The following is a 72,089-nucleotide window of genomic DNA, read 5'->3' on the forward strand; positions in this document are numbered from 1 at the left end:
AGGGACACGTGCAGCTTTGAGGAGAGAATTTTCAAAGTTGGAAACTTTCCATGGGAATTTAACAGAAATGTGGGAATAAATGGAAATAAACCAGGTATTTATTTCTCGGGTTACTCCGGTTACCTCCCACATTCTGAAAACACGCATATTAGGGTCTTTGAAGACTACAAATTGTCCATTGGTTTGAATATGATTGTGAATGGTGATTTGGCAAGATGTCCTTTGAATTGAAGATATGGGACGGGACGCCAAATTAAAAGCCCTACTAGCCAAGAAGCAAGGTTATATAGGCTAATAAAATATGGTCAAATTGGATCCTTGTTTTATAATTTGACCTTCTGCAAGCAAATTAACTACCATAATTAACATAAAACTTACATCAAAGAGAGAAGAATAGTCCCAAGGTGTCCAGCCCTCTCGGAACGAATGGAACAGCCTGCAGCCACACAACAAACCTTTTTGCCCAAAAATCAACTTCCAAAAGGCCAGACACGGACCAAGGCTACCACAGGCCTACACTATAAACACGACGGAGACGCGGGGTAACGACATGGCATTTCTAAAACATGTGACGTGGATATAACCGGCGACGTAGCAGTGCGGTCACTTCAAAGCTTCCCCGCGACTCCCAACATTCCCCATCTTTAATTCCTGTGGAAATTTACCAGGAACTCCTTTACAGCCTTTTGGTGAATACTCTGTAAATAAGAACGTGTGGAGACTTCCATATTTGGCTGGACTCAAACCGGGAGCTTTGTTTGTACTAACCCCGTGCAAAGATGGGACTATTTTTATTTTATATATATTTTTTTAATTATTAAATGTGCCATTCACTTCTTTTTAGACTACTCACAAAAAAATGAAGGCACTAGTAGTAGTGGGACACGCTGCTGCCGTTCATTCACTCACGGGACAAGCCGAAAGTCACAACAATTATTCCCAAAAATGTCCTTCTGAGCCTAAAATGTCCTAGAACCTTTACACGACCACTTCTATGCCTTTCAGTGAGTCTTCCAGTATCTCCGTTTCAACCTCCTGATGTGTCACAGAGTGTCATAAGCAGGTTGCGACAGAGAGACTGGAAGATTCACAGGTGTGGAAGTAAAACTTATGGGGTGTTTTCATTTTATCTGGAAATTTCCTCCGAAAGCCCAATATCCTGAACTGTTTTGGGGTAGTGTTGATGAATATTGAACCAAGGAGGAGGAACATGACAACATGACTTTTTAGTAACATGCTCGATAACAGTGGTTCTCAAACTTGGATCCGGGGGCCACTACCTAAAACTTGGGGTTCACAAAATAATTTGCAATATTGTACAATATTGTATCATTTAAGATTCAGTCAAATCTGAAATTGGTGCATGTTTTTTTTAACAAAATGTGGTTATTACAAAAATAGTAATATTTTTTCGAGAACAAAAATGTAATTTTTTCAAGAGTATACTTTTTGCAATATTAAGAGAATAAGGTTGTTAATAGTTGTTTTTCAATTCAATTAAAAACGACTGCTTACGACTTGCTAATACTTCTTGAAATAAAAAGCTGAATGTGTATGTAAAACACATTTACACACTATCAATTTTTATTTACAGTAAATCAATTAGCCAATTTAATGAGCTAATTAAATAGAAAAAAATAATTTATTGTTAATTTTGCTCATTAAATTATTGTAAATAAAGTCAAAATATATCAAGTATTTTAAATTTTCATTAAACGTTTATTTTATTGTATTAAATTGGTTAATTACATTATGAGCATGAAAATATTTATTAAAATCAACTTTTATTTGTTCCGATAACTTAGCAGTTGTGTTCTAAATTTATTTTATTACAATTTATTTTCGTTATTTTTTTTTATTCATAGACCTCATGAAACAATTGGTTAATTGATTCATTGTAAATAAAACATTCTTAAAACATAACTTTATTCTCGTAAGATTACTTCTAAAAAAGTCCAGCTGTGTTTTTAAGAATATGACTTATTGGAAAAAAATGACTATTCTGCTAACGTTACAGCTTCTTTTTTTTTTCTCTCTCTCTCTCTAAAAAAAATGACTATCGTAACATTACAAGTTTTTCTTGACGCTAGACGTTTTAGTTCTTGAGGTATACACATGGTCGTTATACTTGCAGTAATTGGCGTTAGGATTTGTCTCCTTTAAGAGGTCCCTGGACCCAAAAAGTGGGAGAACCCCTGCTCTACATGAATTATATTGGAGCCACAAATGCATGCAGTTGCCTTAATGAACAATTTCATGAAATATTACATTCTATTTTAAGTCATTGGATACTAATAATGTTTTGAAGGCTTTTCAAATGTTAAACTCCTGACTGAGTCTCCTACTAATAACATTGCATTTGGTGTACACTACACTTAAAAACAAAATAAAATAAAACATATATTGAAATGAAGTGATGTTATTTGTTTGAAAATGTTTTTTTTTCTGTGTCGTTTTATTAATTTCAACCCTGTATGAAATATGTTGGTTTTATTGTTTTGAAGTGAAACAGCAGTTTTTAAAGGCTCTCAAGGACTGTGATACCAACAAGCCAGAGGACATTTTTGGATGTAGGAGGGCGACCGCAGACGTCACACAAGTGGAACAGACGGACGGACAACACGGACGGACGCGGGACAGCAAAGGGATGTCAATGTTGCAGCCGAGGTAATTTATTTGTCTCTTTTTTGTGTGTGGGTGTGGGTGTGTTACTTGTGTATTTTTGAACAAACATCGAGATTTGAAACTATGAAGCATGAGGGTTAAAATGACTCTGGCAATCATGCTGGGCATTAGGCTAGCGATATTATGTTGGGAATATGAAGTGGCTCTATTTGATATGCAGCCTTAAGTTTAATTCCTTTCCGTGACCCCATTCGTACCACAAATCGCTCAAATCGCCGTTTCCTGTTGAAATCAATAGAAATGACAATCTGTTCCAGACTAAAACATTTGTAAAATGTTTTTTTCTAGAAGAAAAATAACATTATGCAGTACTGTACAGTATAAAAACATACAGTAATAACACTGAATAGAATGTAAAGAATGAAACCGTTTTTGTGTCCTGATTTCATGCTATAATTCAATGGACATGGTGCTGCGCCTTCTGGTGTGTGCACCTTGGCCACCAGGGGGCAGTGAAATACGTTACACTGTAAATCTGCATAGTCGTGGTTCAACATTTGCAAATTCACCAAATCATGATTTCAATTCCAATTCTATTTGCAATTTTTTTTTCTGTTTTTTTTTACCCAATCCCCCGCTTTTTTACGGTTTGCTTTTTTTAATAACAAATCATGCGATTATAATGAGCCTAATTATTTACGGGTCTCTTTCATTTGTGGTCGGGCACAGTCCCTATCCTGAAATGTACTGTACTGTTAAAGAAACCTGGAGACTGTCGCAACTAAACTATACTGTGTTTATTTTTTTCGGCCGCGCATAAAGAATATATGCTCTGTCTGCATGTGTTGCTACACTGTTTGTGTTCAAATATCCATTTCAAGGTTTTTACCTTCGTTTATTTGTGCCCTGCGATTGGCTGGCGACCACTTCAGGGTGTGCCCGCCCAGAGTCGGTTGGGTGCAGCACGCCCGCGACCTTAGTGAGGGTAAGTTGTATGGATGGATGGATGGTTTAAAGCTACCGAAATATCAATGCTAGATTTGTTAGACCGTCTATGGTGTTTCACATTGTTAGCATTACACTAATGCACTACATTAGTCTCTAAGCTGCCTATTCTCTGCACTCTATCAATTACGATCTCTTATGACTCAGCTTTTCTTATTGTTATTGCCACGTGTTGTTTTTATTTTTTGCGTATTCCGCCACACTTGTGCGTCCTTCACTGTTTTCACTGACGTCAAATAGTGACTGAATGCTATTTGCCTTTCACGTCAAATAAACTTTGCACTTCTAACTTCCGTCTTCTCCTCATTGCTCTTCTACTGCTTTCCTGAAGAAACTTTCTTCAAAGTGTCAAAAATTGTTTAATTTCTTTATATTCTAATTATGTCATTACTTTATATTTTATAAAGTACAATATTCTAAGTTTGCCTTTTTTTCTCCAAAAAACACATTACAAACTATTTTTGTGAGGTTGGAACGGATTGATGACATTGCCATTCATTTCAATTGGGAGAAATGATTTGAGTCACCAGGGTGGTCATGAAAGAAATTTAACTCATATCTCAAGGCACCACTGTACTTCATAAATAGGAATACTAATCTTAGTGTCAACCCCAAATATTTCAATCTACAATCAAATAAATGGGCCTGACTGAGGGCGTGTAGGAAAAATAACAAAGCGCCACTGCTACTTGCCGTCAGGTGACCTGAGGTTGTTGATGACATTTTGCCGTGACTTGATGTTGTAATGAGTTCTCTGGCAGCGCAACAAAACCCCAATTGTAGTCGTCCGTTGTACATGCGTGATTAGACGCACCCCACCGTCAGCTCTCCTGCTCTCGTGTTATTTATGTCACGACGTCTCCTCCGAAACCGGGCCAGCAGGAAGTGCCGGTTTGCACTTGTTTTGTTTTTCTCTACCGGCACAATGAGATTGGTTTTGTTTTTTTACATTTTATTTTTACATTTATCTATTTGTGTTCAGCCCTCGCCAAGAAACAACATGTCATGTTTTTGCGGCGGGTTCTTTTAAGATAATAATAATAATATCTCCCTTTTCTGCACTAAATTTGCACTTTTGAGAGAAGTGATCGGATCAAAACTGCTTTGCCTTGTTGTAGTTAGTAAAATATGATACTGGTGGGAGATGAGTGACAGATGAGAGTTTCAAAATAGATTTCAAACATCAAGATAAGCTTCAGGGAGTGTGTGGAAAGAGACGCAATCAGCAGCGTGGTTAATAGTTTATTTCTGTAATTTTCAGCTCACTCTGATGTACCTTTTACTACTCTATACTTTTAAAAATAAAAACTCTTTATTTGTATATTATTATTTCATTAAAAATATTATATATACGTTTATTTTACTATTTCTTTCATTTAAATAATAATAATTTAGCCATTTTTCATCTAAATTTGGTTTAATAAAATAACTTTTTACATTAATTTATGTCAATAAATGTTTGGTTGATTAATTTAAACGTTAAAAATATTAGCAAAATAAACTTAATATACATTTACCATTTTATTACAAATTTTAAAGTATTAGGTTAATTGTAATCAAAATAAATGTAAATTTTATTAGTAATCTTACATTTTCTGTATAAAATTGAGAATTTTCCTATTAAATTGATTATAAATACAACAGTTGAAAAATGGACAAGAAAATTACTATTGAAATCAACTATTTTATTTGTTGCATTTTAGGTATTTCCCTCCCAACTTTGTTTTATTAAATGTATTTAATTTTTTTACAATTCATTTGATCTCAAAACGTGTTCATTTTTTCTTGTAGATAAAAAAATATTAGGAACCCAAACAGCATTAAATATACATTTAAAATGATTTTGTATTTAAATTAAAAGTATTTGGTTGATAATTAAAGTGAAACAATATTTAAATTTTATTCAAATGTAAATACATTTTTTAAATGAGCATGGAAATATATTTTTTTTTCTATAATTTATTTATGCTGATTCAGCCTTCCCCCTAAATGTGGTTTATTGATTCATTTTTATTTATTTTTTTATTCATTCATTTCATTAATTAGTTGTTAGATTAATTGAAAAAAAAGTAATCAAAATGGTAGAATAAACAATTTTATGACTGATTTTAATAATATATTGGGGAGTTAATTATTAGTAGATAATTATAAAAAGTTAGAAAATTTGTATACGAATGATTTCAAACTTAAAATAAATTATTTTATATATTTTACAGACACAAAAATGTCTGGTTCAAGGGCCACGTGTCAAACGTGGCCCTTGAGCACAAAGGTGAACCAAACCCCGCCAGTGTGAAGCAGTGCGACCGTGTTGTATTGCACCGAATGGGCCGCGTACATCAGCCGACGTTTCCAATTGTATCGAGTGTTGCGGACGAGCCTGTTTACCAAGTCGACAGAGCGCGTCACATCGGGACAGCAAAACAAACAACAACAAACAAACGCTATCGCGCATGCTAACCAGCAACTCCTCTTGAGCGCTCTGAACGCACACTCATACAACTAGTGTCTTACAAGTAACTACCTACTAGCATGACGTTAAGATGGTTGTCAATATTCCATATCCTTGACATTCGTACAAGCCGAGTCACGACAACCACTGTAGTGTTGTATAGGTGCCTGGAAGGGGCGTGGCCAAGTGAGTGACAGCAGAAACTTGGACTGCGTGTGAGCGTCTTGGCGTGAGTTGTGGTCTACAGCAACTCTCGTTTTGTTTTTTGTGTTTTTGACTGGAAAAACCCGTAACGTGTTGTAAGTCAAGGTAACACGAAAACGTCGTCGCAATGTTTATACTGCACGGCGAGCAGCCACACAAAGAGAAAAAAAGGAAAAAGACAAAAAGGCACACAATCGGGCCTCATGCGCTCCACGCTGTTGGCCGTCAGTCGCGCTCTGCTAAACCTAAAAAGCACGAGGCTTGTCACCTTGTGCTTATTGTGTGTTCATGGCCTACAGGCATGTATGCAAATGGCCGTAAAAGAGGAAGCAATCTGAGACGGTTGGGACACACCCGAGCGATGGGTCAGCTGTGCCACAGCAGGCTCATTGCAACATGCGACAGTGCAGCCGCAAAGTATTCACAAGGCTTCGATTTATCCGCGATTTGTTATTGTTGATTTGATTGTCATTATCTTCACTGGAGAGAAAACAAAAGATGGGAAAAGACTAGGAATACCTATTTTCACTTATTATTATTATGTTTAAATAAATTTCCCAAAATGTTCTTTAAAACAATTTCTTGGTTTTATTGGATTTTATGTGCAGAATTTTGAGGTTTAAAAAAATTAATTGATTCAATTTTTGGAATAAGGCTGTAACAATGCAGAACAAAATGTGGAAAAATGATTCACTGTACAACACTGTCGTGTGCGTTGTACTTTTTTTGGACAGTGACATATTTTATACACGCGTGGCGACATCTAGCGGTAGTTTAAATTCGTGCATTACACATCTCTGGTTGTCCACTGGAGGGCGCCAAAGGCTTTTTTATTGGCGCATAGAATTCTAAAACTCAAGTTTTATTGTCATGACAGCATATGTACTTGATTGTAAACGGTGTCTCACGAAGGTCATTAAAAATAGATTTAAAATAAAAATACTTCAATGTTTTTGTCATTATGTGTTTAATGGCAGTCTAGTACCAAATTTCTTTTTTCTCTTGTCTTTTTTAGCGATTTGAAAATTTGGGATTTTTATCATAGGCTATGTGGAAATAGTCAAAACTTAATAATAATAATTAAAGACATTTAATTAAAATGTATTTAAAAAAAAAAATATATTTTTATGTCACTTGAATTTGGTTAGACATTTTTCATTATTTTTTTTCTTTATGAAGTGGAAATAAGAAGTCACACATTCTGGTTTTATATTTGTAAAAAATGAATATTTTTATTCCAGAACAATCTTTTTTTTTTTTTTTTTTTCTCTCCCCCCTCCCCATTTTATTTTTACTGCTATAGCAACTGAATTTCCTTCCAATAAAGGTTATCTTATGTTAGTTTTACCGTTTTATAATTGAGGGTTGATGGCAAAGATGGAAAATGTGAAAAGAGCAGGAACAGGTAATCGAACTGGGGAAGGAAGGAAAAATTAATGCATCCCTGCCCTAAATTTTCAGTGCAATATGACAAAAATGGCAATAAGGTAACAGGGATTTTTAAAGATCTGCGCTTTCTATGATCGCATGTCATATCCACATGAATTCCAGTCCTACTTAGTTCCTTCCTTTCTTTAGCAATTTGAATAAGTGACTAATCTCTCGATGCAATTTTGTCGTGTGTGTGTGTGAAGTGAAAGTGACGTGTGTATAATTGAGTTTCGGAGGTGGCTCCAATCCAGTGGATTAAAGCTCATCAATGTGTGTTTACCTCTCAGCGAACAGAGTGCTTTGACCCACTTCTGCGCACACAAACTGTGCATGCATGTGCACATTCGGCCATCGTTAAATAATACACAGATCAACGTAACGTGAAATAAAATCAAATGTATTGCGGTGGTACCTCGACTTATGAATTCTCCAATTTGAGTTTTTCCAAGTACGCTTGATGGGGGTGGGGGCAAGTGGAGCAATCAAGGTACTGCGATGCCCCCGCATGTGATAAACGTGTTTGTGACGAACAATTTAACTACTGAATATAGTAGTTTGTGTGTAACGTGGGTTCACGATTGTGTACGTGGCGTTGGTGTTTTATGATCCTCTCCATTGAAGTGCTTTGCTGCCATCTTGTGGCATCGCTACATAATTACAAGCCCCATTTTAGGGGAGGGCATCACTTATTTTTGGATGTTTCGTGGTAGGGGTCGGTCGCTTACCCCCGTGCGCAGTGGGGGGTTTGCTGTATTCCTTTATTATATTCTAGGTTTTCATGCGGTACCGTGGCATTTTTATTCGTTAGAAACACGTAACGAATTAAATTGGTGTTTTTGGGGTACTGATGAGTGATGATTCCTTTCGTGATGTCTTCATAGTGGAGGTAGTTACGGCCGTCTATTTGAGGTGTGGCGTTAATTTATTGAAAAGGACATGTTTATTTCATTGGAGGCCATTATTTGGGTAAATACGCTGTCCGTATTGGTGTGTTGTTCTCACAGTACCCCTTCTTCTGTAGCATATCTCTTATGTAATTCAGATTAATGGTACACACACGCATACACACACACACACACACGCTTTAAATAATTTCTCAGGGCCGCACCGTAATAGCGCGCCAATACTTTTATAGCCTCGCTGTGCTGCACAACAGAGCAGCCTGGAGTGACCCTGAGTTGCAAGGATAAAGACCACAAAGTCTGTGGGAGATGTGCTGGCTCAAACAAGTCATTAGCACATTTTCTTGGGATACCAAGACTTCATTTTTGAACAAAATCAGACTTTTCTATTAAAATTGTCACTTTCTCTCTTAAATAAAGTTTTTTTTTTTTTTTTTTTTTTTTTTTTTTTGGAATAATCTGAAAAGTATGAGAACATTTCAGGTGTGCTTGAGAGTATTTCAGTTGTGGATGTGTGAGTAAAAAAAAAAAAAAAATTCAGTAGTGTGTGAGAGCTTTTCAGTAGTATGTGAGCTAAATGAAAAATGTCAGTACTGTGTGTGACCGTTTCAGTTGTGTGTGACAAAAACATTTCCATAGTGAGTATGAAAGCGTTCAGTTGTGCGTGAGAGCAAATATTTATTCAGCAGTTTATATGAGAGTAGTGAGAGAGCATTTCATTAGCATGGTGAGAAGAAACAATTTTAGCACTTATGAGTTATGTGTGGCAAAAAAATGTCAGTAGTGTGTGTGAGAGCGTTTCGGTAGTGTCTCTAAGTGAATATTTGTCAGTGTGTGAAAGGGTTCCATTAGTGTGTGAGAGTTTTAGTATTGTCTGACTATTTTTCAGTAGTGTGTGTGAGAGAGAGAGAGAGTGAGTGAGTGAATTTTTCAGCAGTACGTGTGAACAAATAATTTTTCGTTTGTGTGTGTGAGGGGGAAAAACAACAAAGTGTGAGAGTGAATAATATTTTTTAGTAGTGTTTGAGTGGGAGTATTTCAGACGTGTATTCGAGTGACAAATTGTTCAAGCATATTGCTAAGAGTGCTTCAGTAGTGTGTGAGAGTTGATACTTTTTTTGTAGTGTGTGAGTGGGAGTATTTCAGACGTGTATTCAAGTGACAATTTTTGTGTTAGTGATTGTGTTTCAGTAGTGTGCGTGTGTGTCAGTAGTGCATTTTGGGGAGCCTTTTAGTGGCGTGTGAGAGCATTTCAGTCGTGCATTTGTTTGAGCAGGCCCTCATTAATTAACAATACTGGCATTCATGCGCACTCCATAAAAGGAAAGGTCAGATCATTTGTTTGCTGTTTTGGATGTTGCATCAAATCCATCCAACCGTCCATTTTCTTTACCGCTTCTCCTCACTAGGGTCGCTATCTTCACCCTGAACCGGTCGCCAGCCCAATCACAGGGCATATAGAAACAAACAGCCATTCGCACTCACGTTCACAACTACGGGCAATTTAGAGTCTTCAATCAACCTTCCACACGTTTTGGGGATGTGGGAGGAAACCGGAGTGCCGGCGCATCAAATACACTTCAACACAAATACACTTTAATTGATATAGAATATATAGTAATAATTTGGATTTTAACGTTGATAGCAGTCATATAAATGTATATTGTTTATTTTCTAGACACAAACATTCGTCAATAATAGATCCCTTTTCTACAGTAAAAAAAAATACAAAAATTATTCAACTAAATTGAAATAGGATAATAAGAGTGAATGCTGCATTTTAAGCTTCTACTGGATGCTGATAGGGTCACTAAGTTAAATTTTTAAACTAACTCCATGGGGGTCACGTGCAGTGCATGGCACAGTTGAACAGTTGGCCGCTTATTCAAATGTATAAAGAGCATCTGGATGGTGACTAAAGGGGAGGATCAAAGTGGTGGCTAGTGACTGACTATATTAGCGCCCCCCCCCCCCGCACTCATAATGAGCAGATATGAAATAATCATTCTCTCTCATGTTGGAGCAAGTGAGCCGTCACGTAGATCAACCTCGACAGAGAAGCTTCACTTCACAACTCGCTCAATATTGGATGAGCTGCCATCTGAAAGGGAATCAAGCCTTTCATGCTACACTGCACCCTCCACGTCGGACCATTATGGAAATATGCAAATAAACTCCCCACGAACATGTGCGTCTCTAATTGATGCATTTGTTGTTGTTGTTGTTGTTTAAAGGGATAAAACAATGGCTTCACCATGGAATTTGTGAGCTGAGCTTTCCCAGGCTCAAAATGTGACAGGTTTGTTGGTGAGAATTTACATTTGCGAGGGGTATTTGAAGATTCAGCCCTCGAAGCCCACTTCAGTCATCGATATGAAATTTGATGGGCATGTCTATCATGAGTAGACCCACAAAGAAAGTCTGAAGAAGCTATGCTTGGAAATAAACAGGAACTCCGCCATTTTGGTTCGAATCAGACCGTTTCGAGTTAATTGACTCATTTCCATAATTGACTTGGGAGCACCCCCCCCGGAATTATTTGAGAATTCAGCCCCTGAAGCCTGTTTCACTAAGCAACATACAATTTGGTAGACCCGTGTATCACGAGGAGACCTGCAAAAAAGTCTCAAGAAAGCATGCCTGAAAAGAAACAAGAAGTCGGCTATTTTGATTCGAAACTGCCATTTTAGGGTCACTTTCCAGGGGCCCTTCAAAATCAAGCTCTGAGAGATGATGTACAATTGCTAATCAATTTTAACTCCATATATGAGACAGATTGACCATGCAGAATTGAGAAGAACTCGATTTTTTTCGTCATTCCGTGCGGGCTGCCATAAAACAAACTATTTCCAATTTCCTTCAAACGTTGTACACTCGCATTGACTCCTTCGCTAGATGCAACTCCCAAATTTCCCACTCGGGCGTGGGAGCGCGAGGCCCAGTTCATCACTGCCCGCACTGTATCGTCACTGATAAGCCTGAAGCAAGCATTGCTTCATGCGTGAGGCATTCAGGCTTGTTTGTGGTTAGTTTCAAGTAGTCATCCACTTAGCAGTACAGGGTGTTTGTTTTGTATTTATGAACCACGCCGAGACGGGGGGTCAGGCATCGGTCAGGTGTCTGGCGGGGGCGGCGATGGAGTCCCTCGGGGTGGACGACAAACCATGAGTGAGTCATATGATCCGCCTCTTTGGCCTTCGCAGACCCTCACCAAAGAGGATGGCAAACAAATGCTGCGAATGGATTTTTCGATTTGACGGAGGCATGAGCGGGACCAATTCCTTTCAAGAAATCTTTGTTTGACGCCGCATATGCACCATAAAAGTCCCAATGGTAAATTCAGCTCTAATGCAACTATTTGATTCTATTTGGGGGGGGGGGGTGTCATAGGTTCATTAAAATTGAACAAAGAGGTAACAGTTTTGGTCCATGGGGACATCTCAAGTGTTGTTAGTCACACACCAAATTTCGCAGTGATGTGAATAAATAAATCATGTACGTATTGGCCCAGGGTACTCTGGTGCGATCCAATTTGTGTGTTATAAAAAATGATAAAATTATGTTTTTTTTTAAATTATTTTTTATTAATTTTTCTTTTTTTCTCTACTATTAGGACTTTATCATTGGAATATTGAATTTGCTTTGTTTTTATGAATGATGTTATATTTTGACTTTTTCCTGAAAAAAATTACATTTTAGGAATTTTTTTTTTTTTTTTTTAAAGATTTGTTTTTTTGGGGTTCCATCCTTATAGTAATATTCCAAGTTATTCTTGTAAAATTACAATTTGACTCATAATATTACAATGTCGTTCTGTAAATTCCAAACATCGTTGTTTACAATACGACTGTTCTTGTTTGATGTGTTCTGCTTTTTATGAAAGATATTCAAACTTTTCTTTCTTGGTAAAAAATGACTATTTCAAATTTATTCCGAAAATGTTTAAATTATTTCTAGTAATATTAGGACTTTATTGTTGTAACGATACAACTTTTTCTTCATAGTCTTGTGACCGTATTCTTCGTTTTTTTCTCTAAACATAGAATTTTATTCTCATAAGATTACTACCTTTTGGGTTAAATATGGACTTCTTTTCCCCCAAAAAATACAAAAGTTTCATAATAGTGTACCACCTTTATTGTCATAATATTGTCTGATTTGTTCTCAAGATTTTTGTTTTCACGGAACGCTGCGATTTCTTGTAAGATACACACCAGAAAAAATAGTTTTCCTTCAATATTCCGGCTGCTGTTGTATGATTTACCACTTTTTCTTGTAAAATTTTTTTTTTTGTAAGAGTAAAATTGTATTCTCATAAGATTGCAATTTTATTGTAAATTATGAGTAATCTTATGAGATTTCCCCCCCACCAAAATGTTTTATTAATTAATATATAAATACAGATAATGCGAAAATATGTGCTTCATCTTTGGGAAAAAAAAATCGATTTCATCAAAAAATATATACCACTCATCGCAAATTTTCAACCATTTACCTCTACTGTATAAAATGAGTCTTCAAACTGCATGGCTTGGATGGTAGTCATTTTTTAAAATGTATTTTTTTAACAAAGAGTCGCTAGAGAGGTTGGCAAAGCCACTGAATGCCGTAAAAGTTGACAACGCCTGAATGTGCGGCTGTAAACTGCAGTAGCTCCTCCCCGTTCGCATCCATGTTGTTAGTGGAAGCGGTGCACATCAGCTTTGAATTACAGAAGCTGCTAAAAACAAAAAATCGTCCTGACAAACTCAAATGAATCGATAAATTTGGTTTATCGCCAAGACGTAGAGAGAGGTTAATCCATATTTTCCATTTATAAAAAAAAAAAAAACACGAAAAAACGCTTGAGAGCAAAATGATCCAGGTGTCTTTTTGAGATGTTGTCGGATTTCTTTTTTTGTTCTTTTACCCTTTCTTAATCATCTCCAGCTTGAGATGGGGGGGGAAACAAAATTCTCCGCCCCGCCGCGACTTTGATGGAGTTGACTTTAAGAGGCGGCCCAGCTGCAACACATTTTGCACGTTGTTCATTTCAACTGCAAATCATATGGGGCCTTGCCGGGCCTTGAAATGCCGGGTGGAGAACATTTAAAGCAGAACGGCATCGGATGTAAGCGCGAGGAGAGGCGCGGTCAGTCACGTCCGTGGTCGTGACGTGCGGAAAGAAAATGCTCACGGAGGAGGGGGCGTGGTCACCGAGAGTTCACCATCCTGAACATCACGGTGATGCTCCGATCAAATGTGATAAATGAATCTACCTTAAGTACGGGACAGTTCATTTCAGGGCAATTGTACTGAATAATATGAGTTTATTTATCAGGGCGGTTCATTCTTAACCCATTTTTAAGTCAGAATTAAATGCCCAAAACCGTGCAGATAGGGTTACAGTGGCTTAAACTTTTTTTATTTTATTTATTTTTTAATCCTGCACAGTACATTAGTTAAGTAAAGCTCAGTTGTATTTAACTCTTAAGTACCACACATTTGCATTTAATCTCTTGGAACTGTTTATTTGGGTAGATTTTTGTTGCACTTTTCTGCGCAATACATTTTCATTGAATCATTATTTGTGCATTTTTAAAGAACCTTCCAGTATTTAAGTGCAAACTGTGTTCAAACTGTGCCTAATGTTGCAGTTGCTTACAATAATGTTGACTATACAGTGGAACCTTGATTTAACGGACCCCGGTTTAAGAGATTTCGGATTTAACGGACAGAAAATGGTGTCCGGTTGGAACTCAAAACACCCCTTTCGTGCACCAGTGAGGTAAGTTTGGATAAAGCTTCAAACTTTGCAAACGTTTGAAACCTTTTTTTTTTTTTTTAATATATTTATTTACCGTAATTTAATACCGTACCGGGTGTTTTTCGCCCATGAATAAAGTACAAAACAAAAATATTGTACTTTACTACTGTTTTTAGGCCACAGAAAAAAAGTGCTTCAATTTAACAGCCAATCTGATTTAACAGACGCCCCCCCCCCCCCCCCCCATTAGTCCGTTAAATCAAGGTTCCTCTGTATTATGCTCCTGTTTTATAATGATGCTCATTATGATGGGACTGTTTTAATGTATTCTTTGAGGTGGTTCTTGGTGTAAAAAAGTAGGACAACGGGTGGCTCTTCGAGGACGTTCGGACATTCAGGGGGGTTCTCGGACCCCCCCCCCCCGGTGGAAAACATCCCCTGTAATCTTGTAACAGATGACATCATTGTCGGTATGTCTCCTCTTTCGCTAACAAATCGGACAAGTGGCGTCCATTGTGGTCGCAAACAGAGGCACCCAGATTGAGTTTCCAGGGTGCGTGAGGCAGCACGATGTAGCGGCCGGGAGTCTCGTCTACCTGGAAGTTCAAAGCAGTCGCTATGAACTTGACAAAATACAGCTGGAAGTCAAAAATACATAATATATATATTCAAATATTCAATAAGAGCAGCGGTATGTTCAGTGTTTTGGGCGTTCTGTTTTTAGAATCCAACATTCTTGCAGGCCGCTGGTGGCCCACGGGACTGAGGTTGCACACATCAGAGCAATCTAATTGGTTGACTATTGAAGTGCTAGATGTTAAGTTGTAAAATGTTATGTCACTAAAAGTACTACACAGTCGTTCTACTAGTGCACAGTTTCGCACGAGTAGACTGACTGTCTGGCATTTCTGCACAATAATCGGACAATGTTGACATACTAGTAGGACAACAAAGGTAAAACTACTAGTGGGTCGATTTGGTGCTACTAGCAGGTTTCATGAGGCTACAAACGTGTGAAACATTCCTACTAGTTGGTTCACTTGCGAGGCTTAATTGTGCACTCATTGGCCAAAAGTAGCAAAGTAAGATGGCGTCATTCAACTAGCAAAAGTACGAGTGGGCATTTTGGTGCTACTAGTAGAGGATCGTGAGGCCCCGAGTGCCTGAAACATGGTTACAGTCATTCAATTAGTTGGTTCTACTAGTGCATTGAGTTGAGGACAAAGAGTTTACTAGTGCATTGACCTTGAGCTGGATATCAAGACCCATAGTTGTCTGTTTTTTTCACAATTAAACCTTACTAGTAAACTACTGTGCTTTACTAATAACACTACTAGCCCAACTTGTAGGCACTAGTAGCCTCCTGGGCCCTACTCGTAGCATCAAAATGCCCACTAGTTGTGTTGCCTCTCTAATAACATGTAGTTATCCTACTAGTACAGCTACTAGTGTGGAGAAATGTCAACCAGTAGTGGAAAAAAATACTAGTAAGGCACAGTCATGCTACTATGCACTTTCGAGGACAAGGCGTTTATTAGTACATGAACCTCAAGCTGGCTATCAAGGCTAAAAAGAAATATATGGGTTTTTTTTAATTTGGCGGAGCTCCGGCGATGACAGTCAAGCGAGTGACCCCGCCCCCCGCCTCATGCTGCGAGCGGGCTGCCCGGGTGCACACACCGAGCGGCCTCATCTTTTTTTTTTCTTTTTTTTTTTTTTTTTCTTTCGGCGGACCGAGCTGCTTCTCGGCACCGGCGGCGGAGACACTTTCGGGGGGCAGACGAGAACCCAGCACAACTCGTCCAAAAAGAGCGAAAACAAGAGTGGAATTCGTATCGTGTGGTTGCCACGGAAGTTCCACTCGGATACGTGCTGGATATTACTGCTGTACGTCTTGTTTGAGGTGAGTCCAAGTCACTGTTTGCTAACAGAATATTGAGCTAATGTATTTTTTTTTTTTTTTTTTTTTTTTTAATAACTGTGTCCCTTATAACTAACTTGCTTGTGGTTTGGAAAAAAATGAACTAAACAAAACTAGCACGCTGTTAAATAAACAGTAACTGTTGCTTGTAGTTAATGACCATGATGCGTGATTATTGTTATTATTTTTTTTAGGGGTTCCCAAACTGAGGATTGGGGACCCAAAATGGCTCCTGGGTGAGATATTTTTCGAGCATGTTTGACTGATTTTGGTGCACCATATTTGTATTTAACATGCAGACGTGGCTTTAATGGGTTGGTAGTTTGAATTAAGTGGGGTACATACCTACAGATTAGTTGACATGTTGGCAATTTATGAACCGAGGTATGTACTTCCAAGGCGCAAATATTTTGCAAAGGTCACTTTGTCTCACCTGTACAACTCAACATTTATTATCATCTTTAAATACACATTTTGATAAAAGGACATGTTTTTTCTCTCTCGAAAAGGCAGTACTTTTTCACTGTTGGACCGAAACCTGAATTTGGTACAGTTAATATTTTTTCACGGATCTATACTATTGGCGGGTCTGTTATTTGTTTTTACACGTTATTGAAAACCTTGAAGTGTTGAAAATGGCTCTCTTTATTTATCCATCCATCCATTTTCTGAGCCGCTTCTCCTCACTGGGGTCGCGGGCGTGCCGGAGCCAATCCCAGCTATCATCGGGCAGGAGGCGGGGTACACCCTGAACTGGTCGCCAGTGCGATTGGCAGGGCACATAGAAACAAACAACCATTCACACTCACATTCACACCTACGGGCAATTTAGAGTCTCCAATTCATGGATGTTTTTGGGATGTGGGAGGAAACCGGAGTGCCCGGAGAAAACCTACGCAGGCCCGGGGAGAACGTGCAAACTCCACACAGGCGGGGCCGGGATTTGAACCCCGGTCCTCAGAACTGTGAGGCAGATGTGCTAACCAGTCGTTCCACCGTTCCACCCGAGAAAAGCAAAGGGCAAAATTTGTTTTGAGTACGTAAATGAATTTGCTTTTCCTGTAAGGAAAGGAAAAAAGAATAGTTCTATTGGAAATTGGAATTTTGTAAGATTTTAGTCAAAGGCCATATGTTGTAGTACCAAGACTGACCTGTGAGAGGCAGCAAAGTGTAACAGGGCATCCAGACTGCTGAAAAATACAAAGCACTAGAAGAATCTAAGCTTATTGTTAGCTTATGTGATGACTCATTTAGTGGTTGCAACCGTTTTCTTTGTCTTTTTTTTTTAATATGAGGTGGATGAGTTGTGAGACGCATCATACAAACACTCAACACAAACAGTTGCTCCTCCATTTGTGTCGGCCAACAGCGCCAGCTTCAGCGAGCTTGCTGATCGGCCATTATTCCGTGTTGCTTCACAATTACAGAGTCCGTGACTTGGCCCAAGTCGGTGCTAACCTCCGACATACGGATTTGTCATCGTAAATATTGATTATTTATGTTTGTTGGCTCCTGTCGTTTTCAGAGCAAAAAAAAATGTAAAAATCCCTCTTAACACATCCCTCTCCACGGGGTAATCACTCAGGATAATCTTTTATAGACATCCGAGAATCCGTCCGGACGGGTGGGGAGGAAAAATGCTTCAATTTGTCCCGATTACTGGAATGTGTGTACCCTGCTTGGCTTGAGTGGTGTGTTGTCAATCCGGCTTGAAGTCTGTGTTTCCGTGTTGTGTTTTTAATTAAGCCGCTCAAGTGTGTGTAACCAGACACCATTACCTCCACTTGCTATGTGCAGCTGTTAGTATACACACACACACACACATCCACCCATTCACACACAGACACACACACACACACGAACACTCACTCATTGTGATTGTGACTCCTGATCCCTCCAGCTGTTTTCTGTTCTTATGAAAGCCAGGAGCACTAATGAAGAGGTTGAAGGTCACCAAAGATGGCGCAGAGCACCGTTTTGTTTTTTGTGATCCCTGGCCGGGCTTATTTTAATATATGGATTACTTTGGAGTTGGGATGGAAGCCTACCAAGGTCTGATTGGATCATAAATAATCCAGCACAGAGCATCTCCTCTCATCTGCGTTGAATCCACAACGCTCGATGGGGTTGGTAGGAAAGTTAATGTCGATCTTATTGTGGGAAAAAATTATTTCGCCTGATATTGACTAGAATACCTGAAATAAATCAGTGGAGACCAATTAACCTGCGCAGTTTATCTTTGCAAAGAGGTCAGACAGTCAGCATGGTGACATGCAGCATCTATCTGGCCATGAAATGGTTTTAAATGTTTATTTTAAAAAAAAATAAAATTACCTCCAAATGTCTCATTGGAAATGCATGCCCATTTTTCACATCTATACAGTCACCGTGGTTTTGACCAGACGTATGGTGAACCCCTAGCATATTTGCGGTCAGGCAATTGCAAATTTGTCTACTTGTGGATTTTTCTCGAACCCATTTATCCATTATTTGTTGAAGCACTCAATCATTCACTGTTTTTGTGCTGAGGGCAAATCAATAACAGTATGGCTTTGGCATCATCTGGTGTCAAGGAATTATGTTGAAGTAAGTTGAGGAGTTCTAGTTAGACTTAAGCAGTGCTTCCCCGCCATCTTGTGGCGTATAGAGGCAATTACAAAATATGGGCTCTAGTTACATGCCGTGTTGAACGCCAGGAAATAGAAATGGGTTTTAAGGCAAGTTTTGGACCAGCGACAGAATTCACACTCAAGTTCACATCGAAGGACAAGGCTTCAGCAAAGCTTACGTGCACGTTTTTGCAATGTGTGAGAACCCTCAAACCCTCGACCTCAGAACTGTTAGAGGGATATGTTATCCACTAGTCCGTCGTGCCGCTCCAGAAATCGATCTCCTTTCATCTAATTAACCCAAGTGTTACGATTCACTATTGAAAACCACGGAACACAATTGAAATAAGTCCTATCACAGATATCGAATTTTCCCATTGCACTCTTAACATACTGCAAAGGCTGCACATGCTTAAACTCTTCCTCCCGATAGCGTTACATCACCTCTCCACGGGAATCATTCCGCCTCACTACCAGGAGATGCTATATCATCCTTGGCCTGTCACCCGAGCGCAGGCTGAGGGTGGGGAGGTTGAGTAGGTGTGGTGGGACTCAAGGGGCAGAGACAACATGGGGGATTTGTGGGTGCCGGTAGGAGGTGATAGCCAAGCTCAGGGTTGCAGCAGTTTAAGAAGAAGGGAGGCGGGAAGGTAGGGGGAGGCGTGATGCTGAGCGGGCGTCCCGATCATCACGGACAAGCCGAGCGAGAACACCACCACGGTCACGGTCAATTTGACGTTAGCGTCGTAACTTAAGGCGGAGTCTTAAAACTGTCATTGTCGCTCGGCGTGTCGGCACTCCCCATTGCCGCGTTTGCATTGCCAAAACCAGGTCGAAGGGGGTCTTCGGTTTTCTAGTTCGGCTCCTAAGGAGGCGACGTGACCCGAATTTGTGTGCGATTCTCAACGTGCCGTAATCAATAACCTATGCTAATGCAGTAGTCAACTATTATCCTTGTCTTCAGATTTCAAAACTAGTTATCTAATAATATGATTTGGTGATTATACATTTCACTGTTCTCACGGCCCTCTGAGGGAAATCATAACTACAATGCGGCCCGAGACAAAATTAGTTTGACACCGCTGCTTTAAGCAATGGATATTTGAACACAAACAACACAGACAATGTAACAATACTCGCAGGCATACATTCTTTATCTTCTGCGAAAAACGATGAATATTCCTACGACTCATAGAGGAGGTGAGACCGTCTCCGTGTACATAATATCTGTATGTATGTATGTATTTGACTGCCTCGCTGTGGCCAAAAAGAAGCAAAAACTAAATAAACTCCCCTCAGGCCACCATTTGCAGAAATGGTATTTTCATCATGTAATAAAGAACATGAATGCCAGGAAACCCCACCTCACACTGGGCTTAGTTTGTGCTCTTTGCAACAAATACCGGGACTATTTCCTGCAAAATAGCATGTGTTTGTGTGTGTGTACTGTGTGTATAAATGTTGATCGTGAGGTTACAATAAGTTTGATTGTCTCTATTCAGTGTGTTAGCATGTGTGTGTGTGTGTGTGTGTGTGTGCGTGTTGTTTTGTTGAGATATGTTCATGGGCAAGTCCCAGTTGTGCTTCTCAGTCCCCTCAGCTGTCATGTGTCGAACATCACGTCATCATGGACAGCTGTCAGAACATTTTAGAGAAAGGGTCTCTGTCTCGTGCGTGCGCACAACACACACGCGCACACATTAGGTCACATTAGAAACACCTCTCATTAGGATTTAGTGGCGCTCGACACGCCGCTAGTGCAAACCCCAAGCACGCGGCTTATTGTACAGTTAATACATTGTAAAGACCAAATAATGATTTCTCACGCTGTTTGGTTTGCAGCTTGTTTTTATTGCGCGGTATAAATTACTATCAAGCGCTGGTCGTTTCATAAGGAACTTTGCTGTTTTGGTCTTTCAGAGGCAGGAAGAATAGTGCTTATATAAACGCCGTAGATTGAATTTTAAACGCGCAAGATCAAAGACAAAAAGATAGCCTCGGCCTTTATTCATTGCCGCGTCCACCTTTTGTGGTTTTCGACAGCTTTTTAATCAGTGCGAGCCCTCTGAAGTGCCTTCGTTCCCTCATTAAAAATATAAGGCTACACGAGGATGTTTATTCACTGATTTGTATTTTCTTGATACGGCTGCGTTAGTGACTTGATGTCTAAATGAGCAGCATGTTGATGCCAAGCAATAACAAAGTACTATCAGATGCCAGATATAAATTCATGTGGTGAACCATTTTTATTAACCAAATCCCATTTTGCGTTGATTTGGCTTACGCAAAGCCGGATGGAATGATGGTGAATTTCCAAGGCTCTGCAATATTTATTGTCCCAAATGAAACCCATGGCTGTGACTTTGAGGCGTGGCTGTACAAACCGTTCCTGGTCGTCTTGTGTCATCATCAAGCAGTCTTGCAACTAGCGGCCCTCTTTTACCGACTTCAGACCATGAAACGGCCCATTAAAGGCCGTGCTGCCTGTCCGCTGTCCTTCGGTTCGCCATTCAGTTCCGTTCTTACAGCAGAGACGTTATCTGAATTTGTGCAGTCGAAACGCCTCATAGTCTTTGACGAACTTACGCTAACGCCGTAGCAATGTTATTACGGACGTTAAAATTATGGTAAATGTTTGGATGCACAATTGAAAATGAAAACAATGAATCATACGCAGATTCAAACTAGTTCATCGCGCACAATTCGTAACGTTCAAAAGCTATCTATGGAGAAGCCCGCAAACCGAGGACCCCCTGTAATGAGAGTGTCTCGTGTGCCATAAGTACAGTAGATGCCAAGTCAATTGGAATCTGATAGCGACAAGCTCTGAAAGCCTCTACAGTGTGTAAGCCAAGCTGGAATCAAAGCCGAGTGTATAATGGACACGAGCGGCCGCGCTGCACATCACACGGGAACGCGGCAGTGCTGAAGTCTGCCAACTGCTCCCAAACATCCATTAGTGGGCCAGTCAAACCGTATTTGCGCGACACGGGACACCGCCAGTCGCCTTCTTTGCTGAAACGGCATCTCATCCGTCTTTGCCGTCTTCCTCTGCTCTTCGTGCCTGCGTGCAGGGAGCTAAAGCGGTCTCGCGTGTCGCCGAGTGTCAGGAGGCTGATGTACGAGGGCCCGGGTGACCCGTGCTGAAACAGCAGAGCGCACACACACAAAGGCGCATACACGATGCAGACAAGGTTGATGGATGAGAGGAACTTGGCCTGGTATGGAGGCCCAGCACAGTAAGATCCAGATGTTTTTATTTATTTGAGATGCACTGATTTGCTGACCAATATTGTTTCCTGCTTTGGCTTGGCAGTAAAGAACATTCAGTGATACCTCCATCTATTGATTTAAAAGACTGTTATATCCTCACATGTGGTTGGCTGGCTGAAAATGTAGCTGCCAGCAACCCGTTTATAATGCAAAATCTTCTTCTTTCTGTTGGAGTATATTAACTAGAATCATATGGACTTCACAGACCTTTTGTTGCATTGAAGACTCAGTGTTGTACTTCTGGTTTTAGCTACTTTATTGCGGTCTGAAATGTGTATCCGGTCTTTGTCTTACATGGCCAGAATTCCAAAGACATAAAATTAAAGATTTAAAAAAAAAAAAACAGTTCTCATAACGTCTGCAGCTGTCTCTTCTTGCCCGGAATGTTCTTTCCATTGGGGGGGGGGGGGAAGAAAAGAAAAAAAAAAAAGCTGATTCAGCGGAATGGGCTTTTTCAGGATGTTACACCTCGTAAGATCTTAATGTAAGCAAGCAAAGTTCTGTTGACACCCTATTGTTTGCACGTATGCGATTTTTAAAAATCCTCTCAGCCAAGTTTTTTTGTCGTTGGAGGATGCATCTGATAGATGACCCCATGGCAAGCTCTGCACATGACCCTCCCCGCCATTGCCCACCACCTCCCCCACTTCGTCTTCCTGTGTCAGCTGACTCGTCTGGGTAAACTGTGGCGGACTTGTCTTGTAGAATCTGGGAGGCCAGAAAGAAAGGGGGCCTGCGAAGGTTTGTGTTTACATCATGATTTCCTGCTCCGATGAAAATGTAGGGTCAGTCCGTGCCTTTTTAATGGCTGACATATGTTTTCCTGGGAAACTATTGGGATTCTGACCCAGCTGCGGTATCGGAAACGTAACTCCCACTACCCTCTTGTGCAAGAGTCCAGCCTCCTCCCCCTCTGAGTTCCCAAGACATCCCAGTAGGCCCTGGATGACGTCCCAGAACATTTGGCTGTTGCCGAAGGTGCTTTATGAGGTGATAAGCCATCAAATCTTGTTAGGCATGGTCTGCTTAGGTTAGGACTTCAGGTGTACACCCCCCGGTGTGGCACGGGCATGTGTAGGACCCAAATACAGTACACCGGACCACAGGAATCATTGGAATTGACTTTAATAACGACTAGTCCAGCAACAGATGGGTGAGTAGCAACGCTGTAAACTTCAAATTCCCGACAAAGAGTCGTTGAAGATTAGGAAGGGTTTTTTATGGTCGTAAACTTCAAGGCCCAGATAAAGAGTCTTCGAAGATTGGAGCAAGGGTTTGGAGCCAGGTCCTGTAATGCTCCGTAATCCACAGATAGCGGGATGGGGAAATTTAACACTTTAGGATCGTTGTAACAAAACACCAAAGAGTCACGGGGGTAGGCAAAAGTGCTAAGGCAGAACTCGTGGTCTTGGGCAGAAGACTGACCGAATAGAATGACGAGGCCGGAAGGTCAGGGGTTACAGGGTTCGTAACGGGAGATCAATCCACAGAAAAGTGCTGGAGCATCTTGTATCGGCGCGTATCGAACAATCTGGCAGTGAGTGAGACAACAGCAGAGCCTTAAATAGGTGGGCGTGGCTGACTGGCAGAGGGGGGCGTGGCCAACTGGCTGAGGTGGGTGCGGCTGACTTACAGAGTGGAGAGTGGAGAAACTAGACGACAGGAATGTGTAAGAGCCACCAATTTGAGCGCATAAGAGATTGTATTATTATTGTATCGTATTATTATTATTGGTTATTTATATTGTATTCAAATCGTGTCTTAATAAAGCTATTGTTTTTTCACTGTAAGATCTGTATACTTCCTTTTGCACGCCCGCCATTTCAACATCGCTAGCTACCGTATACGTTAAATGAAGTTTGCTTGTTGTTGTTTCGTGGACAGGTTGGGGAATGTGTGGTGGCAGCGATCGAGGTCTGCCAACTCTTATCAGGGTGTTGAATGGGGTGCGTTGCTTGAAAAGGTTGAAATCAACATAGCTAGCTATACGGTAAATGGTTTTTTTTTTTTTTTTTTTTTTTTTTTTGATGAGCTGGGGAGGTTGTGACGCCGGGAAAAGGAAAAATGCATTCCAAACGATATTGACTGAATGGGAAGGGTGACTTCTGGTTTCGTCTCAGCGTGACGCAACTCAATGACCGAGGTGCCGTCGGCCCCTGTGTCGTTGTCATCTCTGCATTATCCCGCGGAGAATTGGTTACGGAGGATTGTGTCTGTTTGCTGTGTGGGATTTCTTAGAAACGGGAGGCACGGCACGGATAAAGAATTGGATGAGGACGGGTGGGGGGTTTGTCTTGTGTGTGATCAGCAGAAAACTGAAATCAAGTCCTCAGCAGGAGATGCGCTGAGTGTGTGCCTTTGTGTGTGTGTTGGCTAAATTTTCAATGAACTATACCAAACAATGTGATTCTTTGCTCATGCATGCGTCCTCAAGCCTCCCTCTGGCATTTAACATTGAAAAGATGCATTGTCCTCACAGGGTTTGATATTCACATCATATCAGGCTGGGACGGGGGCGGGGGGGGGGACCCTCGCTGTGTTTGGGGTTCTTTGGCGTACCCCCACTCACCCACTGTCCACTAGACGGAACTGGGTCAAAGTTTACTGGAGCGTGCTGTTTGAGTAGGGGGCATTGGTGAGGTTGCGGGGGCTTAAAGGGCATCCTTCGTACCAGGGACCACCCTCCTCTGCTGGGGGCTTTGCTATCTTGTATCAAAGCACTTTAAAGTTCTTGTCAATTCATCACTGTTAGTAATTTGTTAGGGAACCAATTACAAATGTATTTTAGTGGTAGATTAATTGCTAAAATAGGTAAGAGAGAATATTTTAAATCATTTATGTCCTATGCAGTGGTCCCCTGCATATTCACACTTCAGTATAGAACGGACCAATAGGGGCAGGGTAGGGTCGTCTGATAAATCCGACTTTTTTTTTTCTTCTTTTGAGGCCATATGCACCCACATTACTGTACAGTCCAAAATTATTGTTTTGTAGATTTTTTTCATACCTTAAAACGCCCAGAACAGTACAAAGGTATCGTAAATAAATATAAAAACAGCTTGAAAAATGTTTGAATATTTCACATTTTATCCAAACTTACAACAGATCTGTGCTTTGTCATGGTGACATTGTTAACGTACAGTAATCATAGATGAGTCGATTTTATGAGCCGCGAGGAATTTGTGTGCTTCCTAGTTTCAAATCTATCCCCAAAGGCGAATGGTTTGACAAAAGGAAAACTGTTACTGTATCAAAAGTAGCATGTTCCACACTCCAGAAACTTGTGTTTGTATTCCTCAGAGTTAACACTGCTGCCATGCCGCTCTCTCTCACTACGCTGCGAGTCCGTGTACAATAGACAAGAGATATTTCCATTATGACATGGCCGCCAGATTGATGCGCCACATTCAACATGGCCGCCACGTAGGCACAGGAGACACATCTTTTGGATGCTGATTCCCGTTAGCCCATCTATGGCGTTTCACGTTGGATGTTAGTTAGTATTAAAATATAATTATAAATTATATGGTTTTGTTGAACAGCACGTTATGTTCGTTTTGCAGTAAACTTCAAATGGGAGTGACAAATAAATGGCCTGAAGAAAGCACACTTTGACTCCTATTTGGAGAACTGTGCGAGCGAGTCTTGTTTAATTTCAACAAAGTGATGTTATACAGTAGTCACTGCTCATCCTGCTCATCACGAAAATAATACCATACCTACCGGGTGGGGGTCATTGTAATCCCATTTACCCACTCTTGAAAGCGACCGCCAACACCCTTTGAGTTGATTGAACTACATCCGCTGACCTTTTTTAGCCGAGCATACCGCCGCAGATTATGACTACGGCGTGTCTTGTAATGAGCGGCAAGGTCAGACTGTGTGGGGTCAGAGTTGAAAGATCGACGATCACCTACCTAGCTTGTCACTATTTTGAGTGCAGCAATTTGAACGGGTCTTTTCGTTGCATAAGCGAGCTCAGATGTTTTCTGTAATACGTGCGAGAGCTGCCGCATACACTGGGAACATCTTCACGATGAAACCGTCAGCTCCACGACAGCTGGAACGCTTCATCTGGATCGTTTTGCTGGCTGTCGGATGAGACTTTGCTGGCTTGGCGAGAAACTGTCATAGATCAACCTGATGAAGGTGAAGGAGAAATAGAAGAAGGGGGGCAGTGGATGAAATGAGGGCAGTGTCATGCTGTCTCCTTTTCTGCTCTGGGTTGGGAAGGGATTAGCATCACTTACATAACACTCACCCCATCCAATCTCCCCTCTTTAACTAGCCCAACTGCCCCCCCCCCCCCCCCCCCCTTCTCCCAAGACCACAAGGTTGCTGTTGGCTTGAATGTTCGTCTACTGCAGTGTTGTCCAACCTTTATTGACCCTAAGCACATATTTTACATTTGGGGGGAAAAAAATCTTACGGCATACCACCAAACAAAAATGTCACAAAAAGTGGCTACTTCGGTTAATAATCTACATTCTGCCCTCTGGTGGAAGAGCATTTAATTGTTCTGCCCGTCACTCTACTTCTGTAGCATAGATAGATGAACAAACATGCATTATTTGTAGTGAATGAATCATTTTCTGGAATCACTGGTTTACTGCACTGGGTGTCCCAAAAGTCTGAACACAAAAGAAATACAGTGATGCCTTGACTTATGAGTGACCTGACATTTTCATGATGTGAACAAGCCATTGCTCTGTCGGTTTATTTATTTATTGATTTTGACTTGCGAGCAAACTATTTGAGAGACGAGCAGTTAAACAACCACATAACTTGCCTCATACGAACGTCCGCTGGTTTAGACAAAAGTCCAAATGCCGTAGGCTGGTTAAAAATGCTAGCATCTATGTCACTGTTAAAACCATTTAAACGAAATCTAACACAAATGGTGCAGTAACACCTGTATCCAGACAATAAAACAAAACTCACAGGCATATATTCTTTATCCTCTAAGAAAAATGAATAATATTACCACAGCTTACTGAGCTGCTGTGACCGTCGTCTTCGTTTATATCCGTATTCGAGCAGGGGGAATCTCCGCCGGCGCCATACAAGCCATCTTCTACACATATAGTATATCTCCATTGTACTGTAGTCAAACGCCCTTCACAGTGTATTAGTGCCCTCTATTGGTGGGAAATTGGTACTGTAGGCAGTAACTCAGCCATACATAGTCAGTGGGAATAAGGATATAGCGTCTTGCCTTGACTCTCCCGGGCCATTTTAACATCAACTGGACTTGATCGCAGGGTAGGTTTTATAACTAACATCGTGAATACAGTGAACCTATCCTCTAATGTTCCCTGGAAAAATTCCACTGTTTTTGTCATCTTCGTCCTGAAGTGAGCTGAGGAGCTTAATTTAGACAAAAGTAGTATTTTGGATTTTGTTTTCTGATAAAGCAAAAGGAAAAAGAGAGAATAAGGAGGAAAAAAAAGGGGGGGGGTTGTGGGGATGTTTTGGGGCTGGATGTCTATTTATAGTTTATCCCCGCTGCTGGGTTAGACCGCCTGGCCCAGCGCAGCACAGCTCAGCATCCATGTCAGTCCTCGTGTCAGTCTCCATTAGCTTTGCACACACACACACGCCATTACTCTGAGGGCGTATAAACGCCTGTCACGCAAACGTGGGAGCACTGACCTTTGCCACTCAGCTGCGAGGTAAAAGAACCCACACAGTGCTGTGTGTGTGTGTGTGTGTGTGTGTGTGCGTGTGCGATGAAGATGCTGCGCAACATCAGTGGGAAATTGAATGGTGCTCATCTTCCCATTAAAATGAAAGCTCATGGAAGCGGTTTAAAGTTTATCTCCGGTTAGACCTTAACCATTAGACGTTCACCGAGGTGCTGGCATCTTTTTTCGAAGCTATTTTTCCAGCTGCGGGTGCCAATTGAATGTGTTGCCTTGTAGGACTGCAATTTTCAGGCATTTTCAAAGTTGCTTTCTATGGGAATTAATGAGGATTTAACAAAATTAAATAAATATATATAATAAACCCCCATTTATAAAATTTCCAAGCCGAAATACCGCTGCTCAAGTGAAGTGAAAAAAATAAAAAAATGGAGCAACTAAGGTACTGCAATTTGAGCAAGGAGAGAGCTATTTTGCAAGGGCGTCAGCTGATGAAAAATCGAAATGTTTATATTTATACTCGAATATGATACCTTTGCATTCAATTACAATTCATTCCCATAAATTGCCACAGTTGTCATAGTTTTGAGTTCTTAATTTGAAATGTTTTCAAAATTTCCTCACTTCAACAATCAAATGTACTGTATGTCATTTGTGTCAAATGATCAACTGTGATTATAGCGGCGGGGGGGTTCACTCTACCCATTTCTATCAGCACTCCACTGAGTTCTATTTTATTTTGTCGTGCCCCACGAGAAACGTAGAAACAGCACTTTTAATCCTGTGACGACTCTTTCGAATCACTGGTTTTCAAAGTTGGTGACTGACGGCGTGGCGGTTGCACAAGCCAGCACGACTCTCGTGTGTTCCAGTAGCACATTTACTGTAAGTACATGTATGGACGGAACGTCATTCATCGGCGCAAATGCATTCACAGCATACGCACGTGTAACCCTGTCTGGTTTTCAGCTTGTGCCACATTGCTCTCTCCGAGGCAAGAATGGGATAATTTTTCCGTGTCTTTTGGTGACACCATCCGCACACGTTTGATTGGCATTCACAGGGAAACGTGACTTGGCGGCTGTGAGGAAGTAGTCATCTGAAGCCATTCAAAGTTGTCTCTGTTGAAAGCTCCTTGAAGCCAGCGGAGCCAGATGCTGACAGATGCTGCAGCTGAGTGTCTGTAACAGCCCCATGGCAACGTCATCTGTCCATTTCATTTGCCTTTTGAGCGGCGGCGTCTGCTCATAGGAAAGTGATTGGGGGGAAGAAAAAAGCTCCAGACAGAGAATACAGACGAGATAAGAAGGCATGCGAATGAAAGAGCAGCTACCTCGGAGGCGCACAAAAGACAAAGATGACGCTTTTGACACTGAAAAACTATGACTGAAAACATTCCAGCCGTCTTTGTTGCGAGTTAGTTTGTATTCTCTCTTTTATTTCTACCAAACGGTCACTTTTGGTTGCCCTTCGCCCACCCACGTTTGGCAGATTTCCCACTGAAGACTCTCATTAGTCAGCTGCTGTCTGAGCATGCAACATCATTCATTCTCTTTCCAACAGGGATTTTTCACTGTCTAGCTTTATTTTTGGCCACAAAAACAAAAAAACAAAACAAAAAAACCAGACTCTTTATCGCATCTAATCTGGCCACCAAGACAGAAGAGGACTTGGAGGAGAAGAATACCGTATTTCCGTAAACAATGACCAGGGGAGTTTCTTTACTCAACTGCAGATGGGGAAGGCCGTGTCTATTAGGGGGGCCTTTACAGTGGTGCCTTGACATCGGAGTTTGTCCTTCTGTGGCCGTCTCAAATCGTCTTTCCCCTGTTGATGCAGTTTGCTTAAAGACGTTACGAAAATGTCAGTGATTGTGTCGTCGCTTGTAGTTTTGACAAAAGAATGAGCGGGCTCCTGTGACCTAACATTAGTAGCTATGCTAGCTCCAGGTTACGACGATCGCTCCGTATTGAACTCAATTATTGATGTGGCTGAATATGCTTTACCGATACGACTAAACTCCTTCGGTGAAATTGTCGGTGTGCCTTGAGCGAATTGTAAGTAATACAGCCATTTGGCGTAGAGATCAGCAGACCGGAAGAGGCGGGGCGAGATCAGTCCTAAAACCGCAAGTGCGTGGCATCACCCTCATTCGTCCTAACCAGCGTCGGTAGGCTATATTAAATTAGCTAACGATGTTTACTTTACTGTAGACGTGCAGTTGTGTAAGCCATTTCTGCTTTTTCAGTAAACACATTGCATTGTATCTTATTTGTGTGAAATTGATCCCAAACTTTGGACATCCTCTTGGCTCGTGCTTGCTATTATGAGTCTGCAGTAAAATTAGTCTGTGATGAAAAATGATCACTGCGAAATCCTGCGATATATATATATATATATATATATATATATATATATATATCTCACAAAAAATCCCCGATATAAAATGATATACAGGTATGTACAATTTTAAAAATCTGCGATACTGTGAAACCACAAAAAGTCAACCTCAATATGGCGGGGACACCTTTGGTTGTCAGAACTTTGCCCTCAATTAGCTCAAGGTGAAAGTGCACCAAGCCTGACTTTCGTTTATTGTTCAGAGGGTAAAGTGCAAGACTGACAACTAACAAGAAAGAAAAAAAAAAAGACTAACAAGACTGGAGTGAACTATAACCCACAGATGGATCTGTCAGAGCGCCACTCGCAAACGCTAGTTCCCACACATCTTTTCCTTTACCGCCAAGACGAATGGCTTTCATTAATCGGAGCCGTTTGTCTTGTGCTGTGAGTTTGGAGGTCAGTGATTAAAGCTTGATGTCGGCACAGTTGCCAACTCTCAGCGCTACGCTCATTCTCTCTCTTTCTCGTGTTCTTTCCTCTGCTTTGCTACTTCCGATGACTCGTGTGTCGCCTGCCACCTAATCCCGGACGAATAAAAGTCAGCAATTGAAGCAGCAAATCATCTTTTATGTACGCGTGCTTACACAATGTGAGCAGGATGGAAAAGTGGGCCAAGCATCACACGGGGCAAATTATGACAACAAAGAAGCTTTGCCTTTTTTATTTATTTTCCTTCAACGTCACAACAACAAGGAGCCTCAGAGTCGGAATACATTTTGAGCTTCTTGCTAATGTTAGTGAATAGAGCAGCCGCATCACTGAAAAATATTCTACTCTTTCAACTAGCGGTATAAATAGATCCCATAAAATGCAGTCAATTGTGTGGACGTTATTGTTGATTAATCATGTCTTGAATCATGAGGAAGAAATTCGAGTGCACTTTTTGAGGTAGAGTGAGCCCCCACGAATTGGTGGTTTAACATTCGCGCGGGATGGGTGGCTGGTCGGAACTATCCTCCCTCGCTGTTTTTGTGCTTCGTGAGGTGAGGAATGTTCATTTCGAAAGGTCATAGCCTTGTTGAAAAAGAAAAAAGTGCTCTGCCGCCACCTTGTGGCATCTGTAGGCAGTTACACACCTTTTTGGGTGGGCGACAGTTGCTTGCAGGTGTTTGTTATCCACAGAAGGGTTCGGTCTGTGTTGCCGTCCATCCAGGTGATGACAACAAACTGAAAAAAACTGTCTCAATATTCGGAAGTACACAAATGTTTTGCTTTTTGTTGCTTTCTTTTCGTTGCCGATTGCCTAGCTTCTCCACCTAACCCTTTTCCCATGTGAGTGTATCGAAGTATACAGTCAAAACCCAGATAAAACGATTGCTTAAAAAATATAGCGGTATAGCGTGGGGTATTTTTTCTCCTTTCCATCAAGCTAATTTCATCCTCAAAACTTGTCCCCATTAGGGAAGACCCTGACCATCTGTGCTTCTTGGGGGACACTTTGTTAGCACACTGATACCTAGTCAGTACAAATGTTTGAAGAACTTTTACCCTTATATCATTTATAAACAAAAGACCAACCAAAAGCCCTAAAATGTGAGCTCATGATTTGACTTGCGTCCATTTTCCTCAACATTGACAAAAGCCTGCAGGCAACGTAACGCTGCCTCCTGAAAGACAGCCAGGCAAGCCGGTCGGTCCTCTTGCACCAAAATCAATATTCGTATCGCATCGCTGAACTCGTCAAACCGCACAAGAAGTGTCACTGGCAACAGAAACTTGGGAATCGGAAGATCAAAATCTGTTTTATTGGATGGAATAGTGTGTAACAAAAAGTTGTACAGCTTCACATTGTCTGCATATAACAAAGCTGAATATACTAATGTAGATACCGTATATCTTAATCATCAAAGTTCATGCATTATTACCTGACATCCATTCATCCCACTGTGCTACCTGACTAATATGGGAAAATGTTTAACAAAAAGTGAAAAATATCTATATATATAAAAAAAAAAATGCCACTTCTGATCTGACAAATGTGAATTTGTGGGGTTGGAAGTTAAAATCATCTTGCAAAATGCAGTTGTCGTCAGGTGGGGGCAGTATTAGCTCCTCGCAAGCCTGACCGAGGCTCTCCTTAAAGTACATAATAGTGGTCGTGCATCTGATGATCTGTCAACGTTGCTGTATGAACTGTGCATTTTGTTTTGTCTCCAGGCCAGCGGCAAGGCAGTGGGGGCCCAGAAATGAGCTTCGTTCTGGGATGAGATCTTTTGAGCATCGCCCTGTCTCCACCAGAGCTTCAGGAAGAGCTCCTTGGGCAACAGAGTAAGGTAAAAAGGAAGTCACCCTATGCACTGGTCTAAGGGGAGAGAGAAACAATTAGAAGTGATATACACATCTCACAAAAAGTTAGGGATATTGGACTTTCGGGTGAAATTTCCTTTTTTTAATGGGATATGTTAATCAGCTTTTTTCTTTGTACTCAAGTGGTTTACAAAGTTTTTAATTACATTGCCTTTGTGTATGTCAGGTACTCTGTTGATGAAATGGGTTGTTTCAGAATGATTTTATGGACACTATATAATAAAAATCAAATACAGGGACATTTGTGTGTACAGTATGTAATAATATCAAGAGGTGGTTATACATTTATATGATTTTCACAGTCGTCCTGGTTCTCTGGGGGAAAATATAACTACAATGTGGCCCGTGACAAAAATTACAGTAGTTTGACACCACAGGCCTAAGCCAGTGTCAACAGCAGGTTGCAACAGGGATACAGAAAGACTGGAAGAGGCACAGAAAGGCATAGAAGTGGAAGACAGGGTAATGGATCAAACGCCTGAATTTTGCTATTCAGCTTCTTGTTAGAGAACAGCTAGCTGTGCAAAAAGTACTGAAACACTAAACAGTTGTACACGTGCGGTCATAAGTGTAGCGCCGATCACGTGAAGTTCATCTGGAGAGGTTGTAGTGCATTTTAGGTTCATCCTGAAATTTTACCCGAAAAGATGAATATCCCTAACTTTTTTTTTTTTTTGTATTCATGGAAATGCAAGTCTTAGCCTCTGTCTTTGAAGAGTCAGTGTAGAGGGATCAGGTTGGGTTTGCGTGTCAGTCAAAGGATGAGTTGAGTAGAAGTTCAAGGGGTCAGGAATTCACAGCTGAGCACCTGGCTGGTACGAAATCACATTTCTTCCCTCTGTAAGCTCACTTTTCACCTCACTGCACCTCAATTTCGATGCGTTTCCTCCTCACAATCTAGAGTGCGTTGTTTGTTTGTGTTCGGGCCATGCGGCTCTGCAGCCTGACCTTATCATGGCGGGGGGGGGGGGGGGGGGTGTTTGCGAGATGTTCGCCGAGATAAGCGTGTGCGCACAACAACACAGCAGCAGCTGTCTTCCTACCCTCCTTCCAGCGTTTATCCATGACAGGCTTCATAGGTTCCTCTTGTCCGGGCCCAGCTGTCCACATCCTTCACTAGACCGGAAAGATTTGCACCGCCTGTTTTGACACGGTCCCTCTCATAGCACAAATGGCTCACAAATGCCTTATTTGTTTGGCCTTTTTTCATAAAGTTTCCATGAAAAATGTGTCACATAACAAACATCGGAGTTGACACCCCCATGTAGCTTTTTAGCACTTCTGCTGCCTCACATTGTGTCATTAGTCTGGTGTAGTGATCATCCAAATGCTTCATAAACAGTTGGTCCAAAAAATGTACTGTATTGTGCTGCGCTGGTCTCTAACCCTTAACCCGCTGGTACCACAGGATGTTAGTGTTAGTTTACAAGGCGGTAAATAGGGCTGAAGCTATCGAATATTTTTAGAAGTGCTTATTCTACTCATGATCCTATTGATTAAGCGAGTAATTAGATTTTTTTTAAAATGCTTTATTACATGACACATTTGCATGGGAGTTGCAGGTATTATTGTTGTCCACTTGTGGTCGCCATAGTACACATTTCATAATACAATAGCTGTGACTTTGAGTGTGTGTGACTTTAAAAGGTTTTGCCTGGCGAGTGATGTGGGAGTCAGGAAATGAGAGTGTAGAGTTGGCTGTTTTGAGCTCAGGTTAGCGACTGGCTGTCAACTGGTTAACCGCTAGCTAGTTTGCGTGCCTGAGCGTCAGTTGTGGCTGTAGCAGCTCATGTATGTAGTTTTGCTACGTAGTATACGCATTGCACTTTTTTTTTTTTTTTTTTTTTTTTTTAAGTGTGAAAATGATTCCAAACGTTGGACTCTCTGTGTACGCACTCTTTCCTCCTGGGAACTTATTTCTACATGGAGTGATGCGCGAGTCTACAGTAACATTCGTCCACGTCGAATTATTCAAATCAAAGTATTCGAAATAGTCAATGAATCGTTTCAGCCCGAGCTGTAAACAAACGGTAGGTCACTGGGCTTTTACATACATTTTCCATCTTAATTTCGACACATATGCCGAAGACGGTTATACAAAAATGGAGTAGGCATTTTCTGTCAACTTTTTCTCATTTTTTACTTGATCACTGTTGGGTACACGCAGCTGTAGCCACCATGCAAGGTATTAATACTTCAGGATTTCCTTTAGACCAAATTTTGTTTTTCGTTGACATCTCCCAACAAACGCGCGCGCACACACACACACACACACGCGCGCGCGAGGCTCAAAAGCTTTTTTGTGTTACTCTCCGTGTGGCGAGGTGGCCAGTGTTAATGGCAGCAAAGTGCACAGTGGGAGAGCTTAAGTGAACTTTCTTCTCACTTGTTGACCACCAAGGGACTCACGGGGGTAGTACATGTAACGTTTAAGTAAAAAGTTGAAGAGGAAAAAGAACACACAGACTCACACACACACATCTGCTCTTGTCCAGCATTACTCAGCTTTTACTGGTCATCCACTTTGGCACGCAACAAGAGACATCAGTGTGTGTGTGTGTGTGTGTGTGTGTGTGTGTGTGTGTGTGTGTGTGTGTGAGAGAGAGAGAGAGATCTGTAAATAGCCTGATGCTGAAACAGTTGGTGCATTAATCACGTGCATTAGCAGGAGTCAACCTCATTTCAGCATCCCAACCGTGGATCAGGTTGCAAAAAGCCTCTCCGTGTGCTTTTTTTTCCCCTCTGCGCATCGATGTGCTCGGCCATTTGAGCATTTATGCAAGATCCTTGATATCCAGTTTAAGGTCTATGTACTAGTATGCGCTTTGTGCTCACTAGTTAGATAATCCAATACACTAGTGAACAACTGTTTCTTGTTAGTAATGTTTTTCCACGACTGGTGCCACTTTTGCCCGAGAAGTATGAAATTGAATCTGACTAGTCACCTACTTTTCTGCTCTGTTAACGCTACTAGACCTAACTAGTAGTTATGTGTCACGCACTAGTAGCCTCCTTGACACTGTTATTCGCACCACAATGCCCACGAAATGAGGCTACGTTGAAATATTGCGATCAGTTTGATAACTGCATATTGTCCCTGTAAGGTCCTTGCACTAATATGCATTTTGTCCTCACTCGTAAGACAGTTCAGCACATTTGTAGAAAAATTGCGCTTTTTCCCCCCCACTACTGTATGTATGACATTTCCGCATACTATTAGGACAACTGTACAAGTTACTAGTGAAGCAAAACTACTAGTGGGCATGTTGGTGGTACTCATATGTCTACTCGGTGAAGTGTTACTAGTGCAGCACAGTAGTTTATTAGTGAAGTTTATTTGCATACTAGTAGGCCAAACGTGGCACAAGGAGTGGAAAAAGCATTTCTATATGTATTATATTATATTATATTCGGATATCGAATATGCTGAAACGGCTTTCCGTACCTCTGACATTTTTTTTTACGCGCTAACAAGCGCCCTCCCTCACCTCAGGACGCGTGATCAAACGTTACGTAATTCATCCCACGTGGGTTCATCGTCCCGCCCTCGCCCCCCCCCGAAGCTCCTCATTTTATTAATGTTAATAATTTCAGCAGAGGGGGTCAGATGCTGATGATTGGATGGAAAAGCGGGCGGGGGTGTTGCCTCGCCTGCACTCATGTGCGGCCTCTAAAATAAATAAATGCATGACACAATCCTATGCTGGAGATGGAAGATGCATAGAAAAAAGGGGTTGGTCCAAAAAGGAGAAAGAAAGTTGGTGGGGAGGTGTTAAAAGATGGAAACAAGAGGAAGAAGCGTGGGGGGGGGGCGGACAAAAGTGAGAGAGGAAGCAGCAGGAGTGAGTGAGGGGAAGGGGGAGGCAGGAGGCGGTGCTAATGCAGACAAGCAAGGAGGGAGAGCAGAGAGGAGTGTGGAGAGTAGGACAGGAGAGGAAAAGAAAAGGGGGCGGGGGGGGGCATCCGTTTTGAAAAGTGTCAGGATATGAAGAAGTGTCGGAGCGGCGCAGATGCGAGGGCGGCGGCGCCGGGGAGACGTTAAGACCGCAAAACGCGCAGCCACCGGACGGAGTTTCCCCCCCAAAACGATCGAATCCAAGCGGCGGCAGGGATGCAAGGCTCTCGCCGGGGTGAGTGTTTGCACAATGTGTGTCTATATGAGTGTGTGTCTTGTAAAAGCTCCAAAGTCGCCGCCATCCTGCTGTTTGGCCTCATTTGCATGAAGGCAAAGTTTGCTAGAGGAAACTTTTGGTGTGGATGTGAGGGCCACAGTTGGAGGCTTGAACACTTGGAAACAACAACAACAACAAAAAAGTAGCTTGGCAGGAGGACTCACACATTCCTAATGGACTTAACGGCACTGGAAGCTTAAATCAGCTCTCATCTCTTACATTAAATAATGAATGTTGGAAAGTGGAAGCAGCAGTTGGATGCTTCAGTCAGCTGTCTACATGCAAATGTTTCACTTGAGGGGCCATTTGAGCTCAAAATGGATGAAAACAGTGACATTTTGGTCATTTGCTGACATGTATTCGTGTTTTGGAGCTTGAAATGTGAAGAAACTCGAACATGAGCACAGTTTCGGTGCCACCACTGTGTCAGTGCTTAGTGGCATTTCGTACAGAAGTGTTTGGCCCATTTTAAAAAAAAAAAATTTTACATGAGAAAAAAAATCTCACGGCACACCACCAAAAAAAAAAGTCACAAAAAGTGGATACATGTGTCAACATGGAATAACATTTATTTGTTCCGCCTGTCTCTGTATGTCACTGAGAGATGAACAAAACTAAAAAAATGTTTTTACAAATAAATAATTATTTTTTGGACCAATTACAGTGGATAAAGAAAGTGTACACTGTTCTAATGCTAGATGTTTTTGTTGTTGTTGTTTTTTAAATGAGACCAAGCTGAATCATTTCAAAACTTTTTACACCATTAATGTGACCCTGAACAACTCAATTACAAAAAAGGAAATGATAGCCAACTAAAACATCTGAACTTTATTTGGTGTTAATCAGAGGTACATGAATGGTGGCAGGTGTGTGCTGACTTTGAATGTGATTGGTTAATTCTGGACGCAGTTACATCCCCAGTAATAAGAGGGTGTGTACACTTGTGCAGCTACATTATTTCAGTTGTTTATTCTTACTTTCCCTCTGAAAGAATTTTTTTTGTTTTCAATTGAGTTGTAAAGCTAAATGGTGGCTAAAGTTTTGAAATAAATTATCTTCGTCTCATTTTTTTAAAATACCGCAAACACCTGCCATTTTTCAACAAGGGTCCGTAAACCTTTGATATCCACTGTAAATAAAATGCGATCACTTCAATTCTATTAGGTAAAAAAAAAGTGTGATAACTACGTTACAATTCGAAGTGAGAAAGCGCAGACTATATTTTGACCAGTGCCACATGTATGATCACAATGTTTGCGATTGTGAGACAATCATGCATGATACATCAAGACGTTACCGAATCTTAGATCTGACCCTACTTTTACAATGGTTGTTGTTGTATTTTGAATTAGCCCGAGAATTCCCTTAAGTTGTTGGCCAGTAGCTCTTATAATATAAATGATCCAGAATGCCCAAACATCACCATTAAAACTGTCGTAGTGGAATGAGGAGTGATGCCTGTGATGCTCCTTACAGACTGTCGAGATATTGATTTGAAATTTCAACCTTAGAGGAACCCAAAAAAAAAAAACGTGGTTTAGTTTGTCCTCAGACAGTTGGCCTGGAGGAGGATGTTATTCAATCTGCACACATACCACACATTGAAGATAAGGTGCAGGCTCAACACGCGTCAGTCTTGTAGTATCACAACTTTTTGTGTTTCTTTAACGAATCAATCTGTGACCGACACCGTTTCCGTCCTGTGCGTGTGTGTGTGTAAAATTACAAGACTGCTCGTGTGCCACTGGCCACAATTGTAGTATGTGAGCAGATGTTTGTAGACGGCAGAACGTGCCCGCCACTCTTTGTAGTAATCAAGGTGACGTGTTGACATTTTCATCTGAGCGAAGGCCGTCATTAAGTGGCCGCCGCTGCGCCGCGTAAACACGGCCGCCATAAATGGGCAGGTGCCGGGGCGCTGACGTAACTTTGAAATGGAAAATGGTGACGGGTGATGCGGTGTGAATCAAAAGACGGCGGGTTACCTCACCTCCTCTGAGCGAAACCAGTGAGGTAAACGCGTGGTGCAGGTCGCACGGAACCCTTTTTCCAAACCAGTCTACCCCCTCCGTCCTAATCCTCCTCCTCATCCATCTTTCTCCACTTTACCAGCGACACGCATTCAGAGCTTCAGCACCTCGACGCATATGTCGGATATTTTCTGAGATGAGTGCAAGTGAATTATACATCAAGGCTAGCACACTTGAACTGAGGCGTAGCTGCTTATGCAATAGCAACTCGTTTAGCACCACTGCCTCGACATTAGCAATAGCTCGCTGCAACATCTTGACAGGGAAAACAACAAAAACAGAGCCTGGTTAAAAGCTACATGTGATAAGCAATGTAAACGAGTAAAGCTGTCACAGCCCACCCCCCACTTCCACTCTCGCATAACAGGCCAATCTAAAGTGTGAGATAACAGGCCTTTTCTCTCTGCTCTCTGCCCTGTGTTATGCCGAAACAATGGCCCTCCACTGTGCATAGAGCCGGAGGCTGCAGGGGGTGAAGGCAGGGAAGTTTCGGAGAGAAAACTTCGACGCAGGCAGCCTGTAAAAGCTGTCATTTTCCCTCCTTTTTTCTACCGCCTGAAATGAAGTCAAGTGCGTGATAATATTGGCTGGGTTCTGTTTCAAAGGTGGATAAAAAGAAGAATCATCTTTATTGTCATGAACGAATGCATAGTCTTGACATTTGTCCTCTCCTTTTCACCCATCACAGCAGTGAACACCGTAAAGACACAGTAGTGCAGGGACTTGGGAAGTACGGGTAGTTCAGGATATTGGAGTCTTCCTCAAGGACACCACACCGGGGAGGCATTGAGGGTGGATGATCCCTCATGATAAAACTCACATTATTTTGCCCACATTCTTCTGCCGGTTGATATCTTGAACCTGGATTCCCACTTTGGGGTGTTAGCGTTCCTAACCACTTGTCCACGGCTGCCTCAAAGGTAGTGTAGATGCCGAGGATAAAACCGGGGGCCTCATACACTGAACTACATCCCCTTCCTTAGCTACATTCTGTGTTAGCCTGAGCTACTGTTACAACTCTGATGCAGCAATTGTCTGGGATCTCGCTATAAAAAAAAAAATATAAAAAAAAAAGAGAGAGGCTACTGAAACAATATCTCTTTACTGTACATACAGTCAGAAGCAAAGAGGGGCGAAGGTAGTGAAGTTTCCGATTGAAAACGTATGCTTTCTGCAGACGGAGCACATCTAAATTTAAGTCTCAGATCAATGTGTCCTCAAAGTTAAACATCTCAAGTTATCATTGATTCTCACAAACAGAAAAAGTCCACTGCGTCTTTAAAAAGGACACTCTTGATATTTCCGGTGTCTGCCTGTCTGACCGCCGTCGGGTCGATGTCAGCGTCTGGAAAAACTCCTGGAAAACACAACATTTCCAGCAGATCAGGAATTTCAACCATCGTCCTACTTTTTTTTTTTTTAAACAGACAGTCTCTTTCCACCTGCACCAGTCGGCATCTGCCCAAATGAGTGCTAAGCAAATCTGATCCAGAGCCATCACAAGTGATCAGTCAGTTGTTCACGATTTAATCAGTCATCCAGTATTTTGACGAGCCTTTCCTTTAGAGAAAATTGTCTGAGGTGTTAAAAAAGTGCAAAGGAAAATCAGTCCATGCTTTAATTTAGCTCATGGAGGCCATTGACCAGGCGATGACCAGTGTTTTGTCTGCTCTAATGAATTTTCCTCGACAAGCTGCGCTTGTAACCTCATTTTCTTCATCTGAGGCTCTCGGCGGAGACACAGACGCGGCAAGTTGATTCAAAATGAACCCATAAATAAGCATGTTCTAGACAGTTTGTGTCCTCAGATGACCATCTCGTCATCACGCTTCTCACACGTCATTGATGTCTAATGCATCCTACTTTTTGTCGTTAGCTGGCTACTCTCTCCGTCAACCCCTACGGGTGACTTTTGGCGTGTCCCTTTAGTAGGATCGGAGTTCGGTAGCTGAGAGCTCTTGCATCCAAATTGAAGCCATGGGAAGCCAGCTCCATCCACGGTGTGGATCGATAAATCCCGATCAGGCTTCCAGTGCTGGGTGTTTAGCTTATATCTGCATCATAACTACCATGACATTAACACATTCACTGCCATTGACGGCTTTAGAAGTCAAATATCCATGTTAACTGGGAAGGCTGGCAGTGAATGAGTTAAAACGGGGAGGCTTTGTCCCGCCACTCACCGAGCGATGTGGCGGAAAGCGACTTAAGTGGACCATTGCTAAAAAAAATTAATCAGCAGCTCTTCGTCGCACACAAAGCGATTAATACTGCACATTGATCGATGCGCTGCAACAGAAAAACTGCGACCTTGTATCATGCTTTGAGGCTTTACATAGAATATACTGAAATGTAGTCATTTTCATTGAACCAGAAAAACATGGCAGCCAATCCTCAAGGAAGAAGCAGAAGCCCGCAAAGACAAAAAAACAAAAAACAGGTGAGAATAAAGCAGAAAGTGTGGTTATTTTGAGATGTTGTTGGCAATGACTGAGTGCCCCATTCACTGACTTCAGGCGCGAATTTCGGCAACAACGATTTCACACTTTGTTTTCTAGCCACGGGTACATATGAAATTAGAAAATAACAGTTAAGTTTTATTGTTTAAAAAAAAAATATATATATATATATATATACACATACACTCGATATACTTTATTGGTACGGCTTGGCAGTGCCGTAGCGACCGCCGTATGGCTGCAACTTGGTTACGCTTGAAACATGGAGACATTTTTTTGTGTGTGAAAGCTCTTATGCATATAAGTGGCTGTTATATCTGCTACGTCATTGACCCATTGACCAGCGATTAAAATTTTGAATCACAGCAACAGCCAATGGCTGACTGTTAGCCACTCAGGAAACAAGATGCCGAACCCCGCATAACACGCGACAGGTCTTGTAGTTTTTTAAAAAACGTTTTTCTCACTCCTACATTCTACTTTGATAATTCTCTCTCGAACAATCAATGGAAAGCAGCATGCTAAACCCTGCGCTGGACAGGCAGACAGTACAATAGCCCACTTCTGTGATTGGTACTTTTACAAAAGCATGCTGGAAAGTAAATGTTACAGAACTGATGTTTTGGGACCATTTATAATGCAAATGCCCAAAAATGCAAATGGTACCGAACTGAAACTAAACTGCGTGGTGGAAACGAAGCTTTTGAGATGCTGAGCAAATGTTCTGGAAACTGCCATGCTATTAAGTGGCATTTTCATATATTTAAAAATAAAGGTGGGCTACCAACCAGGAAAACTGAATTGCTAACTCCTATCTGTTTTTTGTTTTTTTAATTCCAATTTCTCATCCAACTGCAATGGAGACATCATCACAAACTACAAATAGTTTATGTGATTCTTGATCAAACTTGACAACTGCGAGCAGGAATTTAGATCAACATATTTACTCTATGATTCTTTTTCCTGGTCACGTCACCCATTAACTAGTTCTGGTGGTGGACTTCCCCACTTGCCCTGACTTCAGAATGGACACTGAGGCTGTCAGATCCTTATACAAGTCTTTTCTTCTCAATGTCTCCCATTCTGCCCGTCTTCTTTCTACTCGTGCATGAACAATCCAGGCCTTTGCTTCCTTGGTAACAGTTGCAAACAAAGGCAGGAAAGTCCAGAACCAGCAACAAATTGACTGTAAAAGATGAGGGGGGGAAAGTGCACTGCGTCTGTTGCCAATTACTACCGGTAAACTCTTTTTTTTTTTTTTTTGGAGAGCTTATTCCTCCTCCTTCATCTCAGGCTGCTTAATCAAGTCCCAGCCGTCTGGACGCTTGATCTCACAGCTTTTGTTCAATGTTGCAATCAAGCATGTTCCGTTGCCAAAGTGGACAAAAAGAGCTTTGGCACCCGGGCAGCTCACTGAGAGAGTGAGAGAGCGAGGCCATATGGGGGAAGGTGACAGTAAGCAGCCTCTCAGACAAGACGGTCACAATGTTGGAATGGCGGAACAATATAACCTCAAGTCTTCTGGCGGCACATGAAAAGACTCCCCTCGTTGTACTGCGAGCTGGAGGGATGTCTTTGTAATAGACATTTCTCTCTGGATGGCAGGCAAACAAATGCAAGTGTGATGTGGTATGGACTGATTGTGTGTGTCGGTGGGCTTCTTGCCTGCACTAGTGGATCTTTCTTTGTTCCTATGACTCACCTACTAGCCTGTTGACTTTCTCTCAGGATTAATGGCTGCCACCCAGGCTGTAAAAGTGGAATATTTCCTCCCATTTCAACGCGCTACTCTCAACTTCTCGCCACATTCTTTCAGTACTCGGCTTAACTGTTGTGCTGCTGTCTCCTACCCAAAACTCCCTTGGATCGTGACCCTCCATCAAAGAAGAAACATTATACAAAGATATTATTTCATTGATGACTCTTTCTATGGTTCCCATACGTATACTCCAGCATTTGTTCATATGGAGTCTCTGATCCGACAATATTACACATCCCACCTGTCGCTCTCCTCGATACGCTGGCTTTGCCCATGGTTAGTCATGCTGTGCGTGTAGCTGCTACAGAAGCAGATTGAAAATCTAACCGCACAGCCTGGGCAAGCGGTGGGGGCGGAGGGGATCGGATAGACGGCTTCATTCGAGATTTCTTTCATTGCTTAAAATTAATCACCACGCCGGAGAGATGACAAGAGCAAGAGGTGTCCTGAAGAGATGAATAGTTCAGTTCTTCCTGTCTTGGTACAATTTGGAACAGTAAAATCTGATCTGGCTTGTGTTTCCAGTGCTGGGTGTACATCATAGCAGCATGACACAGTGTGACCCGCCAACGAATAAACAAAGAGCGCTACACAGTAAACAAAGAACCACAGTGACTGCTAACATTTTGTGTTCTTTTGCCTCGTAGCTGTTTGTCATAAGAAGAATTTTTGTGTTTGTCTATTGTTGTTGTTGCATGGATTTGACAGTTCTTTTTCGACCAATCAAGTGACTATCAAGGTCCACTCTTGAGGTACCGTACCACCGCTGTTAGTTCCCCATTGGAAGGATGCCAACAAAAGGGATGTCTTTTAGGTATGTTTTAGTTGTATGACTAATATTCCTCTTCTCTTCTGCACATGCCTACTTGGCTCAACACAGCTATAATCGCTATTGCTGCATCTCCACTGGCAGAAGCAAGTTGTGCCAGGTACTATTGCTAATATCGGGGCTACAAGTGTACCTAGCAATAACTCACTGGTCGAGCAGTTTCATCATCGACACGTCTTTTTTTGATTACACGTAATTGTCTTTCTGCCCTCATTTCACTCTCCTGTGCAGAGGGATAAAGGCTACTCTTACTCTATTACTACTACTCTACTGTTTGCAAACCAACTCAACAACTTGTTGACACTACTGATAAAAAGCAAACTTTGTAAGATGTCAAGATAATCAGAGATTGGTATGTTAAATGTCCAAATGAGTTTGAAATTTACAAAGTCTAGTAAGTCTAGTAAAATAAGGCATGTGGCCTTGCTTTAGTATCTGAATGAAGCAGATGTTTGGAAGACAGATAAGAAAATGCACATTTGGTGTCTAGCAAGATGGGCAATGGTACTATTTGTAATTATGTCTCCCTTCACGATTGATTTCCCCTGCTAGGACATCATAAGGCGTCTGTGTGCTTGCCAAACAGGATTAGTGAGTTCTGTTTTTCCCAAGGCCTCTGTGGAGCCTTTCTTTCGACAACCAGGTACTGGATGGAATTCTTCTGCACTCCAAACCTCCTCCCTTTCCCCATCATGACCCCCACCCGGTCTGCCTTTGTCTCATCGCCCCTGAAACCCTCGTCTTTTTCTTTTGCCGTCCTGCCGAGTCTCCGGAACAGCTTGGCTTGGACGTTGCGTCTGATTGCGAGGAATGATGTCTTGCTGTGGAATAATGTGCTGCCGCTTTGGGAATTGGCTGGCGGTATTAGCAGTCTTATAATAATGGGATTATTTGCCCATCACAGACCCTGCTAGTGTGTCTTATTTTTAGAGAACTACCTGATAAGCTTTCTTCTGTCATTATCCTGGGCAAGTTGGTAGCACTCAACCACCTTCAGTCGCTGTCTAAGGCAGTAAGCCTAGCTCTGAGACATTCAGCATCATTTAATAGTTTTAGAGTGTTAGGATGCAGTGTAAAGTGCCCCCGGGTTGACCCCATGATTGCTGGCTGCGACGCGATTGGAGTTTATTTTTAAACGTCGACTCAAATGCCTCGCCAAGAGATTTGTCCCATGAAAAACTATCTGGACGATTTCGTGCTGTTAAGATGTTTTCTATTTTTAGGGCAGACGGCAATGTTTTTCTTCTCCCTGTCTTGTTGTGCTGATGCCAAAGGATGATGCACGCAAGAAGGACAGTGGAAATGGACTCAGACGCCGCATTCCCACCCAAAGTTATAGGAACCTTTAGTCACTGGAACTTGCAGTTTCTGGAACTTAAATGTTCTAATCATGGTGCTTTTTAACCACGGGATTTTTACCCTGGTCACTAATAGTATAGTGGTTCATTTGCCTGACTAGGTTTGAGTTCAGATCCCTCTCAGTCGTGCTGTGAATGGTTTTCTGTCTCCTTTTGTGCCCTGTGATTGACTGGCATGCAGTCCAGGTTGGAGTCTGCCTTTTGCCTGAAGTCCCCTCGGATAGGTTCCAGCTTCTTGCAACCTGCAACGGGATAAGCGCCCCCCCGAAAAAATGGATGGAATTTTACTCACGGAACCTTGGACCTGTTGTCTAAATTTAGTTCTGCAGCAATATGTCTGGAGGCCCCTGGAAAAAAGGCCCCGCTTGAAGTACTTTTGAAATGTACAGGAATCATTCGGACAGGGTTTGCACCTCTGAACATATCTGATTGGATGACTTCATTCATTCATCTTCCGTTCCGCTTCTCCTCACTAGGGTCGCGGGCGTACTGGAGCCTATCCCAGCAATCTTCGGGCGAGAGGCGGGGTACACCCTGAACTGGTCGCCAGCCAATCGCAGGGCACATATAAACAAACAACCATTCGCGCACGCATTCACACCTAAGGGCAATTTAGAATCCTCAATCAACCTACATGCATGTACACAATGTGCCTTAGGAACCTTTTGACTTCAAGGAACTACAAGGTATAAAAGTTCTTGAAACTTTAGGTGGAAATGTGGATTCAGATCAAAGGTTCCTGGACCTCACGTAAGAACTAGCCATCGCGTCTTCTTTTGGGCCAGATAAATTACCCCCAAACTAAATTTCTCACAGTCAGAACAAAATGGTCCCCAAAGGTTTCTTGTTCCGGGGTAAAGCTCCTCTAGTTGAAATTTGCTAAGAGATGGTCCAAAGGACTTTGCCCAGGGAGGGAAGACTTAAATCACTTTGCAACATCAGAGGGGAAATTAGCTTTTGGGATTTATTGCCCGAGTGGCCGGAACAAAACCAGACCCACAGAGGTCACAGTGGCGGGAGGGCAGCTCACATCCACTCCTCAGGGGGTCAGTGGGTTAGCGCTCAGGGGGTCACACTTGACGTTCTCACAGGATTGTTAATTCTATGATCCCCGCCTGAGAGGTTCTCTTCAGGGGCCGGGAGATGAGCGGTGGCAGGGATAAAGGGATAAAGCGTAGAAGGTGGTCACGAGGTGTTATTGTTTTGGGTATGGGAAATGATCACATCGTAAACATTTCGTTAATCGTTCTGGTTCATGTGCAGTCACGAAGCCTGCCTCAGAGAAACGAAAAACACAGTTGGCCGATCAATTACAAATAATTAGGCAGCCTCGTGTTTTCTTATCGAGGGCCGGATAGCATGACTTCCACACTGTTGACCACCTTCCTGGAGTTATTTTAGTTCGATTGTTTGCTCAGTTGAAAACTACATTAGCTTTTTCAGGAAAGTATTGTTGTATTTTCAATGTCTACATCCGGTGCATAGATTGTCCAAGATTCTTCAAACATCTCGCCACCACAGCCAACCTAAAGACGTTGTGTCTGGAGAGATAAGAGAACGTATTGGAAGAGTGTGGCAAATTCCTTTATTTTTCCTGTAAAGTGAAAGCATTTGGGTTAAGACAAGTGATCAGCATTTCAGCTATTATTTCCAGGTACAGTGGTGCCTTGACTTACAAGTGCTCCAGTTGAGGGTTTGTTTAAGTTACAAGCCGTCGCTTGGTCGATATTTTTATTTTATTCCCCCCACCTTTCTTTTTGTTTGTTTGTTTCATTTTGCTAAAATTTGGCATAGGATCAAGCTACAGCTATGCCGCTACTTGAGCGAAGTGAATGAAATGCGTCGACGAATTGACTGCAACTGGCATCGCAGGTGGGCAAGGAGTGCCACTTTTGCTAATGCTCTTTTAGCTGTTAATTAAATGGGACAATCAAACACATTAATACAAAATAAAAACACTTGGAAGGACCTGTTGTAGGCCGCAACTCACGCCGAGACACTCACACATAGACCTGCCAGCTCGACTCCGGCTCCTGATGTCACTCAGTAGGCCACCACCGTTAGATGAACCTATCCAACTTCTAAAGTTTCATTAGTTTATAATATCCATTCATTTATTTACATTCTCTTTTGCTTTATAATGTTTTCATACAATACAGGGCTATTTTACTTTTTTTCATTTTTTATTTTTTATTTTTTTTTTAAATTGTAAGTCAATTTAGTCAATGATTACTTCCATCTTTTGTTGTACATTTTTTCTTGTCCTTAAGCAAGATTAAAACATTTCATGTGGATTTTGGCGACATCTTTTTCCACTGGACCCGACTGATGTGTTCCATGGTGCCACGATGGTGTTAGTTCTGGCAGAATGTGTGCCCTTATATCGTCTGTGGATTATTCCACTTGGCCAGACGGATTTAGGCTTGGCACGACAGGCTGAGGATGTGTGTTCACCCGGGCAGCCGACACTGATAATGCTATCTGCAAACGGAAAGACTTAATCTGCTGCCACGCTTACAGTTTGAATGGCATGCACGCGCAGCATCATGTTAGCATCGTTTGATCACAAATTTCGGATCGGATTGATCAGCGATTACTTTTCGGATTCCCGGGTTCAGACGGGGACCTTCCTGAAAATCACACAGCAGCTGCGCATGTCGTTGATTGTGACTCATTTTTCACTAAACTCTAACTCTTTCTCTCCTCCTGCTTCATTAGTGGAATTGGCAATTAGCAGCAGAGTTGCCAGGGAGTTGCCGCTTCCAAATGCATGAGGCAGTAGAGATTGGATCTGATAATAATTTGGTTGCTTTGTTGCAAAGCTATGTAATTAAAAACAAAATAATCATTGATGGCTTGGCTCATAATGTGACGTTGACAGTCAATTAACGTGTCAACTTCGGCCCCCCCGCACCCCCCCTCCTGTGATGACAGGCAGCGATCACACCACCAATACCAAATAAGCGATGTTTATTTGCATTTGTAACAAGAGCACTCAGTTGTGTGAAGACCTCCGCCAAGGCCGAACAATAATGCCCCATTGTGGTAGAGTTTTCCTCCGCGTTTGGAAGCAGGTTGATATACGTAAGTGGAGTCGGAAGTAGTCAAGTAGAAGAAGATTGGAGTTTATGAGTGTCTTCTGCTTTGGTTACAAAGTCAAGTCCCCTCCAGTCCTGTAGGTGGCGATGTAATTTTTGAAACCATCAGTACTATACAAAAGCACAATATCACAGCATGCAACTGCCACATAAATCATCTCGAGCAGTTCAGAATCAATATTGATCCAATAGCACGAAAAAAACAAATGAAAGAAAATACATCATACTCACCAGAGATGCTGATTAGTAAATGTATTAATGTGTGCAGACGGCTACAAACGTGTTTTGCTAGTCGAAGTTGGTCTTTACAAGCTTCACCTCTGATGAAAAAATGTCATCATCATCACGGGCCAACGAGTTGACCGTGTGAGGACAAATTTAAATTGTATCAGTTTACAGTTCCATTGCTAATATAGTTAAAGTAACATCAGCCAACACTACTGATTCTGAAGGCTCTGAACAAATTAGAAAGACATGCCTACACAGAGGCCGAAATCTGATTGGACATGAAATCCAACATTCACATACTTGAAGCAAGCCAAGAAAAACAGTATGAAATGAAGCAATGCACCGTTGGGAATCTATTAATACAATTTCATGGAACAAATATTAGAATGTAGGTCAGAGCTTCTGATAGCGTTTAGGCAAGCAGAGAAGGCCTTGCTCAGCCTGACCGACCGCCATTGGTTAGCATAGGTAGGTAGACTACGACGGAAATTTGACTCGTGTGCAAATTCAGGTTATGTCGCAGAACTCTGTCTTAAACCGAGAAACCCCTGTAATGTGTTTTCTCCTGTTTCTTAACACAGGGTGCGTGGTGTGGCTAACGCCATCGCAGTGCCATGGCTCTGGTTCAAGCTCTTCCTGTCACTGACCACTCCAATCCCGGTGTCGACGTCCAGCAGCGCCAGCCGCTATCCTCCTCACGCTCCCCGCCGGCCACCCGCAGCTCGGCCAACGCTATGGGTTCCGTAAGCAGCCTCATATCTGGCCGGACGTACCAGGAGAGGCACTGCCGAGCGGCCAGCGAATTCGCAGCCAAGGCGCGGCGCTCCACGCCGGCTACCAGCTGCTTCCGCCTCCAGGATAACACCCTCCGCAGCGCGAGCTCCTTGGAGCAGCTGCTAGTTATCTGCAACCAAACGCAGGAGCACCACCCCCAGGCCCAGGTTCTACCTCCACCGCTGCCCACTAAGAAGCAGCCTCGGCCAGGCAACTCTGCAGCGGCGGGCGGCGGGGGTGGAACGACCGCCAGTGCTACAGGCGGCGGGGTTAATAATAACTTGGGATACGTGAGCAGCGAAGTGGTCGCCGGAGAGTGGAATGACAACTTGGTGGTGGCTGCTGTAAGTCCCTGCAGCGACTCAGAGGACCAACGGGACAATAGGACTCTGAATGGCAACATAGGAGGACCACCCCCCAAACTCATCCCAGTTTCCGGACAGCTAGAGAAGGCAAGTGAACCTCCGTTTATCATGAGATGCAGACCCACCGGCGTTGGGTGAAATACAGCAATATAGAGACCGTTCTCCTTTGCTCAAAAATCCACGATGTAGTGGGGGCGCAAACGTTGAGCCACAATATAGCCTAAGGTCAAGCAAAACGTATAGCGCGCCACCTGTTGTTTTGGTAAAACAGCCTGTATTTTCATGTTAACAGTTTGATTTAAATTACACATAAACAGGCTTCACTCCGTGCTTCAATCTGAGCATTTTTTTTAAAATCAAGAGTCCTCTAATATTTGTTGCATTAATATAGCCATTTTTTACCCAAATAGGTTCGTCAAAATGTTTTTCTTAATTTCGTATTTATTTTAATGCATTCATCGCATTGAATAATTTATTGATTAATTGCATCTATATAATAAAATCTGATTTATTTTATTCATGTCATTGAATAATTGATTAATTACATGTATATAATAAAATAAAAGAAATCATTTGAAATGTATTTAATTAAATTATAACTACATTAATTGTAAATAATGACACAACAATGAAAATGATATTTTGATATGTATTTTACATGTCCTGTGTTCATTTAACGCATTTAATAATTAGCTAATTGATTGAATGAAAAATAGTAAAAATACAATTTACATTTTGTATTTATTTTATTAAATAATAGGTTAGTATACTAATAATTAAGTTATTTTTTTTTAATTAGTTATTTTATTATGATAATTTTACATATTTTAATTTTTGTGTTTGTTTGACTTCATCTATGAATGATCAGTACCTTTTTGAAAATCTCATTGAGCACAAAATGTTGCCTACTCTTAGTGTATTTTTATTTATTTATTTTAGGATGTGAAAATATTTACAAAAACCCATATGTGCAAATCAGCGTGTCTGTTCGTTGACCGTGACCTCAAAGATCCTCTTCAATTAGAGCATCTCATGAAGCAATTATGGAGACGTGGGTGTTTTTATGGTGGATTACCGCCGCCGTCTAATTGCCGATTTATCTCCGTTTACTCAGAAAGACGTTTCGTCACTGAACGGACAGGTTCAAATAGGTTCATTTGACAGCTACTCACCTTACACGCTCATGTCGATCACTGTCAGAACTCGCGTTCATTCTATGACCAAAATAAAAACGAGCTTGCACCCACTTTGTCTCTCCTCCACTGTGCTCCGTCCTTTGTCCTTTAATAAGATTTTCTCTGTCCTGTCCTTTTTCCCTCTGTCTGCTTTATTGTTTAAAGTGTTTTGGCAAAGCACCATGCTAATTTCTTTGCAAAGCCGCCTAATATCTCTCAACAAAAACAACTCAAACAGATGAAGTTTGGACTCATTGCCTGTAACCATATTATACAGTCAGAAACTCCAATTTTTCCCACAGGAAATAATGCAACGTGAATTCATTTGTCAAAGTCTGTTTAACTAACATAACATGTTTACTATATATATATATATATATATATAATTTGGCCGTAGGCATGACTGTGAGTGCGAATGGTTGTCTGTTTGTATGTGCCCTGCGATTGGCTGGCAACCAGTTCAGGGTGCACCCCGCCTCCTGCCCGATGACAGCTGGGATAGGCTCCGGCACGCCCTTGACCCTAGTGAGGAGAAGCGGCTCAGAAAATGGATGGGCTTTACACGATCAGGATTTTTGGGGCCAAAGTTTAAAAGAACGATAACCGATCACCGATCCGATCACAAGAAGGAGCAATGTGTCTATTTAAATGATCTGTTCATTTACTGTATATACTTGTGTACTTAATTGCTCCAAAAATATATTTACAATAAATAATGTATCCTTGTTGCTCTATTTATGCCAGTGAGCCATAGTGACAGACGGAACAAATGAATGGTCTTCTATTAGATGGCAGGAAGTAAATACAGTAATTAATGTATCCACTTTTTGTGACATTTTTGTTGGTGTGCCGTGAAGATTTAAACGCCAAGTACGCTTTTCAACGTCGTCCAGCTTGTTTGTGAAATTCAGGTTTGTACACCACAGTAATGACTTACAGAACCCTGTTGATGGCGACGTTGCTTCACTTTGGATTTGAGACCGGCACAGCTTTTGAGTAGAAAAGAAAGATTAGGGGGTAAATCTCAGCCGGACAGGACATTAAAAAAATAAAAAAAATAAAATAAAAAAGAGGGAAATCTTGGCTTGACAACGCAGTTCACAGAGTGAATAAGGAACTCGATGTAAAACAGCCACTAGTATTCAACTCGGGCCATGCGGTGAGTCAGCGTCACTCACGGCGAATTTCTTAGTTGCATATCTGTAAATAGCCCAGCTTCACTTTTATCATTTTATCCTTTTCAGAACATGGAGAAAGTGCTGATCCGTCCAACAGCGTTCAAGCCTGTAGTTCCCAAGAATCGACACTTGGTGCATTACCTGTCTCCGCGACCGGCGGGCTGCAGTCTGTCCGAGAGCCAGGGCAGCCTCAACCTCCTCTTGCCCCTCGCGGGGTCCACCAGCGGAGCAAACGCGGCCATCGGCGGCAGCTCCGCTTTGGAGGAGAAGCGGGACTCCTTCAGCGGGGGGCGCAACGCTCGCAGCAGCCAGTCCTGCTCCATGTCGGACTCCGGAAGGAACTCCCTCTCCAGCCTGCCCACTCACAGCAGCACAGGCTACAGTTTGGCCCCCAGTGAGGGCTCCAGCTCCGGGTCAGCACACCCAGAAGCCGGGCAGGTCCTGGTCAGAAACACTTCGGGCGGAATCGGGATTCACGGTCACTCGGATAGTGGACGTTCGTCGTCCAGTAAGAGCACTGGCTCGGGGTCGCGCGGGCAACCCCTGTCGGACAGCGGCTCGTGCGGCCACTCGTCGCCGCCCGTGGAGGGCTACGAGGTGGTGGTGAGGGACCTGGAGGAGAAACTGAGGGAGCGCGACATGGAGCTTCAGCATCTGCGGGAAAATCTGGACGAGAATGAAGCCGCCATCTGCCAGGTGAGACCCGAGGCAACCTAATCACTGAACAAAATGTGAGCGGTAGAAAACCACCTCATCGCGCGAGGGATGGGTTATATGGCCATAAAATAGAATCTCTGATTTTTTTTTTTTTCAACAAAAATACAATTTAGATGTTTCCCCTTTGTTAATAGAAAAGCGTACGTGAGTTTTGCTGTTTTCCCTTCTGGGATTTGCTGCATTTCTCCTGATCCCAAGAAAGCTTTGAAACAAGTTTTCTTTTCCCAACATGAACTCGCATACACTTCCACAGTATAGCAATATTTTTTCTTTAGCGATACATTTGTCCCTTGCTATTTGCAGGTGTAGGGACCGAGCCCTACAACCAATCGCAAAAATCTGCAAGTAATTGACCTTCCCCCTAAAGGTTTTATAATTGCCTATAGATGCCACAAGATGGCAGCAAAGAACTACTTTTCTGCTCGACAGGGATAGGTTGTGAAAAAAATGCCCTTTTTTTGTTTTACTCTATAGTGTACTATTCACTTAAATGATGGTGCGCTATTCTTGATTAGAATTGTGCAAAGGGCATCATTTTATTATTTATTGCTAGCTGCTAGCAGACCCTCAGTAACGAATTATGTTCCAAGCATGTAATTGTTGGCGCCATGATATAAATCGATGAAATCAATTACATTGCGCTAACCTGGGAACCTCCGCGCTTTGCCTCGAAAGGTGTACGAGGAGAAGCAGCATCGCTGTGAAAGAGAGATGGAGGAGCTGAGGCACAACAGTGCCACCAAGATGAAGCAGGCCTCTCAGAAGGCCCAGAGGACTCAGCAGGTCTTACAGTTACAGGTATACTGTTTTACTCTACACATTCCTATTAGTGTCCTTTTGTAATCCACCTACCCTCATATTATTTACCTTAATGTCAGATTATTTGACTGTTCACCAATGGAGGAACAGCTTTATTTGGATTGCAATATCTCAACATGGAACAAAAATATCATCTCGACAGAAAGAGTATACAGTATATATTGGGTACTGGATTCGATTTTTCAGGAGACAAACTGTCTGTATAAAGCCAGCAATGCTAATTTGCCGCATGTGTCGTCAGGTATTTCAACTACAACAAGAGAAAAAGAAGCTCCAGGAGGACTTCTCGTCACTGCTGCAGGACAGGGAAATGCTGGAGAGGCGGTGCGCCAACATCCAGCGCGAGCAGACACAGCTCGGCCCACGGCTGGAGGAGACCAAGTGGGAGGTGAGTCACTTTTTTTTTTTTTTTAAAAGATGATTCTAGGGCAGGAAGCGACAAAACCCTTTTCACGGTTAAAATGAAGATAACATTGCATGCAGTAAATCTTTTTTTAACTTTTATACTATGAAAAAATACAGTGTTGCATTCTTTAAAATCAATGACCTGCTACTGTAGTGGAGATATTCTTATCAGGTTGCTGTATTCACGCAGAGCACAATGAAGATGTGTGTGCGTGGTTTTCTACATGAGTAAGAGTAATCAAAATCCAGTGAGTGAAAACAAAACATCAATAATCAAACGAGCACTCACAAATGATGCAACATTTGCATGGTTAACAAAGCACTTCCTGTATGGTGCTTTCATTTTGACACACAAAGCGCATCACTTCCGGATGGAGAAAACAGCACCGTTCCACTAATTAGCGTCACAAAACAAACTCTGGTATTCGAAAAACTGACAAACTAAGTACGCATGACAGTGAATCCCCGCTATTCCCGAATAATAACTGACACCCCCCTCTCAAAGGGGCTGGTAATTGCATATAGATAGGACAAGATGGCGGCAAAGCGCCTAAAACGGAGAGGATCATCAAGTACCAACGCCATGCATCTCGCATTCACTCAATTTATGGATCCATGTTACACAAACAATTGTATTCTGTGGTTAAATAAAAAAATCATCATTCAATCATAATTCAATAATGCAGTCATCATTTTTCATCATAAACAAACCACCTTCACATGAGGCTCATCAATCGTATTAGCTAGCATACTAGCCTAAATAACACACTAGTATGACATGATGTCACACATAGGCAAACAAATATGCACCCTAGGACTTTGCACAAGCTGCATCAAGGCATTAAACTCACCTTTTGGAATTCACACAAAAATACATGTTCGGGAATTCAGGCAAATTGTAACGGCAAAGGAGAGTACACGGGCTATTGTTAGCTGTATCAGAACTGAAGCAAAAGCATTACGTTTTACTTTTGACTGTGACACAGACGAAACATCAGTGAATTAAAACCTAAAAACAGCACCACCAGATGGTGCCCAAACAAAACCAGCGAATAGATGAGCTTTTCAGCGAACAACACAAGCGCAATTCCCTAAAAAATTGCCGTCTCCTGTTCTGGGGTATGTTCGGTTGTGTGTTCTCATTGTGTCGTTTTGTGGCGACTGCAGGTGTGTCAGAAGTCGGGAGAGATCTCCCTGCTGAAGCAGCAGCTGAAGGAGATCCAGTCTGAGCTCAGCCAGAAGGCCGGCGACATCGTGGTGCTGAGGGCGCAGCTGAGAGAAGCCCGATCGGAGCTGCAGGCCAGCCAGGCTCGCTCTCAGGAGGCCCAGGCGGCCGTGCGCACGCGATCCCTGGAGCTGGAAGTTTGTGAGAACGAGCTCCAGAGGAGGAAGAGCGAAGCCGAGCTGCTTCGGGAAAAGGTATCGCGCCTGGAGGAGGAGATGGTGCGCCTCCGGGACTCTCTGACGGCCGGAAGCGTGAAGGCTCAGTGCACGAGCTTGACCCTCTATCAGGGTCGAAGCATGTCCGGGAGGGGAGGGCCCAGCCCCTGTGTGTACCGCGACGTGGACGACTGTCATGCGGGTTGGGGAGGAGAGAGCGATGAAGCCAAGGCGCTGAGGCAGAATGCAGAAAATCTGCTGGGACTCAAACAACAGGTTTGTCTATTTCCAGCCGTGTCATGAAAACATTTGGTATATTGACTCAATTAAACACATTTCAATCCGTTGATTCATCAGTCAGGGGGTGGAGCTTAGATCTTGGGCTGATGAACTGGTATACCCACTGTTTCTAGCCAATACGGCTTTTATTTTGTCACATTCCTTTGCACCTGACATTTACACCGTTATCCAGAAAGGTGTGTCTTAATTAAATATACAATGAGTTCACTGCAAATGCGTAGTTGGCGGGTGAGTGCTTGACTGCGCCCATCTACAAAAAACACTATTGATCAATTGTCTGGTCAAAAGCAACCAGCGGAGCACAAGTTTTGCTTGTCACAAAATGTTTCACACTCGGTAGACAGACTTCTAATTGAAGGTAAGTTGTTTAAATACGTCACACTTTTGAACCTGTTGCTCTTTGAACTCTGACGTGTGCTGCTCAGCAAAGCTGTTTGGGCATACTGTTCCCTCCTGCGGTCTGTGCGGCTTTGCGGACTTTGTTTAGTTTGCGGTATCTTTCGGCTTGCTCTGAATGTCGGCCCTGTCAGCAAAATGTTTCCACGTCTCACACCGGGCCTCTTTTTCCGTAACAAGCTGTGGAGTAGCGCGAAAGCTTGTGGCCATTTTGAACACAAGCTTGGGAAAAAGGCGCCGCCCACTACAGAGCACTGTGGCCTGCTCAAATTACATGCCTTACATTATATTAACACTCAGTAATCTCTGCAGTTGAATTAATAATGAACCATTCTTTGAGGACATTTATACATATAAACTAGTACCGCTGATGTTATACGCTACCACCAAATACAGTTCAGTTGTATTTAACTTTTAAGACATTTTCATTCATTCTGTAACAACTGTTTGTTTTCAAACGTTTATTTAGATGCAATTGTCATTTAACCATTGTGTGCAATGCATTCTAATTGAATTGACAAAAACTTGGTGTTCCAGCTGCAAAAAAAAAAAAAAAAAACTCCATATACTCCATATAATGTTTGTGTGCTTTGTGTCAGGTGGACCGGCTGAAATCTGAGCTCATGTACGAGAGGCGGACGAGTGAGGAGCAGCTGTCTCGATTCCAGGATGAACGCATGGTGTGGCAGGAGGAGAAGGCCAAGGTAAAACGTCCTTCTTCAATGTTTACTCATTTTTCACAACTGGTGAGAATACTCACACTCTGCACTCCAGTCGAAGGACAGATACTCATGTAAAAAAAAAAAATAAAAATAAGAACAAATCGACTTCTTTCCCTCAGGTGATCTGCTACCAGAAACAGCTGCAGCAGAACTACATCCAGATGTACCGGCGGAACCGCGACCTGGAGCGCGTGATGCGGGAGCTGAGTCTGGAGCTGGAGAACAGGGACATGGACGACTACGAGGTGCACAGCGGCAGCAACGACATCCACTTTGAGGAGATCACCGCCACGGAGATCTAAAAAGCGACGCTCACACAAGCGAGAGACACGAACCGAACAACAGACCGGGAAGAAAAAAAAAAACACGACGTCTGGCTTTACTTCTTGAGCGGCTCCCAAAGGTGCGTTCTTCCTTTGCTGCTGCCACTCCTCGTGATCTTTCATACAGTGTTTCACCTGCACTTTTTTTTTAGAAAGAATTTTACTCCACCACTTAAAAGTCAGCACAAAAACATCTTCTTCTGAAGCGTTGCGAAGCGTTCCAATCAGGGTATTATTGAGGATTATTGGAAATACATTTGGGCCACGTGCACATTTTCTTCCGCTAAACAACGGGGTACAAGCATGCATGTCATGTAATGTGATGATAACGCCCGATACGTCTGCTACTTAATGTTGTGTCGTGTATTTTTAAGGGGAATATTAGCCTGAGCATGCTAACGCTGGTCCCTTTCAACTGGTAGTACCACCCCAGTCCCTCGGGAGGGCGATAGTGAGCTACACCGCAAGCTTTTCCCGAATACCACATTTCTCTACCCGGCTCAGTTTGGTGCGCTTGTTTTTCCGCTTTGAAATTGCGCCAAACTGAGAAAAAAACGCATCCGTCGTCAGTGAGACAACAATTGCCCAAGGTAAAGAGCCAATTGTATTCAAGAGGAGACTGTGGGCATGCTGCAGCAAAGACAAGATTGTGGAGTATAACAGCAGAAACTGGGTAAGCTAACATTAGCATGTGTTTTTCATTTCAAGCTTTGTATCCTCAAATGTTACACTGATGCTCAACCAATCAGCAATCAGCAGTGGGTTACAATATACACTTGGCACCAGCATACGTAGACCACGAATTTGAAATAGTACAGTGAACCCTCGTTTATTGCATTCCAGACACATCCGCACTAGGTGAAACTCTACGATAGGTGGAAATCCACGATATAGACCATATTTAAAAAAAATTAAATAAATAAATTAAAAAAAAAACTATTTAACTAAAAATGATGTCACTCAAAACGAGCGCCCATAGAGACTCAATTATGTTGGCACTGACGGAAGCAGCATTTCATCAACAAACCACCAAAACACACTCGTCAATTAATGTTGCGGTTTGGTGGCAAACGAATATCCTCACGTCATCAACTTGGCCGAACATTTTTATCCAAGGCTGACGCTAATCTATGCTAACGCTGCAGCTCTAGTTATTATAGACATTAGACTAAAAGGCCTCGCTCACAGACAACCTTTTAAAAAGTAGGCGCACACATTCATATTTACACGGTTGTTTCATTTCACACTTGAAGGGTGGGCAGGCACTCCAGAGACTATTTGGATACAAATATTCAAAAATGTATTTTCCCCCGAAATATGTTCCCTTTGAGAGAAAGGCTGTGCAGCATCGGGAGTTGTCAGCAGGACGTTTCTGATTCTTGCTCTCTTAGTCTGCCTTTGTCTATTTTTAGCAGCGTTAGGAACCTAAAAATGGAGTTTTTTTAGTCTCGCTGCTGCTTCTTTCTTTCTTCTTCCTCAGTCTTCTGTTTGTACTTGATGTGAGCTTCTATGCACACTTTTTGTTTGTTCCTTACAGCAGGCTTTTTTTTTTTTTTTTTTTTTTTTTTTTTTTTAAAGCTTCCAGCAGTCCAAATTCACAATCATTTAAACTTGAGTCTTCCAAAGCTTTGTGAGCTGGAGCCTATGCCATCGGAGTTCGGACTGGACAATTGGACAATTGAGTCTTGAGTGGTAACTAATACACATTTTTGGGATGTGGGAGGAAGCTGGAGCACCTGGGGATAACCCAAACTGAGATTCAAACCCCCAACCTCAGAACTGTGAGGCATACGTGCGACATCACTAGCCCTCCAACCGCTACTAAATTTGAGCCACGTTATACTAGACAGTCTAATAACCCAGCTTCACGAGGTCAGCTTTAATTCTTATGATTTTAATTATCCAGCATGAGAGAACTGAAATTTCATCCACTTAAAATATATATCAAAAAGGAAATCTATAGCAAGAAGATTGTATATTTTTATATACATATATGAATAAAGCACCTACTAATATTTTTTCTTGTTGTAGCACCGGTGTGGGTTTCATATGCCAATTCTATATATCAATGTCTATAGATATATATGCAGTAGACTGCGAAGCTATAAAAACGGAAATAAAAGCTGAGAGGAACTGTTTAGAGAGAGAGCCCACAAAAATTAACCAACAAATGATTCAATTAGTAATCATTTTGTTCATATTTTCTCATAAAGATATCTAGTACGGCCCTCGGAGGACTTTCCCGACTGTTACTTCCTTTGCGAGTGTAAATATGTAAAAGAGTTAATAGTATAACACTTTATCTCGGATATGGACATTTCAAATGTAGCCACTGTGACTATAGACCAAAGTGACTCATTACTATTACATTTTGTTTGTTTTGTTGTGGCTTCTTTTTATTATCCTTTTATACATTCGCTTATGTTACGTCACACTTGATTCATAAAGTAGATGTGGTCCATGTAAATGTGGACGTTTTGTTGTATAAAACGACTTGTGTTTTTTCAGTAAAGAACAAGCTGTCACATCTTCAACCTGACTCTTGATGTTTGTTTGTTTTTGTTTTTTTGTATGGTGAATGTGTATTAACAATTTCATATGCCATATTTCCTCATACAGTGGCCAGGCAGGGGCAGTTTATTTACTCCACTGCAGAAAGTGTCAGACATCTATTAGGGGTAAGGCATTTGTTTTTACATATGCATTTTTTATAAAAATATTGAATGAGATATTGATTTTACAGTCCATGAATAAATGAGACTTTGTGCTTTAAAAATTAAGGGGCAGTTTATTTATTCACCTGCAGAAAGACACGGTCATCTATTAGGGGTAAGGCATTTACTTTACAAAATTTATTTTTATCATAATGTAATAATAATAAATGATGATGAATGATTTTATTTTCCATAAATGAATAAGAACATGTTCATTAAAATATTTCTTTTCTTTTCCATAAATGAAGTCTTCATTAAAATTGATAAACTAAAACATCTAATAATTAAAATAATTTGCATGACAATACAGTATGATTAATAAATACATAGCCTTTATTCATTGTGTATCAACTATAAACAGAGAGGTTTTACAGAGCAGATTTATTTATTTTATTGTATGATTTGACAGGCATTCCTGTGACCTTATTTTGTGGAATTTAAAAAGTTGCTTAATTTTGTTTGTATTTACAGTCTTCCTCCACAAGCCCTACCGCAAATAGCAAAACATCTGCAATTGACACAGCCCCCAAAAAGTTTATCATTGCTTATAGATGCCACAAGATGGAGGTAAAGTGTTATTTTGCTATTAGATAGGGTGACGACTTGTATAAATCTTCATTTCTTCCTCTCCTCCAAGATGGAGCCGAAGCAATACTTTTATATTCAACGGGGCTTCAACCTGAAAACGGCAAATCAGTATTTCATGACTAAATGGTAACATTTGATTGATTTATTTACAATCTACAACAAAACAATTTAATATAAAATAAACAAACTAAGGCAAATCATTCATTCGTTTCATTAATCAAAACAACAATTAGAGTTCTGCCTTCGTATATCTTTATCTTCAGTGCTGTGTGTACATTATGGATTGGTACTACAGTGCAGAACGTAAGGATGGTGACCCCAAGTGGACAGAAATAAAACATGCACCTCCCGTGCATATTTTGTGTTGGTATTATTGTTTAATCATGCAAAATCAGTTTCTCTACGGTGACTTGAATAATTGATGAACTAATCAGTAGAATGATTCATTCTTATAATATTCGCTAGCCCCAGACCTAGTAATGGAATAAAAGTAGCATTCCTTCTTCACAGTAAAAGTAAAAAAAGCATGTTCTATTAAAATTACTCTAGAAATCATCCAAAAAGTAATTTAAGGAAGTGTAATGGAGTAAAAGTAGCTCATTAATACCCACCTGTGGTTGTGATGTTATCTATGTTATCTTTTTTTGTCCGTTAGCCTCACTAAGGGACGATGTATGCGCAGAATACTCCACAATGTTTCTTTCTGACTTGAAACTGTGTCATGGGCTGCCTGTTTTGTTTCCCCCCCCCCCCCCCCCCCCCTTTTACCAAATCCCTCCTCCTCATATGTAATTAAAGCTCCAAAGTGGCAGATTGCTCCAGAGCAGGCAGCACTTGTGCCAGACAAAAATCCAGCGCCAAAATATAAAGAGAAGCCATTTTGCAATCATCTCCAAACTATCGCTTTTGACGTAATACTGTACAACAGTTTTAATCTGGCCATAAATCTCATGGAACAGCCTGGGATTATCTCCTTTCTGGCAGACTGGTGGCCCGCCGCATGTTGACTTCATGAATGACGGTCAGTTTATGTGCCATTTAATATTTAAAAAAATAAAATAAAATTTAGCATTTCTTCATAAATGAAGCCCATTATTGTTAGTAAGCAGGGTCCTTGAGGGTCTCCTTCGGGACCTTGACCACTAGCACCATGGGGTCTTCGGTCTTGTTGCTGAAGGCACGGCGAATGGCGTCGATGGCGTGCTGGTGGGTGACGCCCTGCAGGCTCTCGCCGTCCACGCGCAGCAGTTCGTAGCCGGCCTGTGAACACGCGCAAAACACCTCAAAACGTACATGACATGATGAAACATGCTTACAATCTTCATATTTTGCTCATAATTGTTTGTTTTGTAGACTGACAATATAACCATACTCACAAGCATTTATTATTTATCCTCTGCGAAAAAACACTAATATTACTGCAGCTTACTGAGGAGTTGTGACCATCTCCATGTACTGTATGCTGCCATCCAAGCAACGTCTTTTTTTTTTTTTTTTTTGTCGTACAAAATACGACAATGAAGTGAGCGACTGAAGTGGTACATCAAGCAAGAATGGGAAATAATTCCACCAACAAAGTGTCAACAATTAGTCGTCCTCAGTTCCCAAACGCTTATTGAGTGTTGTTAAAAGGAAAAGTGAGGTGAAACAGTGGTAAACCTTTTCGGATCAAAACCTCTGCTTTGAGGTGAGTATTTGTTTATTTTTTTTTACTACTAGATAAGGATTGTGGACATAAACATAACGGGACTCCTCGTAACGGTAAAACGATTCATGTCAGACACAGCTGGGCCTCTCCCTTCAATATCAAATGAGCACACACGCACAGTTTCCTACAGGATGTGAGCAGTGTGTTAAGTACTTGAGAGACAAGAGTGACTTTCTCTGACCTTTTTTTTTCTTTTTTTTTTTTTTAAATGCACCTGCGGGATGAAGGTTACGAAGTAACACACACGAAAAATCAGGTGTGTTTTCCCTCCTCAGCCGTCGGGACTTTCCGTTAATTTGTCAAGGAAACAAGTTTAGACAACCCAAACATTTGGTTTTATTTGATTTGTTTGTTGTTGTTGTTGTTGTTGTGTTGCACAGCCTCGTGGCGGCGGCATCACAAGATTTGGATCATTTACGCAAAGAGGGGATTAAAAAGTGCATTTAAAAAAAAAGTAATTTATTTGAATTAAATAGATGACAACCTAATCTGACCCTCGTCCTTTTTATGCTCATTTAGAGCATTCATGATGATTATGGAGAGAAAAAAAAATGCGTCCATTCGGAGGATAGTAGTAGTGGTAGGAGTTGTAGTTAGCGAGTAGTGGCGGTAGTACTAGATGAGCTAGTGTTATGGCAAGCCGTAACCTTTATTCTCACTAGTAAAACAATTCAGGAATTAGGCTCACTAGTAGAACAACTCTGTGCAGTAGTTTACAACTGCGACTTACTTGTACTCCGAGTGACAAATGACTAATTGGGGTTTCAAAACAGGGATCGGGTGTCACCGTAGGGTTTAAAACAGGAGTAAAGGTTTCAAAATAGGCTTTAAAAACAGGGTTAGGGGTTTCAAAGTAGGGTTTCAAAACAAGGTTAGGGTTTCAAACTATGGTTTAAAAACAGGGTTAGGGTTTCAAAGTAAGGTTTTAAAACAGGATTCGGGTTTCAAAGTAGGGTTTATAACAAGGTTATGGTTTCAAAGTAGGGTTTCAGAACAGGATTAGGGTTTCAAAGTAGAGTAAAACAGGGTTTCAAATGAGGGTTTTAAATCAGGTTTAGGGTTTCAAAACAGGGTTAGGGTTTCAAAACAGTGTTTTAAAGCAGGGTTAGGGTTTCAAAGTAGGGTTTTAAAACTGGGTTATGGTTTCAAAGTAGGGTTTCAAAATAGGATTGGGGTTCCAAAGTAGGGTTTCAAAATAGGGTTAGGGTTTTAAAGAAGGGTTTAAAAACAGGTTAAGGGTTTCAAAGTGGGGTTTTAAAACAGGGTTGGAGTTTCAAAGTAGGGTTTCTAAACAGGGTTAGGGTTTCAAAGTAGGGTTTCAAAACAGGGTCCGGGTTTCAAAGTAGGGTTTCAAAACAGGGTTTTTATTCCAGATATTATTTGTCACCACGGTGCGGGGCCTGGAACAGTTGTCCCCTCCCCCCATGTTCGACACCCCTGAGTGCAATTCAGCGCACTTGTAGGATATCGAATAAATGCTCCAAAGCCAGACGGTTGTAGTCGTGCTAGTTGTTGTGCTTGTTGTGGTGCTAGTTGTCGTCGTGCCAGCCGAAAGTGAATTGATGACGTCGCTACCTTGAGATCAGGATTCATTGACGCGGCTCCTCCGGGGAAGACCTTCTCAATCTTGATGACTGGCTGGACTCTCGACTCGAGCCCTCCAGACACACTAATACCTGCGCACACACACACACACACACGCGCGCGCGCACACACATTCAAAGAACACTTTGTTAGTAGTAGTAGTATTTTATTGCTGTATTATTATAACTACTACTCGTGTACACACTCAGACATGGCCTCACTCTGTCATGTAATCGAATGTGTCGTATGAAGTCATTTGAGCATTTCTTCTGTATCTTTGTGATCCAGTTTAAGGTCCGTGCACTAGTATGTTCTTTGTCCTCACGAGTAGGACGACTGAGGTGCACTAGTCATTTTTTGTTGACTTTTTTTGTTTACATTACTTTTCTTTAATTGCAATAATTAGTTACATAGCTCCAGTTACTTATTTACTGTTACCTAGTTATAGTTTAGGGGGGTGTAGACTTTTTTTTTTCCCACTGTACAGTTGTTTGAAAATAATATTTTGGTGACCTTTGCACGGTGCGTCTGCTCACCCAGCGACTGTTTGGCTTTTTTGGAGACGGTCAACGTGGAGACGCGGTAGTCTTGTGCAGAGTGCGAGCGTCCCTTGAGCGTGACTGCGGGGGGGCTCTCAAAAACATCCTTCACGGGGCTCCTGGTGCGTCGGGGCGAGGGAACGCGTACGCTGACATCAGCAAAGTCCCGCAGGTGACTCCTCAAGATGGAGTCTGGACTCACCTCCTCACAGGAGATCGCCCTCGTTCGCCTCCTCCGTGGCCGTTGGAGGAGGAGGAGGAGGAAGCCGAGGTGTCCACGGGTACGTCCAGCAGGGGGGGGAACGCCTGCAATGGAGACAAAGTCAGTCCCTCCTTGCTGTCGATCACATGACCGGCCCGCTGCACATCCTGCACGGGCTGGAGGAAGAAGCCGCCACGGTAGTCTGAAAACAACACAAATAATCCCAAAGTACTCCTTCAAAAAATGTTTTATTAGTATTATTATTATTATTATAAATGCTTTTGCTCTGTGCGTGTGTCCTTGCGCGTACCTGGGACGGGGGTTACGAGGTGGCGTCGAGGGGTTCCACGGTGAGGGGAGCGTAGGACTGGAGAACGTACTAACAAGGGAACCACCCCCAAAAAGCATTACTAAAAAGACATTTTTAGTTCCATTAAAATGTTACATTTGCAAATGAAAAAAAAAGGGAAAATGAATTGATTAGTATAGAAAATAAGAATACAAATGTGACAAAATAAAGGATTTTCAATGATTCCATCAAAAAAGATTATTTCATGATATATTTGTATTATTATACACCGCAAATAAAATGGACTAAAATAAAAACGTGTTTAAATATTAAATGTATAATTTATTGCATATAGAATTATAAAAATAAGTATACACTATTTAATCAATTAAAATTAATGAATATTTATGTCAACTGTTTACATTTGTTTGTTAAAACATAATAAAAGTTACGTTAAAAAGTTAGATAAGGTAATGTCTGATAGAATTATGGATCAAATCACGTTTTCAAAATTGTGGAATGCTAATGACTACTGCTATAATAATATTTTTTGATGTCATAATTATATATAGGCAAGGCAGATTTATTTATCTAGCGCATTTCATACACAAGGTAACTCAATGTGCAAAACAGAGCAAAAACAATTTTAATTAAAAATAACAATTGGAATAATGATATCAAATTTAATTAATGCAAATAAAAACATTTAATCTAATCTATCAGTACAAATAGAATGTTGCATAACATATTGATACAAGTACAGTAATAATAAAAAGTATACAACATTTAATAAATTAAAGTTAATTACCGGTAATATTATATTTCAATTGACATTACGTTACACTCGCCAGTTTTTAAAATCATTTTAAAATAAAGAATTTTTTCTAAAATGTAGAACGAGTTGACAAAACACTACCAAAAAAAAATTGCCAGAGCTTTTTTTATTGTAATCAGTGTTAAGTGCAACAAGTACTGCGTATATTTCTTACCAGCAGCTCGACTCTTGAGCAGATTGTAGGCCTGCTCTTCAAAAGGCGTCACCAAGCTCTCGAAATGACTCAACTCACTTGGAGGAATCAGCAGCCTGTCCAACACGCCATTCATGCAGACTTGTGCAGTATTCACGTAAACGTTTTGTCTGTCGTACTTGCTCATTGTTTGTGGGCGTCAAACATGATGCGTCACCTTATTTCTCTGAGAAGTAGAATCTTCTCTGGCCGGTCCAAGATGACCAAGAGGGGACGCACCAGATCCTCCACAACCTTCTCACTTAAAAACTGCAGGAGGGCAGAAAGTTTTTTTTCCTTTTTTGTTTTTTTGGGTTTTTTTCAAACGATATATATTTATTATTTTAAAATTTTTAAATATTCAACTTTGATATACATTTCTAGAAAACGATTTTTTTATACCGAATGTAACAATTGTAACATGGTAATTGTAACAACACACTTTAAAATGCATTTTACACATTCTGAATATTTATAGATTTTTTTTTTTTTTTTTTCAAATATTTTATTTTTAGATTTTTTTAAAAATTATATATTTGTTATATTTTGAGACTTTTCAAATCAGTTTTCTACGACAAATTATATTTTCTAATACTCTTGTAGAATTCTTTGAAATTCTTTGCAAATTTGAAACAGATTGCGCACTCAAGCGTGCGTCTAACCCGCTGACAGTGTCTCATGACAGCGGCCACCTCGTCCCGGCCGAGCAGCTTGTTGGACATGTCCTCCAGGCGCCGCAGGGACGTCGGGTCTCCCGTCGGTCCCGCGCGGGACTCCCCGGTGGAGGTCGGCCCAACGTGACCTTTTCCTAAACCGGAGGTGGGATACATTACAACATCTGAAAGCATGTCCTTGGAATATATAGTTAGTACTATAGAAAACTGGTTATAGCTAGGCTTGGTTTTGAGATTTTTGTATGGTCTGTACAAATTTAATATATACAAATATATATGTGGCAATATAACGTGATCTGACCTCTGGACGGGTTCCTCTCTTTGCAATCTTTCCTGAAAAACAGGTTGACAAACGTTTTGGAGCGCCGCAGCTTGGGTTTGTCTTTTGGGCTGCGTCTCTCCTTCTCTGCTTGCTTCTGCTTCTGCTCCTCTAATAGAACAATCACCATAAAAAGTCATCAGGTTTATCCAGGGTTGGTATTTTTCATACAAATGTCTTTTGTTTAAAGCACCGATGGTGTTCAAATTGGTCCAAAATCAATACGCAGCCATGTCTTGATGTGAGGTCAGAGCAAGAACAGAGACCTTTTTTTTATTATTTAAATCAAAATGTTAATGATATTTTGCAAATATCTAAGATTTTTTTTATTCTGAAAATGAATTTAAATAAATAGCTGTAAAATTATTTCAAATAATAGATTTTGTCACACTAATTCATATTATCTATTTTCCTTTTTTTTCATAAAAAAAGTTAAATATAGATTTCAAATATTTGCAATATTTTTAATAAACAATATGCTTAATTTTGTATGCCTTTTAAATGATTTCTGATTTCTTTCAGATTTTTTTAATGTATGAATAATAAAATATTTTGAAATGTGTTTTGGAATAATTTTAAATGAAAACATCCATCCATTTTCTGAGCCGCTTATCCTCACAAGGGTCGCGGGAGCCTATCCCAGCTATCATTGGGCGGGGTACACCCTGAACTGGTTGCCAGCCAATCGCAGGGTAAAATGAAAACATACATTTGAAATATTTTTAAATATTTAGAATTCATGACAAGAAAATCTTTATATAGAACAAATACATTTTGAAATATTTGTAAATATTTAGAATTCATGAAAAGAAAATGTTGAAATGTTTTTTTTTTTTATGAATGGAAGAGTGAGCACGCTCCTTTCGAAGTGGCTTGATGCGCACGATGTCGCTATTTCTAGAGAGCACGATAAATCTGCCTGTGTGAGTGTGCGATGCGTGTGTATGCGTTGCGTGTGTATGCGATGCTCTAACGCTGACAAATGGCAGCAATCTTTGCGTGAGCAGGCCATCCATATGGAGAGCACAACATAACAAGTCCAATCAGCCAAGTCGCTCGCGCTCTGCATTCGCGACTGACAAATGAAGACGAAAGGCCAACCAGTCAAAAGGCTTCTATGTTTTTTGTGTTTTGTTTGTTTGTTCACATAAATGTGATTGAAGGAGTGTGTGCTTCTTTGACTATACCTTAGCGTGCAGGAAATGATCATTTTCAATTTGAGGAACTAATTATAATAATGTCATTAAACTCATTCACTGTCAGCCTTCCCAGTTAATATGGATATTTGACTTGTAAAGCCGTCAATGGCAGTGAATATGTTTTAAATAGAGATCACAATATCATAAACAAAATACATTTACCCGCGACCCTAGTGAGGAGAAGCGGCTCAGAAAATGGATGGATGGAAAATACATTTAAATAAACATTGAACCCCATTTTCACTTTTGCTAATTGTGTGAGTTGAAATGTAATTAATTCATAATCTTTTTTTAAATATTTCTTCACATTTTTCAAGTTTAAGATGCGCATTCTACAACCCCCATTCCAATGAAGTTGGGACGTTGTGTTAAACATAAATAAAAACAGAATACAATGATTTGCAAATCATGTTCAACCTATATTTGATTGAATACACTACAAAGACAAGATATTTAATGTTCAAACTGATAAACTTGATTGTTTTTAGCAAATTATTATTAACTTGGAATTTTATGGCTGCAACACGTTCCAAAAAAACTGGGACACGTGACAAAAAGAAACTTGAGGAATGCTCATCAAACACCTGTTTGGAACATCCCACAGGTGAACAAGCTAATTGGGAACAGGTGGGTGCCATGATTGGGTAGAAAATGAGCTTCCATTAATTGCTCAGTCATTCACAAGCAAAGATGGGGTGAGGTTCACCTCTTTGTGAACAAGTGCGTGAGAACATAGTCGAACAGTTTAAGGACAATGTTCCTCAACGTACAATTGCAAGGCATTTAGGGATTTCATCATCTAGGGTCCATAATATCATCAAAAGGTTCAGAGAATCTGGAGAAATCACTGCATGTAAGCGTCAAGGCCGAAAACCAACATTGAATGCCCGTGACCTTCGATCCCTCAGACGGCACTCCGTCAAAAACCGACATCAATGTGTAAAGGATATCACCACGTGGGATCAGGAACACTTCAGAAAACCAATGTCAGTAAATACAGTTCAGTGCTACATCTGTAAGTGCAACTTAAAACTGTACTATGCAAAGCAAAAGCCATTTATCAACAACACCCAGAAACGCCGCCAGCTTGTCTGGGCCCGAGCTCATCTAAGATGGACTGATGCAAAGTGGAAAAGTGTTCTGTGGTCCGACGAGTCCACATTTCAAATTGTTTTGGGAAATTGTGTACGTCCTGTCCTCCGGGCCAAAGAGGAAAAGAACCATCCGGACTGTTATGGACACAAAGTTCAAAAGCCAGCATCTGTGATGGTATGGGACTGTGTTAGTGCCAATGGCATGGGTAACTTACACATTTGTGAAGGCACCATTAATGCTGAAAGTTACATACAGGTTTTGGAGAAACGTATGCTGCCATCCAAGCAATGTCTTTTTCATGGACGCCCCTGCTTATTTTAGCAAGACAATGCAAAACCACATTCTGCATGTGTTACAACATCGTGGCTTAGTCGTAAAAGAGTACTAGACTGGCCTGCCTCCAGTCCAGGCCTGTCTCCCATTGAAAACGTGTGGCGCATTATAAAGCACAAAATACAACAACGGAGACCCCGGACTGTTGAACAGCTGAATCTGTACATCGAGCAAGAATGGGAAAGAATTCCACCTACAAAACTTCAACAATTAGCGTCCTCAGTTCCCAAACGTTTATTGAATGTTGTTAACAGAAAAGGTGATGTAACACGGTGGTAAACATGACCCTGTCCCAGCTTTTTTGGAACGTGTTGCAGCCATAAAATTCCAAGTTAATGATTATTTGCTAAAAACAATCGAGTTGATCAGTTTGAACATTAAATATCTTGTCTTTGTAGTGTCTTCAATTAAATATAGGTTGAACATAATTTGCAAATCATTTTATTCTGTTTTTATTTATGTTTAACGCAAAGTCCCAACTTCATTGGAATTGGGGTTGTAACATAAAAATATATAATACCGGAAATTCATTTTAATAATCTATATTTCTGTGACTATGTGAACCTATTTTCCATTCATCTTTTTTAATTGTTGGAAATTGAAATATTGTAACATTTTAAACACTTTAAAATGTTTTTAATTTCAAAATGGTTTAAGCGGTTCATTTGTAGTTTTTAAAAATATATTTAATTTGATTTACTTTAACTTTATTTTATATTTGTTAATAGTGGCAAGTGTAAATTTAATTATTGTAACATTTTACAACATCTAAAAAATATTTTAAAAAGTTTTAAAATATTTGTCATGTTTCTTAAATGTTTAACATTTTAAATTGTGTTAATTTAAAAAAAAATTTTTTTTTTTAACATACTTCAATCTATGTAAAATATTTGTATTTGTGAAACTTCTGAAACATGCCTCAATGTTTTTAGATGATTTTAAAATATTTGTAAAATAGGCATACTACTTTCATTTTTTTAGAAATATATATCCATCCATCCATTTTCAACACTGCTTATCCTGGTTAGGGTCGCGGGGCGCTGGAGCCTATCCCAGATGACTTCAGGCGAAAGGCGGACGACACCTTGAACTGGTCGCCAGTCAGTCGCAGGGCACATATAGACACAGACATCCATCCGCACTTATGGTTGTTTGTTTATATGTGCCCTGCGATAGGCTGGCGACCGGTTCAGGGTGTACCCCGCCTCTCGCCCGAAGCTGGGATAGGTTCCAGCCGCCTGCGACACTCGTGGGGATAAGCGGTACAGAAAATGGATGGATGGATTTTATTACATATATGTAGTTTTCTGCCCTAAAATAATTTTAATAGTTTCATGTTTTGGAAATATGTTTGTATACTTTTTTAAACAAGAATATTTAAAAACATACACTTTTCAGGAATGTTCACTTAAATATTTCCCTTGTCAATTATTATATTGTTATTTATAATACAGTACATACAAACAGAACGTACAAAATGTCAATGTACTGTCTGGGTGTCACCTGACACTGATCTGGCGTTGGGAATGTAAGCATTTTTTTATAACTTATTATTATTGCTTTGTTCTACTGTGTATGTATATACAGTATCAAACGTACGCCACCTGACACGGTGATGTGACTCTGGGAACGTCTGATGGGCTCGCGAGGCCTACTGAGGGCCATGAGGACCTCGGTCTCGGGACCTCGGTGCCGTCCTTCCCCGTCCCGGCTGACCTCCGCGGGCCCCTCTCCCTTCCCTCGTATGACCGTGTCCTTCAGAAGCAGCGTGGCCCCGACCGTCCGGCCGCGGGCGCAGGGCGGCTCCGTCTGTATCGCCGTGTCCGCGGCGGGGCGGGCGGCGCGCCGGTCCTGCGTGGAGATGGCCACGTCCACCATGTCGGAGCCAAAGACGGGAGGGGGGAACATGAGCTGGGAGAGAGCGCTGAGGGAGCTCACGGGGTTACTGGATGACAACGACGACACAGACGAATGAGATTCGGAGCCCTGGGAGGAACCCGACGCCAACGCGGACCCATTGGAAACTGCAAAATCAAACAAGCATCATTCGACTTCAGTGAACGACATTTACAACCTAATTGTAATGTATTAGTAACTTGACTTACGAATGACCCGACTTAGCGGATAGTGAACAGGTCTGTTTAGCTTAATGCTAAAAAAAAAAAAGCAAACCGCCACAGACAGGCTAACGAATAGCATCAGTGTCGCAGTGGTATAGCGGCTATTTGAACACAAACTGTGGAGCAACACATGTAGAGAGAAAATTTAACAAGACTCGCAGGTCATAAGTTCTTTATCCTCCTCCTTTATCCTTTTCCTCCTTTCTTTCAAAAAAAATATTTTTTTTGTTTTAAATCTGAAAAATAAAACTTCTCATAAAATTATAACTTACGTATTAGTGTTTCTTTTCCTTAAAAAAAACAAAACTTTTTGTTCAGAAAATTTCGACTTTTTGGTTGTAAATGTAATTCAAAAATAAGAATTAAAATAAGCCTGCTCCTCTATTTGTATGTGTTGCTGCGCCAAGTGTGTTAAGTGGCAGTTGCTGGAAGGTTTGGAATCACCCTAACGCCTTTGCTAATTTCCGTAAGCCCGTCTATGGTATGTTGTAATGTATGTTCGCGTTGAGCTGGCGGCCTTTCGAGCGTTACAAGCCGGTTGTTATTCCGTATTTGAACACACGCGCACACCAAGTTCAATTTGCACAATGTTCTGTGTGCTTTGTGGGGATCAGAAGCAGTCTGACCTCTTGTGCTATTAATCCTCTAAGCCGCTCAGACAGGACATGAACTAAGAACGATCTTCATTTCTTTCTTTATTTCGGAGTATGT

The 72,089-nt window shown here is 41.4% G+C and overlaps 3 protein-coding genes across 8 annotated transcripts in view; 2 read left to right on the plus strand and 1 right to left on the minus strand.

Annotated features, from left to right (window-relative positions):
* LOC133409914 (semaphorin-4G-like) overlaps positions 1-2,699 on the plus strand; it is a 32,802-nt gene extending 30,103 nt beyond the window's left edge. For both annotated transcript variants that reach the window (XM_061690505.1, XM_061690506.1), the window contains exon 15: positions 1-2,699. This exon is cut by the window's left edge and continues 1,078 nt beyond it. The gene's annotated coding sequence lies outside the window, so the exon portion shown is untranslated.
* A 13,407-nt stretch (positions 2,700-16,106) lies between these two features.
* Positions 16,107-59,541, plus strand: lzts2a (leucine zipper, putative tumor suppressor 2a). Of its 5 annotated transcripts, none has more exons than XM_061690598.1 (9): positions 16,107-16,268; positions 32,371-32,486; positions 49,035-49,679; positions 52,012-52,641; positions 53,338-53,460; positions 53,723-53,869; positions 55,054-55,542; positions 56,562-56,666; positions 56,804-59,541. In XM_061690598.1, exons 3-9 carry the CDS (start codon positions 49,068-49,070, stop codon positions 56,984-56,986), a joined length of 2,289 nt encoding a protein of 762 aa, XP_061546582.1. In that variant the 5' UTR covers positions 16,107-16,268; positions 32,371-32,486; positions 49,035-49,067; the 3' UTR covers positions 56,987-59,541. The 5 variants fall into 5 exon arrangements, with proteins under 5 accessions (XP_061546582.1, XP_061546585.1, XP_061546584.1 ...); XM_061690601.1 differs by having other exon boundaries at positions 32,371-32,481; XM_061690600.1 differs by lacking the exon at positions 16,107-16,268 and adding an exon at positions 23,125-23,321.
* Positions 59,542-61,347: 1,806 nt separating this feature from the next.
* Positions 61,348-72,089, minus strand: part of LOC133410073 (PDZ domain-containing protein 7-like) — a 13,729-nt gene continuing 2,987 nt past the window's right edge. Inside the window, exons 7-16 of the mRNA XM_061690811.1 lie at positions 70,863-71,282; positions 66,614-66,742; positions 66,301-66,446; positions 65,817-65,908; positions 65,621-65,715; positions 64,653-64,721; positions 64,361-64,544; positions 64,138-64,319; positions 63,593-63,693; positions 61,348-61,569 (exon numbers count right to left, since the gene is read on the minus strand). Of these exons, the coding sequence (XP_061546795.1) occupies positions 61,408-61,569; positions 63,593-63,693; positions 64,138-64,319; positions 64,361-64,544; positions 64,653-64,721; positions 65,621-65,715; positions 65,817-65,908; positions 66,301-66,446; positions 66,614-66,742; positions 70,863-71,282 (1,580 nt within the window). The 3' untranslated portion in view covers positions 61,348-61,407. The remainder of the gene's footprint in view (positions 61,570-63,592; positions 63,694-64,137; positions 64,320-64,360; positions 64,545-64,652; positions 64,722-65,620; positions 65,716-65,816; positions 65,909-66,300; positions 66,447-66,613; positions 66,743-70,862; positions 71,283-72,089) is intronic.

The sequence above is a fragment of the Phycodurus eques genome, chromosome 11 (assembly GCF_024500275.1).
Source record: "Phycodurus eques isolate BA_2022a chromosome 11, UOR_Pequ_1.1, whole genome shotgun sequence".
NCBI classification, from domain to species: Eukaryota; Metazoa; Chordata; class Actinopteri; order Syngnathiformes; family Syngnathidae; genus Phycodurus; species Phycodurus eques.

What these genes read in the sequence shown, in the direction of transcription:
- lzts2a (XM_061690598.1), top strand. Translation starts at nt 49,068, where the DNA reads ATGGCTCTGGTTCAAGCTCTTCCTGTCACTGACCACTCCAATCCCGGT. An exon ending in TTTCCGGACAGCTAGAGAAG is followed by an intron (nt 49,680 to 52,011) that starts GCAAGTGAACCT and finishes TATCCTTTTCAG; the next exon opens with AACATGGAGAAAGTGCTGAT. An exon ending in TGGAGGAGACCAAGTGGGAG is followed by an intron (nt 53,870 to 55,053) that starts GTGAGTCACTTT and finishes TGGCGACTGCAG; the next exon opens with GTGTGTCAGAAGTCGGGAGA.